The sequence below is a fragment of the Monodelphis domestica genome, chromosome X (genome assembly GCF_027887165.1).
Source record: "Monodelphis domestica isolate mMonDom1 chromosome X, mMonDom1.pri, whole genome shotgun sequence".
Classification (NCBI taxonomy): domain Eukaryota; kingdom Metazoa; phylum Chordata; class Mammalia; order Didelphimorphia; family Didelphidae; genus Monodelphis; species Monodelphis domestica.
The window spans coordinates 45,982,106-46,054,194 of record NC_077235.1 but is presented as its reverse complement, the minus strand read 5'-3'; the positions used below and the strand labels follow the sequence as shown (position 1 = coordinate 46,054,194).

At 42.6% G+C, this 72,089-nt stretch overlaps 1 long non-coding RNA gene across 1 annotated transcript; it reads left to right on the top strand.

The window, feature by feature from the left end:
• The first annotated feature begins 56,080 nt into the window (after positions 1-56,080).
• Positions 56,081-68,734, top strand: LOC103106181 (uncharacterized). The gene is made up of 11 exons (XR_008914407.1): positions 56,081-56,155; positions 56,376-56,546; positions 59,823-59,962; positions 63,057-63,269; positions 63,704-63,940; positions 64,543-64,578; positions 64,999-65,085; positions 65,507-65,591; positions 66,032-66,098; positions 66,843-66,942; positions 68,040-68,734. It is a non-coding gene; the product is annotated as an uncharacterized LOC103106181 (long non-coding RNA).
• The last annotated feature ends 3,355 nt before the right edge of the window (positions 68,735-72,089 follow it).

Here is a 72,089-nt window from a genome sequence, read left to right as displayed (position 1 = left end):
TCTTTGAGGATTCAGAAGGCACTTCACAATCATGGAGAGCTTCAAGGACAACATAATGAATACCAATGATTATTATAGGGGAGCTGAAGGAGATTGGACTACATTTGTAATAGCCCTTTGACGTAGGACTGGAATTGCTTTTTTGAATAACTCACTGATGACACGTTTATTTGCCATTAGTCTCTTTCTTATAAAAAGGTGCATATGGAATGTGCAAAAACATAGCCCCCTGCACAGTATGGTATGGATGCCGTGCTGCAAATTACGCTGCTGTATTTAGTCAGGCTGCTGCTGTTTCCCAAGTTGTTTTCTCCCTTTTGCTAGAATCTCCTTCACTGTCTTTGTGTCCTTCGACTTTCTAGCATTTAGAAATTGTTTATTTTTAAATTTGGCTCCTCCCAAATCTTCCTCTCATGCCTCACTGCTGCCTGGAGGTCAGAGAATTACAGGACCTAAACCTGGAAGAGACTGAGTTGACAGATGAGGATACTGAGGCTCACAATGGTTAAGCACCTTGCAAAGGTCGCACAGTAGTGAGTATCCGAGGCAGTTTTTGAACCCAGGGCTTTTGGACTCTAAGCCCAGTTTTCTATTCATCACACTCTACTTCTCGGGTTCTCAAAAGTAGTACTGGTGGGCTACTGGCTCTGGTGGGTGCCACCAAGCTGAAAAATCTTCAAGTCCAAATCTGGTGATAGCTGGGAAATCTGGTGTCCGAGAGCCAGACTAGCAGAACTTTCTTCCCAGATGCCAAGGAAGATTTGGGCTTTGGAGTGACCCCCTGAAACATGTAAAAATGTCACATTGTTCCTAGACTAGCTACGAACAGTGATTTAAAGGTTGGTATTACTCATGTACAATAATAATGCCATGATCACTGAGTTAACATACTACTGAAAAACTGAGTCATGGTCAGCGTGAACAAGCTTGAATGTATTTATCTAATAGTAATAATAATTGTGATGATGATAGCTAAGATTTATATGATATCTACTATGTGCCAGGCATGTACTAAATACTTTATAAATATCACCTTTTGTTTTCACAACAACCCTCGGAGGTAGGTGTCAGTATTATTCCCATTTTACAGATGAGGCAACTGAGGTAGGCAGTGAATTGCCCAGGATCACATGGCTAGTGTGAGCATCTGAGGTTGGATTTGAACATGGGTTTTCCTGATTCCAGGCCTGGCATTCTAGTCATTGAAACACCTCACTGCCCCAAAGGTCATTTGTATCTAAGGAGTATCATGAAGTACCTAGAATCATTGTTCTCAAAGCCAAAAACAACCTCTGAGGTCAGAGAGTGGCAAGATATTTCAGGAGAATGGGCAGATTGTGTGCTCTGTCAAAGACGAATTAATTCCTTTAAAGCATGGGAACATTTTTGGTGGGGATCTGATTCAGAAGATGTTATTTGAGATGAGGTGATCAGTAGGGCAGCAGCAGGGCCGATGGCAAGATGGCTAAGAGAAATGGCTCTAACGTCCCAATAAGCAGGAAATGTCAAAAGCTGTGGAGAGTAGCCCTTGGGAAATTGGATATATTCAGTAGAAAGAATTCTGGACTTGGAGTCATAGGAACTGGGTTGGAATCCCACACTTCTTCTAATCGTTACTTTTGTGACCTCAGGCAAACCACGTAACCTTCCTTGATGTTTTCTTCACTTGTAAAATGAAGAATTTGGACTAGGTGACTTCTGAGTTCCCTTCCATCTCTAGATCTAGGATCCTCTGATTCTATGAACTCTATGGAGCGATTCTGGAGGGATGAAGACTCACAGGATGAGAAGACAGTAGAATTTATAGTTTTCCACTTTGCTTGATTTGAGTTCCTGCATAAGGGTGCAGAGGAGTGTCTTTGATTAGAACATAGGCTCTTTGAAGCCAGGGACTGTTTTCTTTTTGTATCTCTAGCACATAGAACAGTGCCTAGTACTCAGGTGTCCAACAGTGCTTGTTGATCATGCAATTTCCTCCAGAACTTTTGCTTATGTGTTTTAGGTGGCTTCCTTGTAAAGATTTCACGTGTATTTTTCTTCCTACAGAATGGGACTCTTTGAGTCAATAGAATCCTGGGCCAGAAGTTTCTTCAACTTGTCTTACCATTTAATTCTTAACAGGATTCTAGACACGAACAAGCCAAACTCAGCATCTTCAATGCTCTGATCAGATTGAGCAGCTGAGACAATCTAGTGTCTTTGTGATTGTTACATTTTCTAGCAAAATGTTGTCTATAATAATATTTCACATCCTGAATAATGCCTTGGTCCATAGGTCAATTCAAAGAAGTAGCATTGGCGGCCAGGAGGGTGGTGACAATATTAGCAGGCGCTATTCCTTCTTCAGGGTGAGCGCCACCATTATCTAGCTATAGAATAGTTTTGTCTTTCTTTCTAACCTGCTCATTCACTGAACGTGCAGAAATAAGATGAAACTACCAGGGAAAATTCTTCTCCCACCATAAATTAGTCTGTGCTCTGTAAAAAGGTAAATGAGTGACACCTTCCGAAATTTTATGAGTTGTTGAAATTTCCAATCACCTAAGGATTTATTTGGGCATCTGCAGTATTAGTATGGGTGGTATAGTGGACAGAGCACTGGGCCTAGAATCACGAAGACCCGAATTCAGATCTGGCCTCTGATGCTAGCTGTGTGATCCTGGGCAAGTCTTCTTTTGCCTCAGTTTCCTCATATGTCAAATGAGCTGGAGAAGGAAGTGGCAATCCACTCTATTGTCTTGTCCAAGGAAACTGCAAATGGAGTCATGAAGAGTCAGATATGATTGGAATGATTGAACAACAACAAAGACAATTCATTGGTTCCTTATCCTATGGCAAGCCATACCTAGATGAGTCCTTTTTGGCATTCCTCTTGTATTCTACTCCATTGATAGGTGAGATTGTTCTCTCTCTTTTCAATGTTGGCACTTTGTTCCTTCAAGGCCTTAGAGCCTGTGGAGATGACCTCTGGTTCATAGGACCATTGGTTTAGAGCTGGAAGGGACCTTATAGACCATATGCTTTATTTCCATAATTTTCAAGATGTAGAAACTGAGGTCCAGAGAGAATAATAGTAGCTGACATTTATAGAGTGCCTACTCTCTCCTGGCTTCCATGTGAAGCTCTTTACATACATTATCCCATTTAATCCTCATGACAACCCTGGCAAGTAGTGCTCTTATTTTCCCCATTTCACAAATGAGGAAACTGAAGCAAAGAGGTCAAGTGACTTGGCCAGGATCACATAGGTGTCATGTAGCAGAGCCTGACTTTGAACCTGTGACTTCCAACTGCAGTGCTCTTGACACTGTACCCTACTTCCTCTCAAAAGCTATAAGTAGAATGCAATGTTGGACAAGTCCTCCCATGATCTTTCTGGCTTGAAGGATGTAGTTCTGGTCCTGGAACCAGGTTTATTGAATTTGGAAAGGCTCATCCCTAGGTTGGCTGCAGAGTAATATTGTTTTTCGTCATAACTCTCAAATACTTTCTATTAAGAGTAGAGGGATTGACATCTTTGTTGGTGGAAAGAGTATACACACCGCTGAAATATGGTAGGGTAAAGAAGCAGAAGTCTGGTGTAATGATGGTACTATATAGTGATGAAACCCACCCCTTCCCCTTCTTCCTGGAGGAATTCATCTACTTGGAACACTCCCTGGGCAGTTTGTCTCTCAGAGGTGAGATTGTTCTTCTCTTTCTTTTCTGTTGGCACTGTCTTTTTTATTAATAGAATTTATTTACAAGTGTCTCAGCCCCCTCCCTCTTCTCCCTGCATCATAGAAGGGATCCTCTGGGAGACTGAGATGTATATACAAATTATATATAAATTATGCCTTTCACGTTTCCATTTTTCAGTTCTTTGGAGGTAACGTTCATGATTTATTCTTCAAGTATTAAATCTGGAGCCGTGTATCATGTTCTCTTGGTTCTACTCATTTTGCTGTTAATTATCCTGCGTAGTTCTTGCCCAGTCTTAAAAAATATCCTGCTCGTTGTTTTTTTTTTTTGTGGGCCTACTAGTCTTATTCAGGGATCTAGTGGAAATCCTGAGAAGCTTGGTTCCTAGTAGTGTCATTCATGAACCCCCATCAATGAATTTCCCTTTGATTATCAGCTAGATGAAATTTGCTTTTTAGCGAAAGTTACTGAGGTGGATATAGCCAGAACATTTGGGGTAAAATAGTTCTCCCAAACTGGAGGTTAACTCTCCTCACTGCACGCAGTTTCTGGGGATAATGGGCTCCAAATACAAATGAGGTACATGTGTAGGGAGCATTCGTAGCAAAGGACTAGTGTAGCTCCTTTTATTCCATCGTGTCATCTTCATGAAGTTTCCTTTGGGTGTAGTGCTACTGGATATCAGGAATTGGTGCCTCGGTAGGGCCCACAGCTGGCACTTCTCTCTGCTGTTAGGCTCCTCCGTCTTTAAAGCTGTTACCATACACACACAACTGATATTCTTTCCGTGTCTATCTGAAGGGGTTTCCTCTGTCATTGGTCACTACTAGTCTATTGGTCCAGCAGCCTCTGATGAGACATCAGGATCCTCAAGCAATTGGCTGAAGCTTCTTTACCACAAGACTGCTCTGGAATGCACAACTCTGAAGTGGCTGACTGCTTGATCCAAAAAGGTCCAGAGGTTGGTCTGATTTTTGCATCCAAACACCAGCTAGACCTTGACACATTGGTCAAAGCACTTTAAAGCTTTGTTCGCATAGCTGTGCTTGTGAGTGAGTCAGTGCACTGTGTCTAGGACTTCTGTGACTACACAAAGTGAGGTGGGAGAGGAGACCCCATTTTCCCCTAGTATTCTAGACCATGCCCATTAGCGCCATTGCCATGTGGATGGAGCAGAGGGGGAATGGGAAGGTAGCATGAGCTAGGGCATTTGAGGAGGAAGGACCAACAGGACTGGCTGTGGATGGATTTTTTAGCCTGGCTGCCTTTTAAGTAACTGTTTGCGTTGTTTGAAGAGCAAGACTTGGGATTATGGGAGCCTCAGTGCCTTGGAAAGGGCCTACTTCCATTGACTGGAGGTCTCAAGTGCAGTTTTACTCTCAGGTCTATTCCTGACTATCAGAGGCAACCAATGGAGAGTGTCTTGCTCATGGATCATCTTACATCCACTGGCAAGCCCTGGGTTCTTTGGCTGACCTGTAATGAAATAATGAGGGAGACATCATGTCTCCCTCATGAAGGGTCCTAGCTTTTGGAGTCAGGGAACCTGGCTTCAGATTCTAGCTTGGCCACTTGGTAACCCTTGGGCAAGTCGCTTAACCCTCTTGGCCCTCAGTTTCCTCATTTGTCAAATGAGGGGGATAGACTCGATGGCCTCCGAGCTCCCTTCTAGCTCTATGTTGACGGTCATCTAGCTCATGGCGAAGCCTTTTGTGGCAAGCCAGGCTACGTCCCTGCTAGAGCAGTTGTCCGAGAATCTATCTTGTCATATTAAGGATGGATGTATTTGAGAGCCCTGATCTAACAACGTGAAGCAGTTGGATTCCTTTGGAAGGCACCTTTATTTAGCCCAGTAGCTTTCTTTTTGTTGTAAATTTCCTGAAAGGTTCAAGTCATCTGTCAGGGCGGTGATAGAATGCCACCCTTTTCTTCCTCCCCCAGGGAGATGAATTGTGTAGGCTCACCCCAGATTGGCAGGAGGGGGAGTGGGGTGAAGTGCCTGTGTTAAGATGTAAATGTGGGTCTTTAGTCATTTAAAATGGGGTGGAAGTCCCTGAGTTGCCTTTAAAATGCTAATTTCAGTTATGAAGCCTTGAATGAGGAATGGGAAGAGTAGCTGATACTGACCTGGCTAGAGGATGAAGGAAACCTTCAGTTAAGTTCCGGAACCCTGGTAGTCAGGTTACCCCGGAGATGGGGAAAGGGCTGAGGGTGGCGGAAAACCAGGGCAAGAACTACTGGGGTGAACCATGATGGTGAAATAGAAAGCCGGAGTCCAGCCTCTGACCATCAGGCAGGGGCAACGATCTCTTGTCTCGATCCACCAGTCAGTCATTCAGCATTTACTGAGTGGCTGTCCTGACATGTGGTAGCCACTTAATAAATGTTGAATCATAGAGTGCCGGGTTTGAAATCAGGAGGACTCATCTTCATGAGTTCAAATCTGGCCTCAGACACTTACTGGCTGTGTGACCTTAAGCAAACTGTTTCACCCTGTTTGCCTCAGTTTCCTCATCTGTCAAAAGAGCTGGAGAAGGAAGTGGCCAACCACTTAGTACCTCTGCAAAATTGGGGTCATGGAGAATCAGACACCACTGAAATGCCCAAACAACAGGAACTATGTGTCAGGCACTGTGCTAAGCAGTGGAGGTACAAAAAGAGGAAAAGATGGTCCTTGACTCACCCTTCCACACTAGCCTGTGGACCAGGATTAACGAATGACCCTGTAGAGTCTCTTCCATCCACCTTCTTATCCCACCCCCACCCCGCCTTATCTATTTAACTTTGGAGCCTATGTGTTCAGTAATGACTGGAGGGTGACCAATTCAACCATGCAGGCCCTTGTATCCCAGCATCAGGCCATTAGAGGTGTCTAGGTGACAGATGCAGTGGATAGAGCATTGGACCTGGAATTAGGAAAGCCTGAATTCAGAGTTGGCCTCAAACATTTACAGGAGCATCGTGTCCTTGAGCAAGTCAATTAATGTCTTCCTCAGTTTCTTCATCTGTAAAATGGGCACGATAATAACACCCTCTACCTCCCAGGTCGTTATGATGATAAAAGACATGTGTGTGAAGCTCTTAGCCCCATACCTGGCCCAAAGCAGGTCCTTCACAAATGGTTTGTACTCTCACCTTTCATATGGAGAAGGACTCCGCCTGTTCTCTTTGGTGTACGACAGTGGGCACAGTTGAGAGTCACCCTACAGTCCAGGGTTAAAGATTGGGAGGCAAAACTCAAGGAAAGCGCCCCACAAGGACTTCAGGGGAGGATGTCAGGCTGGGCATTGAAACTCAAGGACTAGATAGAATCTGGGAGAAAGAGCAGCCAGAGAACAAAGTGGGGAGCTCGGCTGCTGGAGTCAGGCTTGCTGCTTGCTATTCACACACAGGGCCCAGTACTTTGCCATTTTCAGAGTTCTGTCACATATATTGTCCCATGTGACCCTCGTAGCAGCATTGTGAAGTAGGAAGGGGAGGAATTATTATCTCCGTTTGACAGATGAGACTCAGAAGGGAAGTGATTCCACTGTCACGAGGCTACAGCTCCTTTTGTAAAAGCATCTCAATTTATTTCTTGTTGTAAGTTTTATTGATGCTTTTTTTTGACATCGCAGTCATTTCCTGATCTGCCTCTTTCCTCTAGAACTGTCCCTTGTAACAAAGCAAAGCTGTTAGACAAAATCAGGCATCACAGCAACAGAGACTGACAGCGTACACAACGTTTCACCCGGTAGCACCCCACCTCTCTGATGGGAGGAGGGAAGAATGTGCAGTCACCTTCCATTTAATCTGTTAAATTATTTTAAAGAAAACCATTATTGTTTGCAGATGATAAAAAGAGAAACTGAGGCATAGTTTAAAAATGAACAATACAGTTAATTGGGCAGCAAATCCCATTGTCATTTTCCATGAAGTCACCGTGGGACCTCAGTGATCACTTTCCTTCTCTGGGCCTTTCTTTTCCCATCTTTAAAATGGGATAGTGCATGAGACAGCCACTGAGATCCCTCCTTGCTTTCTTGGTCTATGATTCTATGAGAATTCATGATGCTATAGCTCTGACTGTTACCAAAGACTATGGATTACTTTTTGCATCTCTCACATATTCCAATGCTGCTCCTCATCTAGGTAGCATCTAGTCTCCATCCCAGCATGGAGTTATCAAAAGGGGCTTTAGCTCTGACTTAAAGAAGCACTGTTTGTTTGGAATGCTCAATGCTTATGGAGACAATTTCCCAATGTGTACGTGTGCCATCAGTCAGGGTTATCCCTTCCTCCTGGGCTTCCCTAATACTCCTGTGAAGAAGGCGAATTCTGTATTCTGAGCTGAGAAGGACACTATTTCCAGGGACGACATTCACTGTCCTGTTGTCAGAGAAGTGCTGGCTCTGGGGACCCAGTGGTATCAGGAAATGCAACTGGGTTTCCTTTAGCCAATCTGGAAATCCAGGACTTGTTCGTTCCACGAGTGGATTGGCAAGAAAGGGAGGTTCTTTGGAGGCCATTGATGTATGAATATTCATTCAGTGTGGAAATGATCACCACTCAGGCATTTTCTGCCCCACTCTTGAACTTTGTCTCCCATTCTAGTTGCATTTTTATCTAAAATGTGGATCCTTGAGCATCTCATGTAATTGCTCCTTGCCTCAGTTTCCCCATCTCTAAAATGAGGGAGTTGGACTTAACGGCTTTTAAGGTTCCATCCAGTTCTAAATCAAGGTTCCTATCAACATAACTGGGCTCTTTATGGATGGGATTCTTCATAGGGCAGATTAAGCTCCTCTTTAATGAAGTTCCTCCTTAGCAGAGACTTCTATTCACAATTCAATGCTCAGTCACAGTGGGAAGGGATTTCTTCAAAGAAGCATTTATTTACCACCTGGCATGAGCAAGCAACCTGGTGTTGTAGGGCTCAGAAAGCTGGCCTTGGGGTCAGAAGACTTTGCTTCAAGTCTTGCCTCTGGCATATGTTGCTTCTTGGATCTTGAGTATGTCACATTCAACCCCTATGAACTCTCAGGAAACATAGTGCCAGGATCTGTGCTAAGCACTTTCACAAATATGATCTTATTTGATTTTTATAACAATCCTGAAAGGTAGATGCTAGTATTATCCCCATTCAACAGTTGAGGAAACCAAAGCAGATAGAGGTTAAGTGACTTGTCCAGGGTCACACAGCTAGTAAGTGTTGGAGGCTAAATTTTAATTTGGGTCTTATTGATTCTAGGCCTGGTGTTCTCTCCATTATACCATTTAGCTAACTCAGAAAATAATTTATGGTAGGGCCAGCTGATAGTATACCTCTTATCTGTGTCTGCTTTCCCTCCTGGGTTTCCCAACCTTTACACTCTGTGACCTTAGGCCAGTCATTTGTCCTCTATTTCATCATCTCCCAAATGAGCAAATTGGACTACATGACCTCTGAGGGCCTTCCTTTCTAGCTTGAGAAGTCTGTAGATCTGCAATCTGTGGACTATGTCTGTAATGAGCATGACCAAGTAAAAAGATGGCATCTCCTTGGAGTTGAGAGACTGTGGTGCCATGGAAAGAGTACTGTATCTGCAGGAAGAAGATCTGCTCATCTCTACCACTTCCTACCTGTGTATGATATTAGGCAAGTCACTCCTTCCCCATTTCAGTTTATCTTGTTCTCTATTGGCCCTTTTCAATTTAAATAATCCTATGACCTTCTGACATTTAGAAACATAGAGTACAGGGAGCTTTTATTTTTTTAATTAAAACTTATTTAGCATATTTCTCCATGTTTCCATTATTCATGATTTCCTCCTCCCCCACCCCATAGCCAACACGCAATTCCACTGGGTTTTACATGTGTCATTGATCAAGACCTATTTCCATATTACTGATATTTGCACTAGGGTGAACATTTAGAGTCTCCATCCCCAATCCTATCCCCACCGACTCATGTGATCAAGCAGGTGTTTTTCTTCTGAGTTTCTGCTCCCACAGTTCTTCCTCTGGATGTAGATAGTGTTCTTTCTCATAAGTTACAGGAAGCTTTGAAAAAGTTAGGCCAAGATTTGAAGTTAGGATAAATGACAGGGATAAAGAAGGGGAAAGAGATGAAATAAAGGGGAGAGCAAAGTAAATAAATATAAATATACTTGATAGAAGAAGGGGACAAATGTGGACAGTTTTGTGCACATGATGTTTTATATTTTATAATCTATAGGATTGAGATATGGAAAGAGCCCCAGATTCTATAATCTAACTCACTCATTTTATAGCAGAGGAAGCCAAAGATCCTAGGAGGGGGAAGGGGCAGTAGGGATTTGAGCTCAGCTCTGGGGACTCCAAAACTAGGGCTCAGTACATTCTATCCTGGTGTTTCTCCCACGAGACCACTCTAGGCTACCACCCAGATGAGTCTGGGCTTAAGCCCATAGATAAATGGAGGATCCATGTCCCTCAACCTCTCTTCTTGAGTTGAATTGACAGCCTATTCTGGGATAGCAGAGCCAGTGCTTTGGATAGTGGAGAGAGACCCTCACTTCCTGTCTAACGGAACCCAAGAGATCTTTGGCCTTGTGTATGCCAAGCAAGCTCTCTCTTTCCTGTGTCCTCCCTGACTTCTTCAAATGGATTCAGTCCAATTCCCAAATTTCAGAGTCAAACTTTGTAGATCTAAGCACCAGGATTCGAGTGAACAATTTTGCTTTTCAAATGTTATAGAAACCTTTGAAAGCCCTACAGTGGAAGGTCTGCTTTGAAAAAATGACTTTGGGTTGGCAAATTGAAACTGATTGTGGAGTGGGGGAAAAGGGCAAATCCAACCCTCTGGTAATAGAGGATGAACACAGGGATCTGCGACAACCCTTGGCAGATTTTGAATCCCACGTCAGACATGTCCTAGCTGTGAAGTCTTGCCTCTTGGAGTCTCATTTTCATCATTTAGTGGCTCAGTATAATATCTGAATTGCCCTACCTACCTCAGAAGACTGTTGGAACTCATCAGCCTTAAAATACATGGGACTCCTTATGAAGAAATCTTACACGAACTCTTGTGTGCCCTTGAGTTGGCAGCAAGTACTCCTATATTGTGTTGTTCAGTTGTTTTCAGTTGTGTCCACCTTTTGTGACCTCTTTGGGGGTTTTCTTGGCAAAGATACTGGAGAGGTTTGCCATTTCCTTTTCGAGCTCATTTTACAAATGGGGAAACCAAGGCCAGTTGAGTTAAGTGACTTGCCCAGGGTCATACAGCTAGTAAGTGTCTAAGGCCAGATGGGAACCCATCTCTAGGCCTGGCTCTCAGTCCGCTGCAGCCACCTAATTTCCTTGTTATTTTTTGGGAATATAAATTCACTGATATGGGGAACTCCTAGATTAGGAATCTCTTTGGATCAGTCTGGTCAGTATCTGCTCTGCAACATCCAGTCTTCTGGAATTGCTTGGGGGCACTGAGAGGTTGTGACTTGCCCAGGGTCACACAGCCCATGCATGTCAGAGGTGGGTCTTGAAGCTGGCTCTCTCTTCAGTATGCCACAATGCCTCTCACATCACCTGGCACATAGGAAACATTTAGCACACTCTGGTCAATTGATTGAGGATCACAAGTTTTAATAAGAGATTCCACTTCCTTTTGGACTCTGTATCCTTCAGAATCCTGAGAACATCTTTGATGAGCCTATGTCAGAGATCCTTTTGGAAGAAACCCTGTTACATGCTCTTCTTGTGTTTGGTAAGCAGGGGATCCATCGAGCGGAGTTCTCTCTGAGTTTGCATATGTCGAAGGAGAGAAATGCTACCCATTGGCAGAATACTGCTGCTACAAGATCGGCTCTGGTGGCATCGAGTAGATTTAGCATCAATAAGAGGGCTCTGCCGTGTCCCAAAATGTAACCTAGCCTCTTCTTCTTTTACTTGCCCATTTAACTGTTCTTTGGGATTATTCTAGTCAATGAGTCACAAACCAACATCTTTGTCTCTAAGACTAAGGAGAGCCTTTACAAAGCTTCTAGACAACTCTTCTCTTTTTACAAACGGAGAACTCGTGGCCCACAGAAGAAAGTACCTTGCCTCGGGAGGGAGGCATGGCTATTTGGGCCCAGAGACAGAAGCAGACCCCAATGTTTCTAACGTCCTTTCTCCACCCCATTCTGGGCCATTTTTCCTACTTCTTGCTGGCTGGATCTCTGAAGTCTCAGACCCCATTCTAATGGCCTTTGGGATGGAGCAGGTTTTCCTTGGCCCTCCTGTTCCTGAAGTTCTCCAACAGGGCTTAACACCAGCGTGAGCCCTCCTTTCTCCTGGATACACTCTCTTCCTCCCTTTCCGAAGGTCGGTTTTCATTGAGGAGGAGGAGAGAGTCTAGATTCTAGGGGCCAAAGGTGATTTAGGGAACAGGAATAGAATGAGTTTTTCAGGTGTCATTTAGAGTTTGTGTATCACATTTAAAAATTATTTAAATCATGGGTGAAATAGAAATTGTTGGCTTCCTGACAGCTTTTTGAAGCTTTGCGTATTGTTCCCAGGTGGCCTAATGTTCACAAATGTATTTTCCTGTTATTTTCACTTCCAACTACCCGAGCTAATCTGTTTAATTAAAAAAGAAATTATCTCTTCTGGTTTTCTTTAAATGACTGCATATATTTCTTCTGTCTCATTACGCTTTACTCTGTGTTTTTCTTTGCTGGTCAATTGTCAGAGCTCTAACTAGGATGGGATGAATGGACTTCATCTCAGTGTGCAAGTAGAGGGGTGGGGACTACTTCCTCCCTGAGAGGGCATACTTCCTGTGAAGATTGCTGTCCTTTCACCTTGGGCCACTATACTGCAAACTACCCTAGGGATCTCTGTTCTTCCACCAGCCACAGATGTCTATTGTCATGGCCCCGTAGCAATGACCATATCCAGATAGTCTGCCTTTCCCCACGAATCCCATGGAGGTGAGGCCATATTCTCTACTGTTGATAGGAGGGGAAAAGGACAAGCTACCCCCCTCCTTTGGCATGATTAAGAATTGCTCAGTGAGGCCTAGTATACTTGAAGTCAAAGTATGGAATAACTAACGTAGTGAATATCAGAGTCAGGCTTCAAGAGGATCCATCCAGACAGAAGGGGGCCTTGGGCAGAGGCTGGTAAGATGAAATTCAATCAGGATCAATGTAGGTCTTAAATACGGGTACAAGAAATCATCTTCACAAGAAAAAGATAAAGGAGAAAGCATGGTTAGACCATAGACGGTGTTCTGAAAAAGATCTGGGGGTCTAAATGGGACGTAAGCTCATTATGAGTCAGCTCAGCAGTATGGATTCAGCAGCCAAAAAAAGCCAATGCCTTCCTAGCTGTGTGACCCTGGACAAGTCACTTGATCCCCATTGCTTAGCCCTTACTGCTCTTCTACCTTGGAACTGATACATAGTGGTGATTCTAGGGCAGAAGGTAAGGTTTAAAAAAAAAGCTAATGCCATTTTGGTCTGTATTCAGAGGAATCACTTCCAAGAATAGGGTATGTTGCCTTCATCCAACAGCATGTGGAGTATTGTGCTCAGTCCTGGGCACTCCGACTTAAGGACACTGACAAGCTGAAGAGTCAGAAGGAGGGCCACTATGATGGTAAAAGGCCTTGAGTCCATGTCATGAAGTCAGGTGGAGGAAATGAGGGTGGTTAGCCTGAAGAAGAGAAGGCTTTAGCTGTCTTCAAGTATTTGTAGGGCTGTCATAGGAGTGTGTAGGAGGGATTCTACCTGTTCTGTTGGGTCCCAGAGGGAAGAACCAGGAACTATGAGGGAATGTTGCAAAGACACCGATTCGGTCCTGATATCATAAAAAATTTAGCAATGTCAAGAGCTGTCCCCAAATGGGATGGATTGATTGCCTCAAGACGTAGGTGGTGACTTTCTCCTCCTTGTGTGTTAAAGCAGAGACTGGATGATCACAAGTTTTTCTAGGAGCTTGGCTTAGAAAGGCATGAGACATACTGGATGAAAGCTTGAGGAGATAGTAGGGGTGAGTAAAGTTTTAAAAAAATTGGGGTGGCTCAGTGGAATTGAGAGCCAGATGGGAGATCTTGGGTTCCAATCTGGCCTCGGATATAACCTAGCTGTGTGACCCTGGGTAAGTCACTTAACCCCCATTACATAGCCTTTACTGGTCTTCTGCCTTGGAACCAATACGCAGTATTGATTCTAAGATAGAAGGTGAAGGTTTAAAAACTAAAATAAAAATAAAATAATCAAGGGTACTTGAGTGTGTTTGAAAAGAAACTAGTAGAGGGAGAGGTTGAAGGTTAGGATGCTGAGTAATTGAGGGATAATCTGGTAGAGAGGGATGGAGGAGAGGGGATAAATCTTGAGTTTCAACTCCTTATTAGCCATTTTTGTACTGTCCTTTCTAGTCCAAAGGTTGATTTCCTTGTTAGAAAAAACAGAAACGATAAGAATTGAGCAGCTCTGTCTTCTTTTGGTGTTCCATTTTCATCGATCCATTCACAACAGCAGCAATGTTATCATTTCTGGGATGTTCCTTTTCCCCCAGTGTAGCTAAAACAACCTCATGTTGTTGCCTTTAACATTTCTCACAAGCCTTGGCTTATTCAGAGCTTTAGTGCTCCCAACAGTGTCCTTATAGGAACATGAAATATTTTTGTATTCATCCTTGGTTATTTGATCTTGTCTCCATCTTTTGTGCATGTACTTATTGGGTGTGGTTTATTCTGGGATTTACTTTTGGGATTTGAACAATTGGCAAGGCTTTAAAGACAGAATTTAATTAATTTCACCCGATGGCTTGTGGGTCTTATTCTTTTAAAAACATTTTCCCTTGGGTGGTACTCCTTAGTTTTTTAAACTAAATTTTGTTATTTTTTTCAATCAGCAAAACTCACCTTCTCTCCCTCCAACTTCCCCAACCTGGAGGGAAAAAAAAGAAAAACAAAATCTTTGTTACAAACATGTATAGCGAAGCAAAACAAATGCCTACGTTGCCCATGACCAAAAGATGCAGGGGACATTCTGCAGTCTTGATAACTTCACCTCTCTATCTCTAGGCAGGTACTTCCTTAGTATTGGGATATTTTTTATTCATGGTTGCTTGCAATCTTTTTTCTTTGACCTGGAAACTATGGATTTTGGCTCTCGTGTTCCTGGGCCTTTTCATTTGGGGATTTCTTTCAGAAGATGATCAGTGGATTTCTCTATTTCCACTTTGCTCTCTCCTTCCAAGAGATGGGCAGTTTTATTTTATGATTTTTTGAAACATGATGTTGGCTCATTTTTGGTTATGACTTTCAGAAAGTTTAATGATTCATAAATTATGTCTCCTTGATTAATTTTCCAGATAAATTATTTTTTCTATGAGCTTCTATTTTTCATTTTTTAAAACTTCATTTTGATATTTCTTCTTGTCTCATGGAATCATGGGTTTCTAGTTGGTCCATTCTAATTTTCAATAGCCTTGTTATTGGGTTTCATACCTATTGTAGCAAGCTCTTAATTTCCTTTCTAAGTCTTTCTTTTATAATTTCCTTTCTTTTGCCAATATTTCCCGTATTTCGTTTATAAAAATATTCACGCACACACATATTTAAAACTCTTGCTTCATGTGGTCTTGGTTTCATTCTTGCCTCAGTTATTCTTTCTTTTATAGACTTCAGACTGCGCGAGGGGCCTGAACGGAAACTCCGTTCCACTTTTGGGGTCTGAGCCATACAGCTGCTGCTTGCTTCTGAAATGGCTTCTTATTCTTCCTAGGACCTCTCCTTAGCCTGAAACACCAGCCCTAGGTACAAGGACACTTTTTAGCTTGCCCTGGATCTGAGATCTGAACCTGGGTAGCAAGTGACAGAATTGCCATTTGTCCTATTCCTGCACCTGACACAGGTTTAGACACTTCTGTGGTAGTTCTGGGATCTCTTCATGTCTGCAATGAAGTGCTCTCTGGGATGTGCCACATCCCATCTCCAGTGACTCTGGAACTCTCCATGTCGCCCTGTAATGTTTTTTTAAAACCCTCTCCTTCCATCTTGGAATCACCACTATGTATTGGTTCTAAGGCAGAAGAGTCGTAAGGGCTAGGCAATGGGGGGTGAAGTGACTTGCCCAGGGTCACCCAGCTGGGAAGTATCTGAGTCCAGACTTGAATCCAGGACCACCTATCTCTGGGACTTATTCTCAATCTACTGAGTTACTCAGCTGCCCCTCTCCCCCATGAAGTTTTTGGCTGGAAAAACAATGTCTTCTGATTTTTTGTTGGATTTTCTGAGTAGGATTTGGTCTGGTAAATGCTCTAGATTTGTTTGGTGGAGTTGAGGTGGGGAGGGAGAAGAGAAGCTTGTTGTCCTTGCTGCCATTTCTTATTTGATTTTAAATAAGAACAAAGCTGATTTTGTTCTACTTGTTTTTTGAAGTAGTAGATAGAACCTTGATATAATTTAGTTTATAAATATATGTGCTCCTTCTTAACCCAGAGTTGTAACAAAAATTAAAACAGAGGTGGGGGGGGGGAGATCCAGGCCATTAAAACTTTCTAACATATCATTCTAGTCTTATATTCACTTCTAAAAAAAAGATTACACTCTTAAGTTTCTTCTTAGGATTACTTTTGGTTCCTATAAAAATGCAACAACTGTTTAAATTTTTATTGTTGCTATTCTTTTCATTTATATTCTTCTAGTCACGGTGTCCGTTGTTTTCCTGGTTCTACTTACTCTTCTTTGCATCCGTTTTGCTATCTTTTATCGCTTCTCTGATTTTGCCCTATTCGTCATTCCTTAGCAATGCAATCATCTTCCTTTATGTTCAGTTGCCATAATTTGTTTGGACATCCTCTGACTGATGCAATCTACTTGTTTTCAGTTTTTCCAATATAAAAGGTTCACTATATATTTGGATATATATGAGATCTTTCTGCTTTTGACTTCCTTGGAGTGTATTCCTAGTGTTGGAATCTCTGAAGATTTTGTTTTCTCTCTGTTTAATTCCACATGCTGTCCAGAACTATTGGAGCAATTCTCAGCTCCACCAATAGTGTATTAGTGTGCCTGTCTTTGCCCAACCCCTCCAACACTGACTAATCCCATCTGTGCCTCCTTTGTGTCAGCCTTTGTTCAAAGTCTGCAGAAGGAGATATAAAGAATCCTGCCCTCACTGAGCTCCTAATGTCTTAGTCAGAGATGAGACCCATATACAGAAAAATATTCGACCAACTTGAATACTGTGTAAATGCTTCATGGTAGTGAATTGTTTTCCTTTGTTTTTTTCCATGATCTAAAATAGAGCCTTGCACATAGTAAGCCCTTAATCAATGTGTGCTGAATTCAGTTATCGGCTATTAAGTGCCTCCTTTCTGCCAGACTTTGTTGAGTCCTGCCCTCAGTGAGCTCTTAGTATCACAGAAAAATATTATACAAATTTGAGTACTATCAATGCACACCTTGGTGTGGTGAGTAAAGGTTTGGATTGGGAGTCAGGAGACTGAATTTTACTACTGGTTTTGACATCGACTATCCACGTGACCTTGGGCAACTCATTTTTCCTCCCTTGGTTTTCTCATTTATAAAACAAAGAGCTTGGACAGGAAGACTTCGAAAGCTCCTTCAAGCTCTAAAATTCTATTGGCCTCTGGATATAAAATGTCATGAGATCAGATGAAGATGGTAGCACTTCTCGAACCAGAAAACAGTGAATGCATTCTGGAGAAGACGATGTGGGATCCTTGAAGAATGGGTGGGGAGCCAACCGGCAAGAGCTGGGTGTTGGTGGGGCTAGGGGGGATCGCAGGTATGGGGGATGATGTCAGCAAAGGCATGGAGATGGGCAAGTACAAGTCATGATCAGTGGAATGAGAGTAATCCATTCTGGCTGGAGCAGAGAGGGAGGAAGAGTGAGAGATGGTGGGAAATGCTTTGTAGTCAGTGGACTCTAATTTGTTCCAACAGCTCCTGATGAAGACTTCTTGTTGTGTTGAGCCTGCATGTAGACAGCTTCAAGCATGAAGTGATTTCCGCCAATCCCTGTAATTAAACGGGATTTTTCTGAATTAGATGAGCCTTTTTCTAAAATTCCGAGAGCCCCATTCACGCACTGCCTTCCGTGCCAGATAGATCGTTGTCGACAACTCCGTGATTTTCTTCAAAGGTCCCTAAAATACAAACAAGGTGATAAATTCACTTTCCAGTTATGAAATGTGCTTTTCCCCATTCCAGTCTGTTGCTGTGGAGATAGATACAATATAGGAGTCTTGGCAGTATGACAAGCAATTAAAATACCAAGATGTTTAGCTGTGTATGAGTATTTTCACACAGTGAGACCTCGGAGCTTAGCCTGCGACTGACATTGTTAGTTATTGAATCAATTACAGGAGACAAGGTTGACAGGTGTAATTATATATTTCTATAGTGATTATGTATGGCCTGTCATAGAGACCAACCAGCCTGTTCCCCTGCACTCATTGAAAACAGTCACTTGTCGGGCAGAGTAATGAAGTTGGAGTGCCACCTCGGAGTGAAGGGAGTCTAAAACAAAGTGCCAGGCCACTGGAGAAGACAGTGGGTTTTGCCATTGGATTGATGAGCAGTAACTGCATTTATTAAATTTCAGCCTGCCAGCCAGCCCTCTATTGACTGAGCCATTCTATGATCTGTGTCTGAGTCCAGGACGTGGCTGTGTAGCCTTTGATAAGTCATTTCACCTCCCTGACTTTGACTTTCCTCGCCGTAAAATGGGATTCATTACCCCATTGCATGAGCAAAATCATAGGGTCAGCTTAAGCTCAAGTGAGCAGAGGTGGCTAAGTGGCAGAGTGGATAGAGAGCCGGACCTGGAGTTGGGAGGACTTGGGTTCAGATTTGGCCTCAGATACTTCCTGGTTGTGTGACCCTGGGCAAGTCACTTAACTCGGATTGCCTAGCCCTTGCTGCTCTTCTGTCTTAGACTTGCTACTAAGGCAGAAGGTAAGGGTTTCAAAAAGCTCAAGAGAGACAATGGAAGGAAACTGCTTTGGGAGTTGTGGAAAGAACCCCAAATCTGGCTTTAATGTGTCAGTCAGAGGGTATTTATTGGATGCCTACTAAATGTCTGGAGACAAAAAGATGATGGAAAATGAAACAGTTTTGCCCTCTAGGAGCTTACGTTCCATTGGAGTGCACATATAAGTAAATTCAGGATAAACACAAAGTGAATTCAAAGTCATCTGGATGAAAGGAAAGGAAGTGGCAGCTAGAGGAAGCTTGGAGTATCAGGGAAGGCTTCCTGTAGAAGGCGGTGCTTGAACTGAGTTTTGAAGGAAAGCAGGGCATGGGTGCCAGTCCCTGCACTGTCACTTCTTAGAAGCTATGACTTCTGTTGTTGCTTAGTTGTTTTTAGTTGTGGCCAACTCTTCATGGCCACAATTGGGGTTTTCTTGGCAGTGATACTACAGCAATTTGCCAACTCCTTCTCCAGCTCCTTTCAGAGATGACCAAATGGAGGCAGACAGGGAGAAGTGACTTGTCCAGGGTCACCCAGTTAGGAAGTGTCTGAGTCCGACTTGAACTCGGGAAGCTTAGTCTTTCTGACTCCAGGCCTGGTGGTCCATCCACTGTACCATGTAGCTGCTCCTAAGGTATGACTTTTAGCCAGGCATTTCTTGATTTCCCATTCTGTATGATATTTTTGCTCCCTACCTCACGTAGTTTCTGTGAGGAGAGCAAATCTGAAACTTCAAGGGCTATAGAAATGCCAAGTTCTCTTGCATGTGAAGCCAGAGTGTGGTAAACCTTAAATGCCCAGATAATAGAGGCTGGACTTGGTCGTCTTATCAACTGGTAGCTCTGGTGGTTATCGAGAGGGGATTGGCATGATGAAAGCAGCAGCAGTTTGTAGCATGGACTGGAGGAGGGAATGTCTGGAGACAGAGAAGAGAATGATGAGGAGATTGAGGGGACTGAAAGTCATACTAGAGGAGAATCAGTTGAGGAAATTGGGGATGTTTATCCTTGAGAAGGAAAGGACAACTGAGTCACAGAATGAGAGAAGGAACCTTAAAGATCTTCTAATCCAACTGCCTCATCTTAGAGGAGAAGAACTGAGGCCAGTAGAGGCCGTCTCCCATTCAAGGTCTCATAAGAAGTAAGTGTCAGAGAGATTGGATTAAACTCAGATTTTGCAACTCTAGATTCAGGACACTTTTCATTATGTAAAGGTGCCTGATTTTGAATCGCCTCACCATTCCCGTTGAACCTGGCTAGACGAACTCATGTTGATCTCTATACACAGTAGGTGCTTAATAAGTGTTTGTTGAATTCAAATGAATTGAGCTCCCTCCACAGTGCCTAGAACTGAGAGAGCTTGAGCTACATGTCTGTCACTAAGGTTTCTGTAGGAACAGAATTTCTCTGAGGACTGTGGATCCTAGATCTAGTACTAGAAGGTGCCACAGAGGTCATCTAGTTCAACCCCCTCATTTTACAGGAGAGGAAACTGAGACCCTGGGAAGAGAAGTAAGTGCCCTGCTCAGGGTCACTCATAGGATTCTAGTTCTCAAGCTGGAAGGGACCTTGGAGTCCATGTGGTCCAACTCCCTCCTTTTATAGAGAAGGAAACTGAGGCTTTTGGAGAGGAAGGGACCTCAGCTGGTCTAGCCTCCTCTTTTTACAGAAGGAGAAACATGTTTAGAAGGGGGGAAATGACTTTGACTTCTTGTATTAAAGATCCATTAGTTCGACTCCCTCATTTCATAAATGAGGAAACTGAGAAGGCCCCGGAGAGGAAAAGTGATTTTCCCAAGCTCACCCACCTGGGAAATGGGAGAGTTAGAGCTCAAATCTTTGGCTCAAAGTCCAGTGCTCTTTCCAATGGACTGCACTGCCACAGAGCGTGGGCATCAGCTGCATTGGAAGGTCTTCCCCATGGCCCTCGAGGGCAGATCTAGAAGTAACGTATGGAATGTGTAGTGAGGCCCATTTTGGCTCAATATAAGGCAAACACTTGCGACCAATTGGAGCTGCTCCCATGTGGAGTGGGCTGCCACGGTTGGGATTGCACTCCCTGTCGCTGGAGGTCTTCAAGCACAGCCCCGAAGGACCATTTGGCTGCCTTGTTGGAGAAGGGTTAGGCTGGATGACCTCTGGGCTCCCTTTGCAGCTCTGAAATTTTATGGTTCTAGTCCCTGTGAAAGGTAATGAGGGCCTGAATTAGCCCTCTCATCTCATCAGTTAAATAAACAAAGCACTCATTTGAGAACCAAGGTGCCAACACACATGCAATCTCCTAATTTGCTGATCACTGTTGGTGTTGGCCAGTCGACGGTGTCATGTGTGTGGAGAGACTTCTAGAAACATATGGCTGGGGCGGGGTCAGTGCTAAAAGGTAACAGCTAATGGCGAAGGCATTTCCAAGAGGATTTTCCATCAAAGTCCTTTTGAATTTTTGTACCTGGTTTACTAGGCAGCTATTTATTTGTCTTGGGCTTGAGGTTACCCATATCTTTCTGGGCTCCATAATGTCCTCCAGGCTTTCTGGCATGGTCTCGTCGTGAGTCATACTTTGCACTCCCTCTCCTCTGCATAGAGATTCTGCTTGCTTTGCCTTCACATACATAGCTTGTTGAGAATTTCCCCAAGGCCATGCTTTATGGCTGCCATGTGTTTTGAATTCCCTCCAGGTTAAAGGTCATGGCCATGAGCATTGTGTCAAGGCTTTAGAAAGCCGAGGGGTGCTGGCCTCGGTCTCAGAGACATAACCTCTTTCTCCCACACACCAGTACATTGGGTCAGGGGACACAGCAGCAGTGCTTAAGGATTGGCCTGGCAGCTGCATTCTTCTCCTTCCCCATTGGCTGGTTTGCCATCATGGAAGCCTGGCCAGTGTCACGATCTCTGTGTCTGCTGTCTGGCAGAAGGCTGCGATTCTTGCAGCTGTGGCCTCGGGGCCAGATGACCATCTCCATTTGGCCCTTGCACATGTTGCCGACTCGCGGAGTGTTACCACTTGGAGCCAAAGTTGTCTAGGGTTTGGTGTGTGTGACACCAACATGTGCCCTCTTCTCCAACTCGAATCAAGGCTCAGCTTCTCTGGTCTTAAAATGGCTGTGATTGGGGAAAGAATAAGACATCCTCCCATGGTTCTTAGAAATAGTAGTGACAGTGAGAAAGTAGAGATGACAGACACACCACCTGGGTGACCACAGCCGTTCCATATAACTCTGGTGGCTGTAAACCGAGGGAGCTCAGCTTGGATAGCTGCTGAGGCCCTCTCCGGTGCCCAAAGTGGGATGCTGGGGTCCCATATCATCCTGGTCAAAACTCCTGCCATGCTAGTCCTCTGACTTACACAGCTTCTTGGCCTTTTGGGCCTGGCTTTATAAAGTTGGTGAAAAGTTTTCCTTGAAAGAACATCCTAATGGAGTCCAGCTGCAGCCCGGGGTTTTATGGACACTTTGCTAGAAACCACATTAAATAGCAACACCAGTTCACACATCACTTCTACCATGTTGAATTCCAGCCCAGGCATAGGGGGAGTCCATGCAATGTTGACTTTACCCCATCATCGTTTCATAAAATATCATTGGGTCGGACCCAGTCATTAGTAGACATATTGCACAAAACTCTCTAGTTGCTTTTAAAAACGGCTCCGTTTTCTTCAGTCTTTGGAGTTGGACCAAGCACGTGAGGGGCAAGGATTGCAGGGAAAACGCTCAAATAAACTCGCAGTACATTAGGAGCAGTTGGTCTATTTCTCTTCACAGCCTGTCGTAGTTCTGTGACCACCCCAGTGGGGGGGGGGGAGGACCACGTATGTCTATGCGTGTTTGTATTGTTGTTTCCACATCGATTGCCGCAGATCCTGCCGCCTCTCCGCTTCATGTTATGTTAATTTTCAGCAGTCACTTGTCAAGCATTTATTACATATTCACCATGTGCCACAAAGTGTGCTAAGTGTTGGGAATCCCAAGAAAGGCAAAAAACAGCGCCTACTTTCAAAGAGCTCACAGGCAAATGGGAGAGACAGCACACAAACAGCTAGGTACAATCGAGATACACTGACTGAGCTGGAGGTAATGTCATTAGCATTGAGAAGGGACCAGAAAAACCCTCCAGCAGTCCCTTGCCATGGAAGCGAGTCCTCACAAAGCCACTGAAGGCAGCAGGTGTTGGTGAAGAAGGTGTTTCAAAACATGGGCCCCCACGAGAAGGTGTGTATGGTCCACCAGAGATTGCCTGGATCCATGTAAGAAAGGAAAAAAGCCAGAACAGATGTTTGCTGCTGGCAAAGCAACGGAGAAAGATTTTGGACTGAGCTTTCTAGGACCTTTAAGAGGGTAATTTAAGTTAGTAGCTTATTCTATATATGTTCTATATGTTTCTTACTGTTCTTTAGATACTTTCCAAACTTGAATTCGTGGTAATCCTGCATGAAAATGCCATAAATGCTATTTATAAGAAGTAAATTCCATCACAATAGAGTCACCTTGGAAAGTATTGTCTATAAAGTCCTCTGGACCCATTCATCTCCCACTGCTTTTATCCAATGACTTCTCCCTTATTTCTCTGACTCCAAGCTCCACCTGATTCCTTTGCAGACTCTTGCTTCCTTTATGGAAGAAAGCAAAACCCCCAATTCCCTAAAGCTGTGTTGGTAAACCAATAGCGCACGTTCTAAAGTGTGCCAGAGGGCCCTGCTCCCTTTCCTCTCTCCACATGTTCCTGAGCACATTTCTCTCCACCCCCCCACCCCTCTGCCCAGCAGGCCTGTCTGGGGTAAGTTGTTGTTGGGGGGCTCACATGTGGCATGAGGGTACAGTTTGGGCACTTGGTCTCTAAAAGGTTCATCATCACTGACCTAAAGGAACCCTTCTACCTCTACCTTGGTCCATAAAGTAACCTTCATCAGGTTTGCTGATCTCTCTGTCTCCATCTCTCTATCTGTCTCTCTGTGTCTCTGTGTCTCTTTCTCTGCATCTCTCTCTCTTTTCCTCCCTCTCTCTGTGTCTTTCTCTCCTTCTCCCTCTCCCTCTCTCCCTCCCTTCCTACCTCCCTCTCTCTCTGTCTCTCTCCTGTCTCTCTCATCTCTACCTATTATGCATTTGTCTTTCTGTCTATTTACATCTGTTCATATATCCATCTGTATCTGCACTTTTTAGATGAAGGGAGCCATAGTACTAAAGGAAGCAGATACTATAAAGGAAAGAATCCTGGGCCTAGAATCAGAAGTACTGGACTTCTATCCCAGCTCTGACACTGGCTGGTTTTTGACGTTGTGCAGATCAGTGAACCTGAGTCTCGGTTATCTCCAATATAAAAATGAGGATAACACTGTGTCCTTAATCTCAAAACACTGTTGCGAAGACAGAACTTTGCAATCCTTAGAGCTCTAGCAATGGAAGATGCTCTGATTTCTTAGTTGCTCTCTCTGGGATTTCCATCTCTTTGTCCAGATCCCAGGCTTACTTGGTAAAGGAAGTGTGATGCTTCAGGGGTGTAGGTCCTGGAAGCCACATTTGCTTTGGCAGACATATCTTGGTCTCCCATGGTATCTTGAAGTTTCTCTAGCTTCGTTAGTGCACGTCACAACCCTTCTTTATCATCACGAGGGATTCCCAAAGAGGTAAGGCTCAGGTATGGGGACTGAACTCTCCAATCTCTAGTCTTAGAGAGGCACCTCAAGCACTGAGAGGAAGTGACTTGTTCAGGATTACGTAGTTGTGGTTTGTTAGAGATGAGACTTGAAAACAGGTCTGGCTTTGAGGCCAGCTCACTATTCATTATACTACACTGTCTTTCACGAGTCACAAAACAAATTCAGCTCTGACAACCCATGAACTGGCTCGGGAAAAGCTACAGCCGTGCTCTAGTTTGGAATGGGCCTTCATTTCCCTAGCAGGGCCCAGGTCCAAAGATTCAATCTAATCCAATCCAACAACCATTTATTACCGCAATTACTTAATGCCAAGCCCTGTGCTGGGTGCAGGGGACAGAAAGGTAATGCAAACAAATATCCCTGCCCAAATGATTAATTCATACAACAAGCAAAGGGAGGGAGATCTAACAACTAGAGGGATCAGAAAAAACAGTCCCACAGGAAGTGGCACCTGTGCTGAGCCTGGAAGGATGCTAATGAGGCCTAAACAAGGAAAGAGGCCCAAATCTGCCCCTACTCATCTTCTACTTGTTGCTTCTAGTTTTGCCTTCTGAGGGCAAACAACCAGTCTAATCCATCCTCTGTGCCTTTCACATGTTTGGAGATAGATAGCTGCCAGGTTATCTCTTTCCCCACTTCCCCCATCCCTGACCTAGTCTTCCCTTCTTCAGGCTAAACATGCCCAGTCCCTTTAAATGGGCCTGGTCCTCCAAATTGCTCATTTTCCAACATTCTCCAAATTTTCCATGTCCTTTATAAACTGTGGTGCCCCGAATCGGCCATGTCATAAGTCTCTATTACAACCATAGCAGAGGATAATGGAACTGTAACATTCATTATTGTGGATAATATGCCCTTGTTAATGCAGCTGACAACTAAATGCACTTTTCTGCAGTCCTGTCGTTCTGTTGATTCATATTGAGCTTGTCGCACACTAAAACTCTAAGATCTGTGTTGCTTCGGATGTCTGTCCTTTCTTTTCCCCTCTTGTGCTCGTGGATTTTTAGAACCCAAGTGTAGGGAAAATTCATCTTCTTTTGCGGCGAGATCTTTTGGGATCCTGATTGTCATTCAGTCTGCTCCCTAGCCCTCCCAGCTTCGTATCATCTGTCATTTTGGTAATTATGCCATTTATTCCTGCTTCTAAGTCATTGCTAAAAGCACTGGGCTACTTCCCCAGGGATGTTCCACGAGAGACCTTCCTCCAAGATAATGTTCACTCATTCATTGATAATTATTCTTTGGGCCTGATCATTCAACCCATTCCAAATCCATAGAAACAGTGATGTTGCCAGTTAACGGATTATTCTTGGAAGGCTCAAGGTTAGTCTTCATTTCTTCTGAACATTCCCTTTGAAACATATTTGATTGAACTTTTATGAAATAAATTCCTCCCATGTTATCTCCCTACCATAAAGATAGGGATAAGCTCCCTGGGCCTCAGTCTCCTCATATGTGTGATGCATGGATGACTTTAAATTTCTCGAGACCGTTACAACCTCTTTATTCTAGGAGTGTGAGTATCTCTAGTGGTTGAACAGGTCCATAAGGGTGAGAGACTTTCTATGCGTGAGTTAGCAGAGAAGTAGCAGAGGAAGAATTGATGCTCATGGCTACTGAGGTTCTAGGTTACAACTCAGCCCTGCCCAACCCCGCTCAGATACTGCTGAGTGAATAACGGGCAAGGACTCATTTGCCCCAAATTGACTTCGAGTAACTACTGCTGTCTGCTCTAGGACGTGGAGATGACAGCCGTCCTGGTTCCTCTTATCTGGGGGAGTCTTTGGAATTTGGAGACAACATGGAAATTTACATTTTAGAAAAAGTTATTATAATAGATAATATGCTTTGTACGAATGGTACGGTCATTATTCTTTCTTGATCATATATTTGGATGCTTTCATGGTGATATGGATCCCCTCCAGTGATGGGGATCCCAGCACACCCATGCCCACCCCTCCTGGGTGACTTGTCCATACCTTTTTGTAAATACTGCATGAGGAGTCTACCCAATATACTAGTGGGGTAGGAGAAAGCTGTGTTGGTTCCTTTTGATCTTGTGACATTCTGGGGCTACCACCAGTGCAGACTATGGGTAATCCATATGCTCTCCCTCACTCATACCTATGTAAGTAGCCATTGACTCCTCTGTTAGAATATAGGCTCCTTGAAGGCAGGGATTGGTATGCTTTTGTATTTGTCCCTTCCGGCATGTGACACAGTGCCTAGCATTGAGTAGGTGCCTAATCAATAATCCAGTGATGGATGCTAAGTGACTGGTCCCACCTCTATTAGGTGGGTGGTATTTTGTGGATATGAGTCTTCTTATGCATCCCTCTCCATCAGCTTTTGAGCGACTCCTACCCATAATGCTCTACCAGAAGAATGTTGGTTTTCAGAAGTTAGGCCTTTGGCTAAGCTAAGCCTGGGTCACTAAAGGACCCGTGCAATTCCCCCAGAGTCATTCATTTGCTTCTCTTCTTATTCATGACTATGGAAAGAGTAAATCAAGGCACTGTGCTCACATTGTTTTCATCTTGAAATGGAACAGTCGGAAGGATTGTTGACCTCTGTCAAAGATGGCCCCATTCAGCTGCCCTGAGCCTAGCCCGTCTGGAGTTTATAGGTATGTTCAGATTGTTCTTTCTGTTTGTAGGTTCTGCTTGGGCTCAGGGGAAGACATTTTGCCTTCAAAGGGACTAGGAGCTTAGGAAATAGGACCCATCGGCGAAAGCAGAATTCTTCTCGTCTCTGAAAAAGTGGATGGAGGGGGAGGGGAAGGGAGGGCCGACCAGGCGGGGCTGTCTGGGGAGTTAGGTGTAGCAGGGGAGGGTTGGAAAAATGTTGGAGCACAAAAACACATTTTGGAGAGACATAAAAAGGCCATCTCTGCTGTGGCTGGTTGATCTAGACACCTCTCATTCCATGAGCCTAATTTGCTAAGGTAACTCTGTGTACCTCCCACCCCCGCCTCGACGTACACCTCTGTTTTAATAACTGCTACCAAATGGCTTCAATTTTTAATTCTTTTCTCTCCGTTTTATGACCAACAGCTTTATAGTAGACGTGTGACTGCCCCCTCCCCAGATGCACCGGTCAGACCCTCTGGGAGGAAGAGCCGCAGATTTTCATCATCTGGCCCTTTAAGAACTCTCTTGGTAGCCCTAAAATACATAAAAGTCCAAATGGTGGACAGGAAATTTAACAAGGGCTCTTGCTGCACAGTTAGAGTTGTTTGGATTTTGTTCAATTCATTTTCCTTTTACTGTTGATTCAAACTCTGGGCTTTGCAGGCGAGTCAGACGGTGGGGTGGGAGAACGCTGGGTTGCTTCAAGCTTGGGGCTGCTCCTCTCACTATGGCGAGGAATTTTTTTTAGCCTGACATTGCATTTTGCTCTGATTTTCAGCATGATCCTTGGCGTTTCCTCCTAATGTGGGCCATATGGCTCAACTGCTGGCATTCCTAATGCTTTCCAAAGCCAGGTTGGAGCAGAGCAGAGCATTGCTCGGCCTACAGACCCGCACCCCTCCCTCATCACCTAGTGCTTTTAATTGGTCTCAATAATAAACTCCCTGCATCTTGGCTTGTTGGCACACCAGCTCCAACCCAGAGTTGCAAATGAGCTTGGCCACTGGCTTGGGTTCCGTGATTAGGCTGGGATCTTAATTGTTTTTACAATTTCCACCTGAGCGGTCAGGAAATGAACTGCTGGCCGTCTCGCTGTGGCGGCCAGTTGCAAAGGGCCTAACGATGGTATTTCCTCAGTGACTGCTTCCTTGCCGGCCCCCGTGTAGAATGCTTTAAGCTGTTGCCTCTCTGGAGTCATGCACCTCACAGCTGGATGAATGCCGCACCTTTGGAATACCTTTGTGGGGAAGGAGGAGGGGGCCAAGTGATCTTCAACTTGTCTGGCAGAAAAAAGCTTAAATGAGCACAATGGGCTGCTCAGGGCAATGCTATGGTTATGGGAGAACCAGTTGGAAGGGACCATAGAGATCAGTTGGTTCAACCAACTCGCTTGACACATGGGGAAACCAAGTCTTGGGCAGAGGAAGGTCCATGATGATCCCACAGTTTGTGAGGTTCTGAGGAAGGATAGACCCAAATTCTCCAGACTCGACTCACATCCAATCTTGTCTCCATCTAGCCATAGGTGAGCGACCATACTATTAGCACCCTGGATCTCACGAGATCACGGTCAACTGGGGCTGTCGGAAAACTCGGGAGGACACTCGGGAGGCCCAGTTGTGCAGACAGAGATGGAAGCTGTAAACATGATATACGGTCAGAGGTTTAGATTCAGCAGGGACCACTTGTAGCAGCCACTTAATGCAATCTCCTCATTTTATAAGGGAGGAAACTGAGGCATCAGGAAGTGCTATGATGAACAGAATCACACTCAGGTTATTAGATCTGGAGCTGGCAGGGATGCCAGAGGCCATCTAGTCCAACCCCTTCATTTTTCTGGGAGGAAACTGAAGCCCACGGAGGGGAAGGGACTAGTCCATTAACTCTAGAGCTGGAAGGGACCTCAGAGTTCCATCTGGTCCCATCCCCTCATTTTAAGAACTAGTAGAATTATTTAGAATGATTAATGTGGAAATTAGTAGGGAACTGAGGCCTGGAGAAGTTTAATCATCTGCCTGAGGTTTCACTAGTACTAAGGAGTAGAATCAGCATAGGAACCTGGGTCTCTGCTTCTAAAGCCAATGTCCTTTGCCCTGTGCCTCCCTGCCTTGGCATTACATCCAGTGACAGGAAGTTCTAATCAAGAAAGAAATCAATGAATGCATAGAAAAGAGATGCAATGTGACGATGTTAGCACTCTATCATAGGCTCTGGAGTCAGAAGCAGCACAGTTGCTGCTGAGTAAGCCCCTACAGTGTTCTAGACATACAAAAATGAAGTAATCCTGCCTGCCCTCAAGGAACTTCCATTTGAGGGGGTGGGGGATGTAAATGCACAAGGATAGAGCAGTAGCACCTGGGATTGGGTTTCATGTATGAAACATCTCCTGAGTGGGGCCTTGAAGGGAGCCAGGAGTTTCAGGAGACACCCTCAGTGCAAGGGATGTACAAAGGCATGGAGGTGGGAGAAAGGATGTTGAATATGGGGGCAATAAGAAGGTGAATTTGGTTAGAACGTAATGTTAGTGAAGGAGAGGAATCGAGACGTGTAGGCAGATGGCTGCACTCAGCTGGAAGTGGATTAAAATGCCAAAGAGAGGAGCTGACACTTTTGTATCCTACAGGTAATAGAGAGCTGCCAACACTTTGTTGGGCAACATAGTTTTATGAAGACTCTGGTGGTGATCAATTTGAAGCTTTTCATTTTACAGAGGAGGAAACTGAGTCACAGAAAGGCAGTAACTTCCCTTAAGGCCAGTTATTTTTGCAGAGAGGCATTAGCAGAGGCAGAGGGTGGTGAGGTTCAGGGATGTTGGTGTTTCTTCCCCCAAAGGGCTGCATTTCCTAGGCTCATTCTGCTTCTGTCTCTCCTTGAGGATCAGGCTCTAAATGACTAATTCTGCTTAGCCTCAGTGTGTCCATCTGTACTGTCAAAGTGTCTTTTCCCCTCCGAGCATGTTAATAAAAATTTATAAATAAAAGGAGAAATGGGTTCGAGAGGAGTGCCAAAGGCCCTCTCTGAGAAAGTCCGTGACCTCGAGTGTATGGACTTCTTTTGCGAAGGGTTGGGGGGGGGGGGTGGGGGCGGCACTCAAGCTGTATTGCATATAGATGATATTGCTAGAAATGCGTCTTCCAGATAAACGGGGTCTTGCCATAGTCCTCAAACCCCATAGAATGCCTTTATGTCCACAAGCAGGAAATGGAGCCTGCCATTAAAGGCATGGAAATTGGAAACACATTTCAATAGCGCCTATGTTAGAATGTCAATTCTTATTTATTTCTTGCAAACTTAATTTATCATAATACCCAATTTCCTTCTTTCCCCCGGCTCCATTAATGTGTTTGGCCCAGGTAGCATGTGTGAGAGAATTTACTTCAATGCTGTGAAAGGAGACATTTTCTGAACAGTTTTTTTCATAACGACCATCTCTAAGCACTTGACAACCATCCAACCCTAGCTGCATCCTATGCTACGAGTTGGGGAGCCTCAGCTCTAACAGGCAAATGCTCCCCTCAGGAAGCAGAGGACCATCAGATGCAGAGCTGCCCCCGGCCCTCCTCCTAGGATTGGAGAAGACAAGGGACCATCGGGCCAATAAGACCCAGAACCGAACCCCTTCGATGTAAATCCAATGTCCTTTTCATCCCGCCATTGCTGTGAGATGGGTCCTTAGAGAGTATTTGGACCAGCCACCTAATTTTACAGAGGAGGAACCTGAATCCAGAGAAGGGAAGCGAACTGCCCAGGGTCAGAAAGGTCATAAACAGGGGGCCCAGGATTTGAGGACTCCTACTACCCCAAGCAGGATGTGCTGGTCAATGTTTACCGACAGACTCTGGAGGGACAATCACATAAACACAACCCACTTTCTAGTTTGATCCCCATCACTTTGAAAAGTCTACACAACCAGAAAAACAGTAAAGCGAGCCCCGATTTCTAGCATTTGCCACTTCCCAAGGTGTAAATGCTCACACTGAGCATTTCATGATTGACTCCCACATGGTCCTGGTACACCACTGGCTCCAGAACGCTCATTTTCCGTGGGTGAAAAAAAGAATGGCAAACGATGGAAATTTCTCTGAGGAGTTGCTAGTGGGCCGAAGAAACCCTCTCCTCTTAGACTGGTGTAATCCATCCGACTGCTGCCATCAGGTTGGCTCTTCCCTGTCCTGGCTCAGGCCCTTGTTGCTTCTCAAGCTTTGGGGTTCTATACTCACTCCTCTTCTCTCAATGGGATTGGGCCTAGGAGTTCAGCATTGACAGAGAAATCTCTATCCCAACTTTGGGGGACTGGATTAAAGAAGACTCACCCTTCCGTTGCTATCTCTAGGTGATGCTATCGTTGGCACTGAAAGGCTCTGCCATCCCTGAGGCTGGAAGGGCTCCCTGTGGGTCTTGGATGAATGCGGGTTTCATTTCTTTCATCTCCACCCCCCCTCCCAAGAGCCTTTGCGTGGGCTCTGATTCACTTCTCTACTCTTTCTCCAACATGATCTGTTCTCTTTCATTGTACAAGAATATGGCTCTGATCTTCAATGGCCACTGCACACTAAGGCTTAATGAGTTAATGGGGACATTCACATTTCCCATAGGGTGATGTGTTCAAAGGCAGCGTGATGGAGAACAAAAGGTTCATCTCTAAACCATGGTGAGTGCATCAGTATACTTGGGAGACAGCATGGCCTACAGAAGGAGGAAACAGAGCCTTGGTTCGTATTCCAGTTCTGCCACCTACTCCATTTGGACGGTGGTAGCGCAGGTCATTTGCCCATTGTGGGATTTGATCTCTTCCTCTGGAAAGTGAATGGATTGGACTAGGGGGCCTTGGAGAACCCTGCCACCTCTACATCTAGGGTCTTATGCATGACCATGGACATGTCCCTGCCCTTCTCGTGGCCTTAGTTTCCTCCTCTATAAAGTGAGAAGGTTGGACTACGTGGCCTCTGAATCCTCTTCCAGCTCTAAATCTGGAATCTTACGATCTTTCAATTTGTTTCACACTGTGTCCCCTCCACTCAATCTGGGAGATGTCCTCTGTTCTCCCAATGGAGTTCCAAATTCACTCCCTCTCCTCCACTCACTGAAAAGGGAAGCAAAATGATAATCGTTATACATGTGAAATCATGTAAAGCATATTTCCATATTAGCCATGTTGCAGAACACCCCCCCCCAAAAAAAACAACAAAGCCATAGAATTATATTTCAGTTTGCACTCAGTCCTTCAGTTTTCTCTCTGGAGGTAGATAGCATTTTCTCATCAGCAATCCTTTGGAACTGTCTTAGATCATTGTATCAATCCGAGTAGCCCATAGTTTCCCAGCCAATCATCTTTCCAATGCTGCCATTACTGTATGTAGTGATTGTAAAATATGGTCAGTGAGTTTAACGGTGGTTCCTAGCAATATTTGAGGACATATTATTAAAGGGATGCTTTGTGAGGATCTAGAAAAGGAAGCAACAGCCACAAAAGCCCAGCCTGGCTTCATCAAGAATCAAATCAGACTAACCTCATTTCCTTTGTGCTAGAGTTACAAGATTGGTATTTCAGAGGAATAAAAGAGGTCTCATCCACCTAGATTTCAGCAAGGCAAAATCTCTCACGTTCTTCTTTTGGACTAAATGACAGGCTCGATGGTTGTACAGTTAGGTGGATTTACAACTAGTTGAATGGCCAGATCTGCAGAGAACTTATGGATGGTTCTCTGGCAGGTGATAAGGAGGTCTCCGCTGGAGTAGCCCAGGAATCTTTGTTTGGCCCTGGACTATTTAACATTTTTAGCAATTCCTTGGATAAAGGCAGAGATGGTCATGCTCAGAAGAATTGCAGGTGACGTAGAGCGCCAGTAAGTAAGGACTGGCTTTGTGGAGGACTCAGAATATAAAAATAGCTCAATAGGTTAAAACATTGAGCTGAATGAACTGAGATGAAATTTAGTTTTCTAATTCAGTGCAGAGTGCCAAGTAGGGTACTTTGGATATTAACAGTAGCAGGAAAATGGCAATATCATAAATTCTGGGCTCATCATTTGAATTGGCACTTGACAATGAAAAGGCATGATGAAAGAAACAGATATTAAGCTGAGGGAATTATCAATCAGTCCCAATAATACAAAGGAAGAGAAATTGCCAAATTGCTTCTGAATTCCCTTTTAAAGGAACAACATTCTCTTGGCTGGTAATGGAATGATCCCTTACCTAAAAAAATCACTGCGCACATTTATGGAGGTATTTATACTTAATAAAGCACTTGGCTAATATTAGCCCAATCACATAGGGTGACAATTTGGTATAAACATCAGCCCATTTTCCAGAAGAGAAAACTGAGGTGAGTATCTTGCAGATAGGGAATAATACAGCCATACATGTAGATCCAGAGTTGGTGACACTTCCATTGTACTTCTCTTCAGTCTAGGATATAGCGGTCTAGAACTTGGCTTCCACATAATCTTTCTTATATAGACCAACATCAGTCAATTTTCCAGATCTGGAAACTGAGGCCAGGATCTTTGAGATAATGAACAATGCAGCTATGCATGTGGCTCCAAGGTTGGTGATATTTCCATTGTGCTTTCCTTCCAACATGGACATGGCTCTGTAGAACTCAGATCCAATGTAATTTTTCCTGTCTAGACCAGCATAAGACCATCTACCAATGAGAAAACTGAGGCCAATGTCTTGTAGTGGACAATACAGTCATACTAGTGGATCCAGCTTTGGTGATACTTCCATTGGACTTCCCTTCTGGCAGGAACATGGCTGTCTAGAACTCAGCTCATGTGTAATCTTTCCTTTTTGGACCAGTTTCAGCCCATTTTAATGGTGAGAAAACCGAGGCAAGGATGTTGAACATAGAGAAAAATAGAGCCATGAATGTGCATCCAAAGTTAGTAATATTTCTATAGTATTTCCCTTCTGACATGGGCATGGGAGTCTAGAACTCGGGTTGCACATGATTGTTTTTGTAGACCAGCATCAGCCCATTTTCCAGATAAGGAAGCTGAGGCCAGTATCTTGCAGTTAGTGAACAATACAGCCTTGTGTGGCTCCAAGGTTTGTGATATTTCCATTGTACTTCCCTTCCAATGATAAGGACATGGCTGTTGAAGAGCTGGAAAAAAGATATCTGACTCTGATCTTTCAAAAAACTTTATTTTAAAGGAAAAAATGGGAGTTTTCAGTGCCTGAAATAGATGAACCCCACGAAACTCTGAATCTTCTCAGATTAAAAATTCCCTCCTTGGCCTGGGATTGGTCCTTATATACACCAATCCCTTGACCCGAAGGGGGTGGAGCAAGGTCTCTTCCTAGCACGAATTGGTCCAATCCAAAACCAATCCAACAACAGGAAGTATTGGGAAGGGACCACTGGGGCACTCTGGGGGATGAAATTCCCCATGCCACACTATTTAAAATCACACTGTTGAAAACGAGGTTCCCATACAATCTTTGCTATCTAGATGAAGTATCAGCCCATTTTCCAGATGAGGAAACTGAAATTAGTATCTTGTAGATGGTGAACAATATAGACGTGTGTGGAACCAAGGTTGATGATCTTTCCATTGTAATTCCCTTCAAACATGGACATGAATATCTAGAACATGGGTCTCATGTAATGTTTCCTGTGGAGACCAGCATCAGCCCATTTTCCAGATGAGAAAATATAGGCCAGTATATTATAGATAGTGAAAAATACAGGCATGTTTCTGGATCAAAGGTTGGTGATGTTTCCATTCTACTTGCCTTCAGTCTAGGACATGGCAGTATAGATCTAGGTTCCCATGTAATACTCCCATCTAGACCAGCATTAGCCGATTTTCCAGATTGAGAAACTGAGGACAGTATCATGTAGATATTAAACAAAAGAGCCTTGCTTCTGGTTCCAAGGTTTGTGATATTTCCATCATACTACCCTTCAGTTGATATGGCTGTCTAGAACTCTCTGCCCATGAAATCTTTTTATCTAGAACAGAATCGGCCCATTTACCAGACTGAGAAACTGAGGCCAGTATTTTGTAGATACTGGTAGTGGTAGATAGTGGTAAAAAGAGCCTTACTTCTGGTTCCAAGGTTTGTGATATTTCCATTGTACTACCTTTCCGTCTAGTACAAGGATGTCTAGAACTCAACTTTCATGTAATCTTTCCTATCTGGACCAGCATCAGCTCATTTTGTAGGTATGAATACTGAGGCGAGTATCTTGTGGATAGTATACAACATAGTCATGCTTCTGGTTCCAAGGTTTGTGATTTTCCATCATACTACCTTTCAATCTAGGACATGACTGTCTAGAACTCGGCCACCATGAAATATTTTTATGTAGACCATCAAAAGCCCATTTTTGAGATTAAGAAACTGAGGCCAGTATCTTGTCGATAATGAAAAATAGTACCATATATGTGGATCCAAGATTGGTGATATTTCCATTGTACATCCCATCAGTCTATGACATGGCTGGGTAGAACTAGGCTCCCATGTAATATTCCTTTCTAGACAAGTATCTGCCCATTTTCCAGAATGATGAACTGAGGCCATTATCTTATAGATAGTGAACAATTCAGTTAAGATTGTGGATACAACTTTGGTGACATTTACATCATGCTACACTTCAGTCTAGGACATGGCTATCTAGAACCCAGCTACCATGTAATCTTTCTTATCTAGACCAGCATTAGGCAATTTTACAGATTGAGAAGTTGAGGCCAGTATGTTGTAGATAGTGTAGGAAAGAGCCTGGCTTCTGGTTCCATGGTTTGTGATATTTCCATTGTATTACCTTTCAGTCTAGGACATGGCTGTCTAGAACTTGGACCCCATGAAATCTTTTTCTGTATCACAAAATAAGCCCATTTTTGAGACTGAGAAACTGAGACCACTATCTTGTCGATAATGAAAAATAGTTCCATATGTGTGCGTAAAAGGTTGGTGATATTTCCATTGTATGTCGCAACAGTCTAGAATATGGTTGTCTAGAATTCAGCTCCCTTGTAATCGTTCCCATCTAGACCACCATAAGTACATTTTCCAGCTATGAATACAAAGGCGAGTACCTTGTAGATGATAGTGAAAAATTCATCCATGATTGTGGATATAACTTTGGGGATATTTCCATAATATTACTCTTCAGTTTCTAGATCCCAGCTCCCATGTAATCTCTCCTACCTCGACCAGCATTAAGCCATTTTCCAGATTGAAAAACTGAGGTGAGTATGTTGTAGATAGTGTACAAAAGAGCCTTCCTTCTGTCTCCTAGGTTTATGATATTTCCATTGTACTACCTATCAGTGTAGGACATCACTGTATAGAAATCGAACCCCATGAAATCTTTTCATGTAGCTCATCATGAGCCCATTTTCAAGATGGAGAAACAGAGGCTAGTATATTGTAGATAGTGAATAATTTGGACATGATTATGGATACAACTTGCGGATATTTCCATTGTACTACCCTTCAGGTGATGACATGGCTATCTAGAACCAAGATCCCATGTCATCTTTACTACCTTGACCAACATTAATCCATTTTCCTGATTGAGAAACTGAGGCCAGTGTGTTGTAGCTAGTGTATGAAAGAGCCTGTCTTCTGGTACAAGGTTTGGGGTATATCCTTTGTATTTCCATTCATTCTAGGACATGGCTGTCTAGAACCTTGCTGCCATGTAATCTTTCCTATATAGACCAGCATTAAGCCATTTTCCAGATTGAGAAACTGAGGCCACTATGTTGTAGATAGTGTATGAAAGAGCCTGGCTTCTGGTTCGAAAGTTTGTGATATTTCCATTGTACTACCTTTCAGTCTGGGACATGGCTGTCTAGAACTCTGTCCCTATGAAATCTTCTTATGTAGACCATAGTGCCCATTTTTGAGATCGAGAAATGGAGGCTAGTATCTTGTAGGTATTGAATATTTCAGGTATGATTATTGATATAACATTGGGGATATTTCCATCATCCTGACCTTTAGTCTAGGACATGGCTATCTAGAACCCAGCTCCCATATAATTTTTCGTATCTTGACCAGCCTTAAGCCATTTTCCAGATGGAGAAACTGAGGCCACTATGTTGTAGATAGCATACAAAAGAGCCTGGCTTCTGATTCCAAGGTTTGTGATATTTCCATTGTACTACCTTTCAGTCTAGGACATGGCTGTTTAGAACTAGGCCCCTATGAAACCTTTTTATGTAGCCCATCTTGAGTTCATTTTTGACATGGAGAAACAGAGGATAGTATCTTATAAATAGTGCATAAACCAGTCATGATTGTGGATACAACTGTGGGGTTATTTCCATCATAATACTCTTCAGTTTAGGATATGGCTATCTAGAACCAAGCTCCCATGTCATCTTTACTACCTTGACCAACATTAATCCATTTTCCTGATTGAGAAACTGAGGCCAGTGTGTTGTAGCTAGTGTATGAAAGAGCCTGTCTTCTGGTACAAGGTTTGGGGTATATCCTTTGTATTTCCATTCATTCTAGGACATGGCTGTCTAGAACCTTGCTGCCATGTAATCTTTCCTATATAGACCAGCATTAAGCCATTTTCCAGATTGAGAAACTGAGGCCACTATGTTGTAGATAGTGTATGAAAGAGCCTGGCTTCTGGTTCGAAAGTTTGTGATATTTCCATTGTACTACCTTTCAGTCTAGGACATGGCTGTCTAGAACTCTGTCCCTATGAAATCTTCTTATGTAGACCATAGTGCCCATTTTTGAGATCGAGAAATGGAGGCTAGTATCTTGTAGGTATTGAATATTTCAGGTATGATTATTGATATAACATTGGGGATATTTCCATCATCCTGACCTTTAGTCTAGGACATGGCTATCTAGAACCCAGCTCCCATATAATTTTTCGTATCTTGACCAGCCTTAAGCCATTTTCCAGATGGAGAAACTGAGGCCACTATGTTGTAGATAGCATACAAAAGAGCCTGGCTTCTGATTCCAAGGTTTGTGATATTTCCATTGTACTACCTTTCAGTCTAGGACATGGCTGTTTAGAACTAGGCCCCTATGAAACCTTTTTATGTAGCCCATCTTGAGTTCATTTTTGACATGGAGAAACAGAGGATAGTATCTTATAAATAGTGCATAAACCAGTCATGATTGTGGATACAACTGTGGGGTTATTTCCATCATAATACTCTTCAGTTTAGGATATGGCTATCTAGAACCAAGCTCCCATGTCATCTTTACTACCTTGACCAACATTAATCCATTTTCCTGATTGAGAAACTGAGGCCAGTGTGTTGTAGCTAGTGTATGAAAGAGCCTGTCTTCTGGTACAAGGTTTGGGGTATATCCTTTGTATTTCCATTCATTCTAGGACATGGCTGTCTAGAACCTTGCTGCCATGTAATCTTTCCTATATAGACCAGCATTAAGCCATTTTCCAGATTGAGAAACTGAGGCCACTATGTTGTAGATAGTGTATGAAAGAGCCTGGCTTCTGGTTCGAAAGTTTGTGATATTTCCATTGTACTACCTTTCAATCTAGGACATGGCTGTCTAGAAATAGGCCCCCAGGAAACCGTTTTTGGTAGCCCATCCTGACTCCATTTTTGAGATGGAGAAACAGAGGCTAGTGTCTAGTAAATAGTGCATAAACCAGTCATGATTGTGGATACAACTTTGGGGGTATTTTTATCGTACTACCCTTCAGTCTAGGTCATGGCTATCTAGAACACAGCTCCCATGTAATCTTTCCTACCTTGACCAGCATTAAGCCATTTTCCAGGATGATAAACTGAGGGCAGTATGTTATAAATACTGTGTTAAGGAGCCTGCTGTCTGGTACAAGATTTGTGATATTTCTGTTGTACTTAACTACATTCTAGGAAATGGCTGTCTAGAACCTTGCTACCATGTAATCTTTCCTATATAGACCAGCATTAAGCCATTTTCCAGATGGAGAAACTGAGGCCAGTATGTTGTAGATAGTGTAGGAAAGAGCCTTGCTTCAGGTTCCAGGGTTTGTGATATTTCCTTTGTACTACCTTTCAGTCTAGGACATGGCTGTCTAGAACTTGGCCCCCATGAAATCTACTTATGTAGCCCATCATGAGCCTATTTTTGAGATGTAGAAACAGAGGACTATAAATTTTATATCATGAAAAATTTAACTCTGATTATGGAAAAAACTTTGAGGGTATTTCCATTGTAAAACTCTTCAGATTAGGACATGGCTATCTAGAACAGAGCTCCCATGTAATCTTTCCTTCCTTGACCAACATTAAGCCATTTTCCAGATTGAGAAACTGAGGCCAGTATTTTGTAGATAGTGTAGTAAAGAGCCTTTTTTCAGGTCCAAGGTTTGTGATATTTCTATTGTACTACCTTTCCGTCTAGAACATGGCTGTCTAGAATCTACCCATATGACATCTATTTATGTAGCCCATCATGTGCCCATTTTAGAGATTGAGAAACAGAGGCTAGTATTTTGTATGTATGGAATATTTCAGGTATTATTTTGGATACAACTTTGGGTATATTTCCATCGTCCTGTCCTTTAGTCTAGGACATGGCTATCTAGAACCCAGTTTCCAAGTAATCTTTCCTATCTTGACCAGCATTAAGCCATTTTCAAGATGGAAAAACTGAGGCCACTATGTTGTAGATAGTGTACGAATGAGGCTGGCTTCTGATTCCAACATTTGTGATATTTCCATTTTACTAACTTTTAGTCTAGGATATGGCTGTCTAGAACTTGGCCCCCATGAAATCATTTCATGTAGCCCATCATTAGTCCATTTTTGATATGGAGAAACTGAGGCCAGTATCTTGTAAATAGTGCACAACTCAGTCATGATTGTGGATACAACTTTGGGGGTATTTTCATCGTGCTGCCCTTTAATCTAGAACATGGCTATCTAGAATCCAGCTTACATGTAATCTCTCCTATTTTGACAAGCATTAAGCCATTTTCCAGGATGATAAACTGAGGGCAGTATGTTTTAAATACTGTCTTAAGGAGCCTGCCTTCTGGCAGAAGGTTTGTGTTATTTCCATTGTACTTACCTACATTCTAGGAAATGGCTTTCTAGAGCCTTGCTGCCATGTAATCTTTTGTTATCTTGACCAGCATTAAGCCATTTTCTAGATGGAGAAACCAAGGCCACTATGTTGTAGATTGTGTACCAAAGAGCTTGGCTTCTTGTTCCAAGGTCTGTGATCTTTCCATTGTACTACCTTTCAATCTAGGACATGGCTGTCTACAACTCAGCACCCATGAAATCTTTTTATGTAGCCTATCATGAGTCCACTTTTGAGATGGATAAACTGAGGCTAGTATCTTGTAAATACTGCATAATGCAGCCATGATTGTGGATACAACTTGGGGGTATTTTCATCGTACTGCCCTTCAGTCTTGGAAATGGCTATCTAGAACCCAACTCCCATGTAATATTTACTTTCTTGACCAGCGTTAAGCCATTTTCCAGGATGATAAACTGAGGGCAGTATGTTGTAAATACTGTATTAAGGATCCTGCCTGCTGGTACAAGGTTTGTGATATTTCTGTTGTATGTATCTTTATTCTAGGAAACTGCTGTCTAGAACCTTGCTTCCATGTAATCATTCCTATCTAGAAAAGTGTTAAGCAATTTTCCAGATGGAAAAACTGAGGCAAGTATCTTATAGATAGTGTACAAAAGAGCATGGATTCTTGTTCCAGGGTTTGTGATATTTCCATTATACTACCTTTCAGTCTAGGACATGGCTTTCTAGAACCCTGCTGCCAAGAAATCTTTCATATCTAGAGCAGTGTTATGCCATTTTCCAGATTGAGAAACTGAGGCCAGTATTTTGCAGATAGTGTACTAAGGAGCCTTTTTTCTGTTTCAAACACTTTTGATATTTCTATTGTACTAACTTTCTGTCTAGGACATGGCTCTCTAGAACTCTGCCCCAGTGAAAGCTTTTTTACGTAGCATATCATGTGCCCATTTTTGAGATCGAGAAACGGAGGCTAGTATCTTATAGGTATTGAATATTTCAGGTATGTTTATGGAAAGAACTTTGGTTATATTTCCATCACTCTGCCCTTGAGTCTACGACACGGCTATCTAGAACCCAGCTCCTATGTAATCTTTCCTATCTTGACCAGCCTTAAACCATTTTCCAGATGGAGAAACTGAGACCACTATGTTGTAGATAGTGTAGGAAAGAGCCTGGCTTCTGGTTCCAAGGTTTGTAATATTTCCATTGTACTACCTTTCAATCTAGGACATGGCTGTCTAGAACTTGGCACCCATGAAATCTTTTTATATAGCCCATCCTGAGTCCATTTTTGAGATGGAGAAACAGAGGCTAGTAGTCTTGCAAATAGTGCACAACCCAGTCATGATTGTTAATACATCTTTAGGGGTATTTTCATCATACTAACTTACAGTCTACAATATGGCTGTCTAGAACCTTGCTGCCATGCAATCTTTACTATCTAGGCTAGCATTAAGCCATTTTCCAGGATGATAAACTGAGACCAATATGTTGTAGATTCTGTATGACAGGGCCTTGCTTTTGGTACAAGATTTCTGATATTTCCTTTGTATTTCCATTTATTCTATGACATGGCTGTCTAGAACCTTGCTACCATGTAATTTTCCTTCCTTGAACAGCATTAAGCCGTTTTCCAGATTGAGAAACTGAGGCCAGTATTTTTAGATAGTGTACTAAGGAGACTTTTTTCTGGTTCCAAGGTTTGTGATATTTCCATTATTCTACCTTTCAGTCTAGGGCATGGCTGTCTAGAACTCTGCCCCTATGAAATCTTTTTACGTAGCCCATCATGTGCCCATTTTTGAGATTGAGAAATGGAAGCTATTATCATGTAGGTATTACCTATTTCAGGTATGATTATGGATACAATCTGGGGGTATTTGCATCATCCTGCCCTTTACTCCAGGATAAGGCTATCTAGAACCCAGCTTCCATATTATCTTTCCTATCTTGAATGGTATTAAGCCATTTTCCAGATGGAAAAACTGAGGCTACTATGCTGATGATAGTGTGTGAAAGAGCCTGGTTTCTGGTTCCAAAGTTTGTGATATTTCCATTTTACTAACTTTCAGTCTAGGACATGGCTGTCTAGAACTTGGCCCCGATGAAATCTATTCGTGTAGCCCATCCTGAGTCCTTTTTTGAGATGGAGAAACCGAGGCTAGTGTCCTGTAAATAGTGCATAACTCAGTCATGATTGTGGATACAACTTTGGGGGTATGTTCATCATACTACCCTTTAGTTTAGGACATGGCTATCTAGAACCTAGCTTACATGTTTTTCCTCCTATCTTGACCAGCATTAAGCCATTTTCCTGATTGATAAACTGAGTCTAGTAATTTGTAGATAGTGTACTAAAGAGTCTTTTTTCTGTTTCTATGGTTTATGATATTTCCATTGTACTACCTTTCAGTCTAGAATATGTCTCTCTACAGCTCTACCCTCATGAAATCTTTTTATGTAGCCCATCATGTGCCCATTTTTGAGATCAAGTAATGGAAGCTATTATCTTGTAGGTATTGAATATTTCAGGTATGATTTTGGATATCACTTTGGAGGTATTTTCATCGTCCTGCCCCTTATTCTAGTACAGGGCTATCTAGAACCCAGCTTTCATGTAATCTTTCCTATTGTTACCAGCATTAAGCCATTTTCCAGATAGAAAAGCTGAGGCCACTATGTCATAGATAGTGTACAAAAGAGCCTGGCTTCTGGTTCCAAGGTTTGTGATATTTCCATTGTACTACCTTTCAATCTAGGACATGGCTGTCTAGAACTAGGCCCCCATGAAATCTTTTCATGTAGCCCACCTTGTGCCCATTTTTGAGATCGTGAAACAGAGGCTAGTATCTTGTAGTTATTGAATATTTCAGTTATAATTATGGAAACAACTGTTGGTATATTTCCATCGCCCTGCCCTTTAGTCTAGGACATGGCTATCTAGAACCCTGCCCCCATGTAATATTTCCTATCTTGACCAGTCTTAAGCCATTCCCAGATTGAGAAACTAAGGTCACTATGTTGTAGATAGTGTATGAAAGAGTCTTGCTTCTGGTTCTAAGGTTTGTGATATTTCCTTTGTACTATGTTTCAGTCTATGACATGTCTATCTAGAACTCGGCTCCTATGAAATCTTTTTATGTAGACCATCATGAGCCCATTTTTGAGATAGAGAAATAGAGGCCAATATCTTGTAGATAGTGAATAATTCAGCCATTATTTTAGATACAACTTTGGGGATATTTCCATCATACTGCCCTTTAGTCTAGGACATGGATATCTAGAACCTTTCTGCCATGTCATTTTCCAACTGCCACCAGTATTAAGCCATTTTCCAGAGTGAGAAATTGAGGCTCGTAGTAGTTAGTTTATGAAAGAGCATTACTCCTGTTCCATCATTTGTGGCATTTCCTTTGCATTTCCTTTCAGTCCTGGACCTGGCTGTCTAGAACTCAGCCCCCATGAAATCTTTTCAAATAGCCCATCATGAGCCCATTTTTAGATGGATAAACAGAGGCTAATATCTTGTAGACAGTGAATAATTCGGCCTTTTTCATGGATATACTTTGGGGCTATTTCCATTGTACTACTCCAGTCTAGGACATGGCTTTCTAGAACCCAACTCCAATGTAATGTTTCCTACCTTGACCAGCATTAAGCTATTTTCCAGATTTAGAAACTGAGAGCAGTATGTTGTAGATAGTGTACAAAAGAGCCTGACTTCTGGTAAGAGGTTCATGATATTTCTGTTTACTTACTATCCTGGGACATGACCATCAAGAACCTTGTTGCCATGTAATCTTTCCTATGTAGACCAGCATTAAGGTATTTTGCAAATTGAGAAACTGAGTCTAGTATGGTATAGAGACTGTATCAAAGAACCTTTGTTTATGGTTCCAAGGTTTTTGATATTTCTATTGTACTACTTTTCAGTCTATGAAATGGCTGTCTAGAACTCTGCCCCCATGAAATATTTTTATGTAGCCTATTATGAGCCCATTTTCAAAAAGAAGTATATAAGGCTAGAATCTTCTAGATAGTGAATAATTCTGCCATGATTATGGATATAAATTTTGGGCAATTTCCATCATACTACCCTTCTTTCTAGGACATGGCTATCTAGAACCCAGCTCCCATCTAATCTTTCCAACCTTCAACAGCATTAAGCCATTTTCCAGAATGAGAAACTGAGGCCAGTATGGTTTGTGATATTTCCATTGTACCACCTTTCAGTCTAGGACATGACTCTCTAGAACTTGGCCCCAATGAAATCTTTTTATGTAGCCTATCTTGAGCCCATTTTTGAGATGTGGAAACAGAGGCCCATAACTTGTAGGTCATGAATAATTCAGGTATGATTATGGATATAACTTTGGGTGTATTTCCATCGTAGTACTCTTCAGTTTAGGATATGGCTATCTAGAATACAACTCCCATGTAATCTTTCCTTTCTAGACCAACTTTCAGCCATTTTCCTGATTGAGAAACTGAGGTCTGTATGTCATAGATATTGTACAAAATAGCCCTCTGTATGTTTATAAGGTTTGTGATATTTTCATTGTACTTACCTTCATTCTAGGACATGGCCATATAGAACCTTGGGGCCATGTAATCTTTCCTATCTAGACCATCATTAAACTATTTTCCAGATTGAGAAACTGAGGTTAGTATTTTTAGATACTGTATGAGAGAGCCTTGTTAATGGTTCCAAGGTTTTTGATATTTCTATATTACTACTTTTCAGTCTACGAAATGGCTGTCTTGAACTCAGCCCCCATGAAATATTTTAATGTAGCCCATCCTGAGCCCATTTTCGAGATGGAGAAACAGTGGGTAATATCTTATAGATAGTGAATAATTCAGCCATGATTATGGATACAACTTTGGGGATATTTTTATCGTCCTACCCTTCAGTCTAGAAAATGGCTATTTAGAACCCAGTTCCCATGTAGTCTTTCCTATCTTGACCAGCATTAAACCATTTTCCAGATGGAGAAACTGAGGCCACTATGTTGTAGATATTGTACCAAAGAGCTTGGCTTCTAGTTCCAAGGTTTGTGATATTTCCATTGTATTACGTTTCAGTCTAGGACATGGCTATCTAGAACTCGGCCCCCATGAAATCTTTTTATGTATCACATTATAAGGCCATTTTTGAGATTGAGAAACTGAGGCCACTATCTTATCGATAATGAAAAATACTACCATATGTGTGCATTCAAGGTTGGTGATATTTCCATTGTATGTTGAAACAGTCTAGAATATGGTTGTCTAGAAGTCAGCTCCATTGTATCAGTCCCATCTATAATACAATGAGCCCATTCTCCAGCTATGCATACTAGGGAGAGTATCTTGTAGATGATAGTGAACAAGTTAGCAATGATTGTGGATTAAATTTTGTGGCTATTTCCACAATATTACCCTTTAATCTAGGATATGGTTATCTAGAATGCAGCTGCCATGTATTGTTTCCTATCTAGACCAACATTATGCCATTTTCCGGACTGAGAAACAGAGATCAGTATATTGTAGATAGTGAACAAAAGAGCCATGCTTCTTGTTCCACAGTTTGTGATATTTTCATCTTACTATCCTTCAGTCTAGTACCTGCTTGTCTAGAACTTGACCACCATGAAATATTTTTGTATAGTCCTTCTTAGGCCCATTTTGGACTGAGGGCAATATCTTGTCAATAATGAAAAATAGTGCCATAGCTTTGGGTCCAAGATTGGTGATATTTCCATTGTACTACTATTCAGTCTAGAACATGGTTGTCTAGAATTAGCTTCCCATGTAATCTTATCTTTATCAGCATCAGCCCATTTTCCACGTATGAATACTGAGGAGAGCATCTTATAGATAGTGTACAATATAGCCATGCCTCTGGTTCCAGGGTTTGTGATGTTTCCTTTATATTACCCTTCAGTAGAGGATATGGCTGTCTAGAACCTTCCATTAATTAAATTTTTTTTGATCTATTCAAGTATCAGCGCATTTACCAGATTAAGAAACTGAGTCCATTATCTTGTATATAGTGAATAATTCTGCCATGTTTGATGTTATCAACTTTGGTGATTTTCCATCTGCTACCCTTCAGTCTAGTACATAGCTTTCTAGAACCTGGTTCCCATATAATCTTTCCCATGTAGACAAGAATCAGCTCATTTTCCATGTATGAAAACTGATGCCAGTATCTTGTATTTAGTGTCACATATAGCCAGCATTCTGGCTCCAAGGTTTTTGATATTTCCATCATACGACCTTTTAGTCATGGACATGACTGTCTAGAACTCGGCTTCTATGAAAACTTTTTATGTTGCCCATCATGAGCCCATTTTTGAGACTGAGAAACTGTGGTCACTATCTTGTTGATAATGAAAAATCATGCCATAGGTGTGGAGCCAAAGTTGATGATATTTCCTTTTATGTCCTATCCGTCTAGGACATGGCTGTCTAGAACTAGGCAACCATGTAATATTCCTATGTAGACCAGCAAGAGACAATTTCCAGATTGTGAAACATAGGCCAATATCATGTAGATAGTGAACAATTCAGCCATGATTGTGGATACAAGTTTGGTGATATTTCCAGGGTACTACCCTTACGTCTAGGACATGGTTGTCTAGTACTTGGCTCCAAAGTAATATTCCTATCTTGACCAGGATCCCTCCATTTTCCAGATTGATGAACTGAGGCCATTGTCTTGTAGATAGTGAACAATTTACCCATGACTGTGGATGAAACTTCGGTGATATTTCTGTTGTGGTACCCTTCAGTGTAGGACATAGCTATGTAGAACCTTGCTGCCATGTAATCTTTCCTATCTAGACCAGCATTAGCCCATTTTTCCAGAATGAGAAGTTGAGGCCAGTATGCTACAGATAGTGTGCAAAAGAGCCTGGCTTCTGGTTCCAAGGTTTGTGATCTTTCCGTTGTACTACCTTTCAGTCTAGGACATGGTTGTCTAGAACTCTGCCCCCATGAAATATTTTTATGTAGCCCATCATAAACCCATTTTTGAGATGGAAAAACAGAGGCTAGTGTCTTGTAGATAATGAATAATTCAGCAGTATTTGTGAATACAACTGTTAATATTTTCATGTTATTACCCTTCAATCTAGGACATGGCTGTCTAGAACTCTGTTCTCTTATAATCTTCCTATTTAGACCTGCATCAGCCCATTTTCCATCTGTGAATACTAAGGGGAGCATCTTGTAGATAATGTACAATATAGTCATGTCTCTGGTTCCAAGGTTTGTGATATTTCCATTGTACTAAACTTCAGATGAGGATATGTCTATCTAGAACTCGACTCCAATGAGTTTTTTAATGTATTCTAGCATCAGCCTATTTACCAGAACGAGAAACTGATTCCAGCATCTTATATATATATAGTGAGTAATTCTGCCATGATTATGGATTCTATGTTCGTAGTTTTTCCATCATACCACCCTTTAGTCTAGGACAGGGGTTCTCAACCTTTCTAATGCCGTGACCCCACAATACAGTTCCTCATGTTGTGGTTACCCCAAACCAAAACTTATTTTGGTGGCTACTTCAAAACTGTAATTTTCCTACAGTTATGATTCAGAATGTAAATACCTGATATGCATTATGTATTCTCATTGCTACAAATTGAGAGGTTGAGAACCGCTGGTCTAGGACATGGCTATCTAGAACCTGGCTCCCATCTGATCTTTCCTATCTAGACCAGGTTTCGCCCATTTTCCAGATTGGGAAACTGAGGCCAGCATTTTATAGATCGTGAACACAAGAGCCTTGCTTCTGTTTCCAAGGTTTTTGATATTTCTTTCCTACTAACCTTCAGTCTTGGAAATGACTATCTAGAATTTGGTCCCCATGAAATCTTTTTATGTAGACCATCATAAACCCATTTTTCAGATGGAGAAACTGAGGCCAGTTACTTGTCAATAATGAAAAATAGTGCTATATGTGTGGATCCAAGATTGACAATATTTCCATTGTTCATCCTAGCAGTCTAGGACATGGCTGTCTAGAACTTGATTCCCATATAATATTCCTATCTAGAACAGCTTGAGCGCATTTAATAGATTTGGAAACTGAGGCCAGCTTTTTGTAGATAGTGAACAATATAGCCAAGACTGTGGATAAAACTTTGGTGATATTTCCATTGTACTACCTTCTGTCTGGAATATGCTTATCTAGAACCCAGTTCCCATGTAATCTTTCTTATGTAGTCCAGCCTCAGCCTATTTTCCAACTGATAATACTAAGACTAGTCTCTTGTAGATAGTGTACAAAATAGCCATGCTTCCGATTCCAAGGTTTGTGATATTTGAATAACCCTACTCTTCAGTCTAGGACATGTCTGTCTAGAATATGGCTCTCAGGTAATATTGCTATATTGACCAGCATCAACCCATTTCCTATCTATGAATACCAAGGAGAGCATCTTATAGACAGTGTACAATATAGCCATGCCTCTGGTTCCAAGGTTTGTGATATTTCCATTGTACTACTCTTCTCTTGAGGATTTAGTTGTCTAGCAGTCAGCTCCTATGAAATTGTTTTATGTATTCTAGCTTCAACCCATTTACTAGATTGAGATACTGAGTCCAGCATTTTGTGATAGTGAATAATTTTGCCATGATTGTGGATACAATGTTTGTGGCTTTTCCATCCTACTACCCCTTCAGTCTAGTTCATGACTATGTAGAACCCAGCTCCCATGTAATCTTTCCTATCTAGACCAGCTTTAGCCCATTTTCCAGATTGAGAAACTGAGACCAGCATCTTGTAGATTGTGAACAAAAGAGCCTTACGTTCCAAGGTTTGTGATATTTCCATTGTACTACACTTTAGTCTATGACATTGTTGTCTAGAACTCAGCTCCCATGTAATATTCCTATCTAGACCAGCATGCGCCCATTTTGAAAATTGAGAAACTGAGGTGAATATGTTGTAGATAGTAATACAGCCATGATTGTGGATAAAACTTTGGTGATATTTCCATTGTACTGCCCTTCCATTTAGGACATGGGTACCTAGAACCCAGCTCCCATGTATTTTTTCCAATCTAGACAAGAATTAGGCCATTTTTCAGATTGAGAAACTGAGGTTAGTATGTTTCAGATAGTGAATAAAAGAGCCTTGCTTCCTGTTCCATAGTTTGTGATATTTCTATCATACTCATCTTCAGTCTAGGACATGGCTAACTGAAACCCAGATCCCATGTAATCTTTTTTTATCTGAATCAGCATCAACCCATTTTCCAATGGGGATTACTGAGATCCATATCTTGTAGATGGTATACAATATAACCTTGCTTCTGGTTCCAAGGTTTGCAATATTTCCATTGTACTGCATTTTAGTCTAAGACATTGTTTTCTAGAACTTGACTCCCATGTAATATTCCTATCTAGACCAGCATGAGCCCATTTTCAAGATTGAGAAACTGAGGCCAGTTACTTGTAAATAATGAAAAATAGTGCCATATGTGTAGTTCCAAGATTGGTGATATTTCCATTGTACTATCCTTCAGTTGAGGATATGTCTGTCTAGAATTTGACTCCCTTGAAATTCTTTTTAATCTATTTCAGCATCAGCCTATTTATCAGATTGAGAAACTGAGTCCAGTATCTTGTAGATAATGGATAATTCTGCCATGATTGTGGATACAATTTTTGTGGGTTTTCCATCATAGTACCTTTCGGCCTAGGATATAGATATCTAGAACCCGGCTCCCGTGTAATCTTTCCTATTTAGAGCAGCATTGGCCCATTTTCCAGATTGAGAAACTGAGACCAGCATCTTGTAGTTTGTGACCAAAAGAACCTTGTTTCTGTTTCCAAGGTTGTGATATTTAGTTTGTACTAACCTTCAGTCTTGGAAATGGTGGTCTAGAATTCAGCCCATTATAAAATCTTTTTATCTATATCGGCATCAGCCCATTTTCCAGATTGAGAAAATGAGTCCAGTATCTTGAATTTTGTGAATAATTTAGCTATACTTATGGATACAACTTTGGTGGTATTTCCGTCTTACTACACTTCCGTCTAGGATATGGCTATCTAGGACCTTGTTCCCATGTAATCTTTCCTATCAAGAATAGCATTAGGTGATTTTCCAGATTGAGAAACTGAGGCAATATTTTGTAGTGAATAATACATCCATGATTATAGATTCAGCTGTGGTGATATTTCCATTTTACAACCCCTCAGTCTAGGACTTGGCTATCTAGAGCCCTGATCCCATGTAAATTTCCTATCTAGACCAGTATCAGCCCATTTTCCAGATTGAGAAACTGAGACCACTATCTTATAGATAATGAAGAATACAGCCATGAGTGTGTCTCCAAAAATGATTATATTTCCTTCAGTTTAGGGCATGGTTGTCTATAACTCAGCTCACATGTAATATTCCTATCTAGGCCAGCATCAGCCCATTTTCTAAATTGGGAAACTGAGGCTTGTGCCTTGTAGATAGTGAACAATAGAGTCATATGTAGGGCTCTAAAGTTGGTAATATTTTCATTGTTCATCCCTTCAGTCTAGGACATGGCTGTCTAGAACTTGAATCATATGTCATTTTGCTATCTAGACCAGTATTAGCTTGTTTTCCAGATGAAGAAACTGAGGCCAGTATCTTCGAGATACGATACCCTACAGCCATATGTTTGCCTCCAAAGTTTGTGATATTTACATTGTATTTCCCTTCCGATATGCACATGGATGTCTAGAACTTGCTCCCCCACCATGTAGTATTCCTATCTAGCCCTTAATTCAGAGCACAGTAGGAAAGAAACAGTCTGTAGAGAGCCAAAATGTGAGCCTTGTATGGACATGTAGGACTCTATTTTTCATTATCGACAAGGTACTGGCCTCAGTTTCTAATTCTTGAAAATGGGGTGATGCTGGTCTAGGCAGGAAGATTACATGGGAGCCGAGTGCTTATTTTTAATTTGGAAGGAAATGAGATGGAGATAGAGGCAGCTGGTTGTTTGCTTTAGCTACAGGACTGACCCAGGGAAGGGGACGAACTAGAAAATGCAGGTAGTCCAGAGTCTAAGACCCTTCTGCATAGGGGCCAGCCTCTCTGTGTGACTGTAAGCCCCCTGACAAGCAGGCTGCCTGATGGCACCGAAGGGGGCTAGCTAGTGACTGAACTACAGTGTAGGCCTGGGAGCCGTCCAGGTGGCTCCATGCGGGGCACCCTTTCTGTTTTCTGAGCTTGCTTCCTGTTTCCCTAGGCAGAGTGGGAACACACTATAATCCTCACTCCCAGCACCCACTGCTCCGTGTCCAGCAGACCTGGCCAGCCTCGAGCTAGGGGAGGTCTGTGCCTGGGGGTTGGCCCCCTCTTCTGCATGGCCTGAGCTTCCTCCTCTGAATTGTGGCCATTAGTCTAGGATGCTCCCGAAGCGCCCTTCCAGTTCTAGTAACAGGCTAACAGGGCATCTCGTAGCCTCTGTTTAAGAAGCCGGCGATCCACAGTTTGTTTTTGAAGGATTTCTATCTCAAGCAGGCAAAATCCAAAGATTAATCTTTAACCGTCTGGAAAATTGGGCTCCCCACAATAAGTCCTCCCATTCCGTCGGTGCTTTTAGGTTTACAAGATGCATCCCCCATCACAATTGAGCGAGATATGTAGTTAATGTATTATTCCAGTTTTATTTCAATTTTCTGGCTGATGAAACGGAGACGGAATGTTTGGACGATTTGCGCATGAATGAGTGAATGAATGGGCCAGAAAGCATGTATTAAGGGGCTTTTGGGTGCCAAGCACTGTGCTAAGTGCTACGCATATGTTTAGAAAAAAAGAGACGGCCTCCATTCACTAGGAGCTTAAGGACTGATGGAGAGAGGTGACACGTACAGGAGACTTCGCTCTTAAGTTGAAGGGCAAGGCCCCGTGGTCCCCTGAGTGCTACAGGAAGGCGGATGGCGGTGTCCTTTCCACTGATAAATCCCCATCTCTCTCTGGTGCTGAAGGTTTGGTTCGTGCCAAGGACTTTGATGGCAAGACTGGGCTTTTCTGAGTACAGTTGTGGTTGCTGATGAGTCAGGAACTGGGGCACCCAGTCAGGTCTCCCAGTAGATATCCTTCCTGGAATATGATGGCTTTTGGCTGGTCTGGTTGTCCAGGAAGCGCTGCTGTTCCCTGTGACTGTTGGACTTGGCAGACCGATGGTGGGCCCTCTCTCCACAAAGGCTGCTTCTGTCAGAGCCAGTGAGGCGCCCGATTGGGGGTCGCGTACTGTGTACTCATCTTCCTGGGGAATTTGGGTTCCTTGTCCCAGCTTCTTATTTTGGTGTTTGCCTGTCTAGCACGTCTCATCAGCTGCCTCTTGCTCAGGATTCTTTCTGCCGAAGCTAGGCTGACTCACTGTAACCACTGAACCACCAAGCCTCAGACCCAGGATACGAATCTGGGCCTCTTGAGTGAGCTCCATAGCCGCCTGGCTCACATTCCCTGAAGATTCCAGATCATTGAGGTCTATCTAGTTAGATCAAACTTCCCTGGGAAGCCAGTGTCTGACTCGGTCCTGCTGACAACATCTGCCCACACAGGGAGAGAGGCCTACCAGAAAGAAAAGAAAGCATCCCCTGGCACCCCGGGCCCTGGACCTTCAGCCCCTCTGGGAACCAGGACAATTCTTGCCAAGGTTCTTGCAAACCCGGCTGACATTTGTGTATTTCTGCCAAATTGTTGCATTGCCTTTGCTGAGCCCTTTTCTGGTTTTCCCGGTGACATCCTCCTTGGGGCTCACTCCAGCTATTTAACAATTAGGCTGATTTCGTATAATCAGAGCCCTGCTCTTTACTTACTTGAAGATCTTTAAATACTAATGGGGCTCTTCATTATGACTGGTGGAGGGCAATTATCACCCTGCTGAATAACCGTCATAAACCAAGTGATTGGGCAGAGCCCCTTTTGTGTCTGAATGGGGTCCGGGAGCCCCGCACTTTGTGTTCAGATCATGTGTGCTCCCCTACACAAACGTCAGACCATTGATGGAAGCTGCCACGTTGGACAAAAGTCCCCCATCTGCTGGAGACTGGAATGGAGCGCAATGTGAAGAGGATTCCTGGTCCCAGATGGCTCAGATGGGCTTTCCTCCTTGACCTCATCACCAAGTGTCTTGTTTGCCGGCTTCATCCCTTGACAGTTCCTTTCATAGCTGGGGTGAAAGCTGCCCCCTTAATAGAGAGCAATGCTCTGAACTCCAATTTGATTTTTGGTGGTCTTTGTTTTCTCTCTCTGCGGTCTTGTTTCCATTTTTTGGTATAGCTCTCCTGGGGCTCTCCGGCTGCCCTGTCCCCTCTGGCGGATGGACCAGGAAGCATATGCCTGGGTGAGTCAGGCACAAGTAATGATGCCCAGGAAACAACTGCGCAGGGAGGGAAGCAGCCAGAGATCGGGCCCGATCTCTGGATTCTGCTTTCCTCTTTGGTAAAATAAAAGGATTGGGCCAGCTGGTGTCTAAGATTTGCTCTAGCTCTAGGCCCACCTTGTTTATGCTTCTCATGTTGTGTCTTCCAGTCAAACAGCTCTAGATAGTGGGAGAATGTTACAAACAAAAGAGCTCTGATCAGCGTTAGAAGTGTTGAGAGAGAGATGATTGATTGATATTGATTGATTGATATTGATCGATTAATATCGATTGATTGATATTGATCGATTGTTGTTGATCAATTATTGTTGATCAATTGATTCTGATTGATCAGTTTTGATTGATTGATTTTGATTGATTGATCTTGGATCAATTGATTTGGATTGATTGATTTTTCTCTGATCTGAATAGAATGAATTCTTCATTTGAATGGCTTGGGCCCTATGCCCACTACATTCCATAGATCACATTTTTAAATCCTCCTAGCTCCTCCCAGTGGGATGGAAATATTTTCCTTCACACAGTGATATTATTGCAGTTCTATCGAGGGTATTGATAATGTGGAAATGGGTCTTGATCAGTGATACCTGTAAAACCCAGTGGAATTGCTTGTTGGCTTCAGCAGGGGGAAGGGAAAAAACAGAAATTATGTAACTGTGGAAAAATCTTCCTAATTAATTAAATAAATGGATTAAAAAGAACCAAACCAACATTCCTTGCAGTGTTGTTCCTTGCCTCCAACCTGGGCTACTTGAGGCAGCCTCAGTGTTTCCTAACCTCTGCCTGTAGACATGCTTCTTGGGAAAAAGCCTTTGTGTCTGTCTCAAAGACTTCTCTTGCTGCTGTAGACATAGCCTAATATTTTCAAGCTTCCAGTTGAATACATTATATGGTCAGAGTTCTTTCTTCCAGGGGCTGTGGTTATTTTACTTTCTTTGAATCCGAACTGAAAACATGTCGGCAGATGGTAAGAGTTGCCTTTGTTTCATCTCCTGAAATGTAGCCTGCTTTCAAACTTTACGGCTCTAATATCCCCGTGCCTCTCTGGGCAAAAATACACCCGGGAACTTCCTTCCTCCTCTCTTTCTCAGTGACACAAATGCCGAGGATTGTTCATAAAAATTGGCAGGAGGGGTCCTCACCAGCATAACTTGCAAGGCGATTCGGCTGGCACTCCACCATTTCCAGATGTTCTGGAACCCCTAGCAGGTGGAGCCATTGTCTCCTGCTCTCTGGATGAACAGTGAGGATATTTTGGGGGTGCCTCTGAGAATACGGAAACATGACTGCAATGCTCCATACAACAGAAATTGGGGGTACGGTGGGAAGGGCCAGCCACACACAGGGTCTTCCTGCTAGAAGGCGCTTACTAGACATCTCATCCAGACCCCTTGCTATATAGAGGAGGAAAGTGAGGTCTAAAAGGGAAATGACTTTCCCATGGTCTCAGAGATGGGGGGTAGCTAGTAATTCTCAGCCTTCATCTAGAATATGTATTGAGGTTCCCCTTTATCACAAAGGCCAAGGTGTGTGTGTTTGACTTGGACCTCCTCCCACCCAACTACCATGCCCCATGTCTTCCCTTCCCTTCCCTTTAACCACCCAGCCCACCTAAAGGGAAGCATCGAAAATGTGGCAGACGCCTGCCCGCCTACCCGCCCGCCTCCCACTAACCAAAGAAAGCCACAGAGACACTCAGTGATTTCACACCTGGCCTTTTTATTTTGTGATAAGCACGATTAAAGGAGCAGAAAATCAAGTGGTGTTAACTGTTGGCCCTCCAACTTCTCGGTTAGGTGTTTCACTAGAAGTTGTGGAGTGGCATGAGGTTCTCTCCTTTTCACACTACACTAGGCCATGGTGTTTCAGGGCGCTTGGCCACTCCTAAGTCTCTTCATCGAGATCGTGGATGAGGCCAGGAAATGGGCGCAGATGGAGTTTGGGAGAAGCCCTCTTGGCGTAGATGGTTCTGGTGCCACGAAACTCTGGCTCGGCGAGATGTTGTGGCTTGGGCATAATGGAAGCGGTGGGTTTCACATCGACCTTAGCAGAGCTGAGCTGTGACTGGGTCTTGCTAAGCTGGAAATACCGTGTGGACAGGGCCCTCTGCCAGACCTTCTTCCAGAATTGGTTGAGGAAGTAAAATAGACAGCGAAAGATGAGTTTGGTGACTGTGATACTTATCCAGGTGGTGTTCTTGAAGCTCTTGGTCCCTTGCTTTTGTGCGTCAACATTCTTTCCGGAAAAGATAACCAAGTTAGTGACAATTTGCTTAGTCTGGTAAACTAGGGTGGTTATTAGATCCTGTCTTAGCCTCCTTAACAGTTGGGGATTGAGGCGGGGGCTACATCTGAATAAGGCAAGGAGTAAGTTCAGGGGCCAGGAGCTTACCAGATGTAACATATGACAGAGAAGCAGACAGATGGGGGCAAGAACTTTAAAAATGAACCTTTGCACTTTGATGAGGACCATCACGCCCTGGACCTGCAGAGTACCTAAGATAAATAAACCGATCACCGTGATGGAAAGGTAATTGTTAGCTCGATCCTCCTTGACTGTAGAGAAGTTCATGTTGAATTCGCTTAGTGGCTTGACAAGAAGTAGGAGATCCTGAAGGGCATTCCTCCCTGAGCTTCTCAAGGCCCAACTGATTGTTTGCCTTAGTTACAGTACTGGCCACTGGCTCTCTGGCTGCTGGCCTTATATAGAAAGCACGCTCTCACAATGGATGACATTACAAAGTTTTGGCCGTGACATCATCCTGGCCCTGAGTAATAAGAGAGCTTTCATGTTTGTGTACGTAACCAACGGCAACCCGGGACAGATTTGTGGGCCTCCCTAGGCCTCCTCTGCAGCTCTGTAAAATAGGGGAAACCGGACCCGTTGACCAGTAAGGTTCCTTCTCTTGTCCATTCGTATCCTGTGTCTGTGCTCATTTCCTTTCACCCTGCACTTGTCCCCCTTCCTGACTTGACGGGTTTTTTCTCCTTAGCGTGACCATTCGCCCAGACCCTCTCCTTTACAGCGTCTGTGACCTTCCTGTCTCCTCTTCTTCCTCCCTCCTCATCTCTTCTATCCAATCAGTAAATGAGGCCTCTGTGTTTTCTCAGGAATTCCCTTCACTTTACACTCAGGCTACCACTCTCCGGGGGGCGTACGTGGTTCGTCTTCTCGGCCTTTCTGGGTGGCTCGTGGCTGCATTCATTCGGCAGCAGGGATACGAAGCTAGAACTCAAACAGTCTGGGCTGTCCACATCTTTCCCCACCGGCTTGTGGAGGAGGTAAGAGAGAACACTATTAGGGGAGGCCATGGGTTCAAGTGAGCAAGCTCAGTGCCTTGGAAAGAATGGGCGCCTGTGTCTGCTGGGCCCATTGGCCAGCTCCAGCCTAGTCTGTTGTTCAGAGCGCTTTGGCCCCCTGCTATGCAGCAGATAACAGTCTGCTGAGTTAGTCATGAGGCCAGGTGTGTGACACAGTGGATTGAGCCCTGGATTTCCAATCACGAAGTCTTGAGTTCAAACTCTACCCCAGACCTGAACAAGTCATTCTATCCATTACACTGTAGGGTCTCTGAGGGAAGAAACTGGTTCGTGCCTCTTAGCACACAGTAGGCCTTTAAAGGGGTTTATTGAATGATTTTTCCTTTCTGAACCTGTCTGCTCTTCTTCCACCTTTGCAAGGTCTTTGTGAGGATCAAATGTGTTCACTAAAGATGAGCTCTTATTTTCTCTTGGTTGGGGGGAAAGGGGAAAAGGCCCCAAGTTACCACACAGAGAAGCCTGCTGGGCCAGAGATCCAGAAGGATGGCACTTTTAAGCAGGAGGATGCCAGTCTTTAAAGATGGAAGGTAAGAGGGGAAGCAGGGACAACAGAAATGAAAGAGATCTCAAGGGTCCATAGATTGTCCTCATAGATTAACCCTCACCATTGGTCAGAGGAGGAAGGCTGTGGGGGTGGGGTGGGGGGCAGAAGGACTGGCTCAAGGCCACACAGTATAAATGGCAGGCAGGAGATTGAATCCCAGTTGCTGTGATTCCACATCCCACATCCTTTGCCCAACACTAGATTTTCGGTTCCTGGGGATCCTTGTTCCAAAAGGAGATTGTCCTTTGCCCTATGCTTGGCACAGTGTTTTATACATACATAGTAGGAGCTTTCTTTTTTGCTGCTTATTTTGCATGCAAATGGAAAGAGTTTGGGGTTTAGTCTGAGCACTGGGGTTCAAATTCTAGCTGTTTGAATTCTGGCAAGGGGCCTTGAGCTGCCTCATCCGTAAAATAGGGACAATGCTATTTCCCCCCTCCACCTTGTAGAGTTATTGTCAGGAACACGCTTTGTAAACTCGAATGGTCACATTTCGTATCTTCTAATTAATATTATCGTCGGATCCTCCGCATATGAAATGAATCATTGGCCCTGAGCTTTCTTCCAAGTGGCCGTGAGCTTGGCAGGTATCTCCCTGGGGTACCTGTCATCCATTAGCAGACCTCCCTCTGTGATCTTTCATCATTTAATGTCTACGATGAGATTCATCACCACCCTGTCTAATTGGCACTGAGGAGTGGTACTTTAAAGCATACCTTGGGTGCGCTTTGAAGTGCCCCCTACATCAAGGCGGCCGGCCGGCCTGGAATCAGAGAAGCTGATGACAGAAATTGCCCGAGTCTGCCGGCCTGAGTCCCCAGCCACAGTTGGCTGCCAGGGATGCCCACTTTTGTGGGTCGCTGGGAAATCTTCTTCTTCTATGACAAGAAAACTTGCTGCCGAGCCTGGCACCCTGGCTCTGGCTGCTTTGTACGGCTTCCTACGAAATTAACATGTAATCATAAGGTGGTTGATGGGCCCAATTTTCTTTCAAAGGTAAATTAAAAAGCTTTTGTTAAAGAAAACCACCCTAATTGTGGAAGATTTCAAAACATTCAATATGTGTGCTGACTTCATAATAAATATGTGCATTTAAAAAGGGGGAAAAATCCCCACACTGAGTGCTTTGCTCTGATTACTTGTTAGCACCTGAATTCACCAGATTGTAGAATTGGGAAGGCCCTTAGGGATGATCCAAGCTAACCCCCTCCTTTCCTGAGCCTTTAGCCAAGACTAAAGATGTGGGAGGCCTCATGGCCCAGAATCCCCGGCTCTTGACAGCAGAGCCAGGGAAATGGGAAATGGTTTGGGGCCTCCTGACTTCTTATCCCTTAGTCGCTGGCTTCCCCCAAGTTGGTACAAGCTGTCGTCCCAAAAGTCTTAGTGCAGCCACAAACCATTAGAGCTAAAAATGATCTATTTTCAACATGGAGGCTTAAAATGGCGTCAAGACTTTTGGAATGCCACATATTACAGCTACTATAAGAAAACATGCTGGATGCTAGACCACACCAGCCTAGCGGCCCCGTTGGGCAGTCAGGTGGCACATAGGTGTTGGCTTTGTATCCATTTCTTGTATCGGTAGTACAGCAGAACCCCATTATTAGGAGTTAGAAATAACATGGGGATTTGAATCTAGGCCCACCAGCTGGAGAGAGCCATTCATTCAAAGGTTACTGACCAAGCAGCTAGGGAGCCTTGGAGTGCCAAAGCTAGGAAGACCTGAGTTTTATTCCTGCCTTAGATATGACTGGCTATGTGACCCTGAACAAATCATTTCACCTGTCTACCTCAGTTTTTTCATCCATAAAATGGGGATAATAATGGCACCTACTTCTTTAGGATTATTATTTTTTAACCCCTCACCTTCCTTTGTAGAATCAATACTGTGTTGATTCTAAGGCAGAAGAGTGCCAAGGGCTAGATAATGGGGGTTAAGGGACTTGCCCAGGGTCACGCAGCTAGGAAGTATCAGAGGCCAGATTTGAGTTCCAGGACCTTCCATCTTGGGCCTGAGGCCTTCCAGCCTCAGTAGTAAGGCTAGGATGAGATTTTATATATATATATATATATATATATATATATATATATATATATATATATATATATATATATAATAGTTATAAAGTACTCTGGAAATCTTTTATTTCTTTGTTTTTGTTTATTTTTTATTTGTTTAATTTATTTATTTGATTTAGAGTCTTTTCCCATGGTTCCCTGCTTCATGTCTCTGGAAATCCTTTAAGTGCTATTTAAATATTTCCTGTTTTATCATATGAGGTCTTTTCTGATCTCCCAATCTCTTGTAAATAGCTACAAGAGTACCATATTGTAGGTGCCCCCATCGGTCTGTGTGGTGTCCCCCCACCAGATTGTAAGTTCCTTGAGGGCACAGACTTTTCTGCTTTGGCCTCGGCTTTGGCACTTAGCAGCTCAGTGACTGTCCCAGAGCTGGAAGTGAGTGAGCACTTGGTTAATTGAGATTCCGGGCTGATGATGCTCGTGTGGGAGACAATCCATTGGAAGGGTGGCCCATAGCAACATTCCATTCAAGAATGCATTGGGAAGGAAGGGCATTTATAGTCACGCTGGGGCAGTTCAACCACGAGAACTTCAACTCCCTAAGCCCTCATTAAGCCCTGATCACGTAGAGGGCACTGGGCGTTTTGACACTGTTTCTCCATTGTCTGCAGTGGTCTAAGCAGCAGGTTGCTGGGCAGAGGGAGTGAATTCAAGGTATGGTGGCCACTATCTTTAAGTTAGGTCAGCTGGATGGCACAGAGGACAGAATGCCAGGCCTGGCCGTAGACACTGATTAGCCGTGTGACCTTTGGTAAGTCATGTAACCTCCATTTACTTCACTTTCCTTATTTGTAAAAAGGGATAATAACAGCAGCTACTTAATGGGGTCATTTCGAGAACAGGTCCTGCTGCTCCCAGGAATGGAGAAGGCTGGAGATGCCTCCTGGTGCCCTGAGCTGCCATCAAGGCCCCTGAAGGGAGCCGCTGTTAGGAGCGGCACTTTGATAACTTACACAGCCCAGAGGTGGTGGAATATCCCCAGTGATGTCACGTTCAAAGTTTCAGATTTTTTGAAACAGTGCTTGGATGATTTGGTCATCCTCTTTGAGCATTCCTCCCGTGAGCATTCAGGGAAAGAACTGGATCCCCAGTTCACAGGCTCCGAGTGTGTGCATGTGTACGTATGGATGGGTGGGAGCAAGTACGTGTATATGTGAGAATGTGGCCATATGTCGGAGGGAATGAGTACAATTGTCAGGTTGGGTATGTTGTGTCCTAGTATGTGTAGGCACAGATTTATGTGTCAGTGCATCAGTGTGTGTTTAGGAATATAAAAGCCTCAAACACCGACCGGCCGTGTCACTTCACCCGTCTACCTCAGTTTTTCCATCCGTGAAATGGGCTTTATACACAAATACTTTTCAAACCATTTTTAAAATGGCGGCTCTTTACTTCTCAGTTGTAGAGTGGTCAAGAGGACTTTTATCTTTTTCTCTATCTTCATTATTGTTATCATAATCACTATGAACACACGTCTAGTCCTTTCACGCTCAGAAAGGTGATCTTTCCTTCAGACAACCTAGTTAGCAAAACAAAGTGTGCAAAACTCAGTCTTTAATTGCTATTTTTAAAAGTTGTGTTCACATTACCACAGAATCCTTCCTTTTAATAAAGGGGAAAATGTTAAGGAAAAATGATCCACAGGGGCAACAACAATAATAATAGCAATGAACATTTATGTAGAACTTTATATTTTGCTAAACACTTTTCATATGTGGACTTGGTTGATTTTCACAACAGCCCTGGGAGTTAGGTGCTATTATTATTCCCATTTTATAGATGAGGGAACTGAGGCAGACAGAACATAAGTGACTAGCTCAGGGTCCCACAGCTAATAAGTATCTGAGGTCATAATCAACCCCAAGTCTCCCTGACTCCAGGTCTGATGGCACAGTGGATAGAATGCTGGTCTTGGAATCAGGAAGACCTCAGTTCAAATTGAGCCTCAGACACTTACTAGCTTTGTGACCTTGGGTAAGTCACTTAACTGTGTTTGCCTCAGTTTCCTCAGGAGGAAAATGATCAGGAGAAGTAAATGGTAAATTATTGTAGTGTCTTTGCCAAGAAAACCAAAAATGGGATCACAAAAAATTTAATATGACTAAATGAATGACTCCACAACAACAATAAATTGAGGCAAAAGAGGGCTCTTATTACTAACGGGAACAATAACATGAATATGAAATGACTTAAAATAATAATTATTAATTAGGTTTTGTCCATACCTATGGTTTTAGCAATATGGTGAGCTCCCAAGAAGAATTCCATTTGCCAATGTGAGGCAATTTATATTTTATGTTATATTTATTATATTATATATAATATATATATTATATATAGTATATCTCATGTATTTATATTTATTACATTATATAAAATATATAATCAATATACATCACATGTCTCTATATTATATATAAATATATATTTATATTATACCATGTTTATTATATTATATTAAAATATGTATTTTTATTCTTTATTACACATTACATGTATTTATTTTATATTATATTTATTATATTATATAAAATATACATTTATATAATATATTGCATATCACATATGTTTATTTTATATATATCATATAAAATATATATTCTATATTACACATCACATGTATTTATATTATATTTATTATATTATATAAAATGTATATTCTATATTACATACCATATGTATTTATTTTATATAATATTTATTCAGTTATATAAATATATATTCTATATCACACATCACATGTATTTATGTTATATTATGTTTATAATATATAAAATATGTATTTATATAATATATTATACATTACATATATTTATTGTATATTTATTATATAAAATATATATTCTATATTATACATCACATGTATTTATATTATATTTATGTTATATATAAAATATGTATTGATATTACACATAACATGTATTTATATTATATCTATTATATAAAATATATATTTTATATTACACATCACATGCATTTATATTATATTATATTTATTTGATTATATAAAATATATATTTCTATTATGTATTACACATTACATATATTTATATTATATTTATTTTATTATATATAATAGATATTATATAAATTCTGGCAATCTTTGAGAGGTCCTAAGGGGTCCTGAGAAGTTAGATGACTTAACCAGGGTCACACAGTCAGAATGTAGCAGTGGTGGGGCTTGAACGGAGCTCTTTCAGACTTCAGGATGAGTTCTCTAGCCATTATGCTGCATTGACCATCCTCCTCCTCCTCCTCCTCCTCCTCATCATCATCACTTACATCTTTTGAAAAAACCTCTCCAGTGCCCCGTAGGACTTTTTCCACCGAATGCCTTTCATGAAATAAGACTGGGGGGATTTCTGGGTAGTGACCTGGCAGCTTCCAGGTCCAATTTCCTCTAAAATACCCCCGGATTTAAAAAGGAAATAGAAAAGCATGTTGGAAGAGGTGATTTGGGCTTTGCTGACCCCTGGTTAAGACAGGACAAGGGCAGTATCTCTGAGCCCCTCAACACAACCCTTTAGGCCAGTCTCTTGTTCCCTAATCCTGGAGTCTAATGACCTAATCCTGGGAGTTGATTGGAATGGTCATTAGAAGCAGGAGCCCAGGAAAGGTGACTCAAGGTGAGTATCTGCGGAGCTTGTCAAATAATCCCACTTCATTTACTGTCCCATGTAGTTCCACACACATGGAGAAACAGGGTTGAATGGATGTTTGTGTCCCCTTAATTATGGTCAAGCTTTTGTGCTCAGCCAGTGGGTAACAGTTAAAAGGATGCTGAATTTGGGGGCCGGGGACCTGGCTTGGTATACAGAATAGTAAAACTGCCGCTTCTACCCTAGGGGATTCGGGGCAAGCCATTTTCCGGTCTTGGGCCTCAGTTTCCCCCTCTGTCAAATGAGAAGCTTGGACTCGATGGCCTCTGAGATCTTTGCTGGCTCTTGAATGGATGCTCGTGTCTTCGCCTTTCTCTGGGCATCGGTTTCCTCACTCGTGTAGGATGGATGAGAGGTTTGGACTTCACGGCCTTGAATGTCCCTGCCATTTTGAACTCGGTGAGTCCATGTAAGGGATCCTTTTCAGTCCTCCTGCTCTGCCATTCTCTTAATTGTTCATTTGTAATTCCCATTTGTGGCTGATTAGACTGCTTTTCCAACCTATACAACTCTCTGGGAGGTAAATGATTTGTAGGTTACTTGGGTAATCCTCATCTCTAGTCTCTTTTGTGCTTGTCGCTCCCTGGTCATAAGCCCTTTAAGAATACGAGAGCTGGAAGGGACATTTGAGATGACTTAGGCCAACCCTCTCATTTTACAGTGGACAAAAATGAGGCCCGGAGAAGGGAAATAGTTTGCCCAAGCTCCTGTGGATAGTAATTTACAGAGCTGTTGCTCGAACCCCCGGCGCTTGCCATTTCTTCTTAAAAAAACATTTCACAGATGCTTTTAAGAAAACATTGTCATCGTTTCCCAATGATTGCCCCATTTAGGAGAACTCGTCCCTTTAAACAATAAGGGCAGTTAAACAAAACATATCCGAGGAGAGTAGACCTCGAGTCACAAGAGCCCTTGGTGGCAAGGAAGTCCAGGCTCCTTGTCTTACAGAGGAGGAAGCCGAGGCCCACAGAGGGGACTTGCCCAAAGCCACACACATAGAAGTCCTGCCTCAAGAGCTGAAATAGGCCTCCGACGCCATCATTTTGGGGAATTGGAACTCAGCGTTAGAGGTAAGTTATCGGTGGATGTTTTAGAGATTGGATGGTAGAGGTCAGCTATTCCAGCCCTCTGCGTCGTACAGATGATAGAGAGAACAGACCCAAAGAGACCCAATGGTTTGCTGAAGGTCACATAGAAAATTAGTGGCAGAAGGTAGATTTGAACTCAAGTCATAGTTTCATCAATTTCAACCCGGAATGGTCTTCTCAGATCATCTAGTCCAACCCCATGATTTTATAGGGGAGGAGAGACATGAATTCACAAGTTCTTATATAGCAAGTAGCAAAGCCAGGATTCAAAGCCAGGTCCTCTGACTCTCGTTTTATACAGGGGGAGACAGAGTGGGTCCAGGGTGGCCATTGAATGTGGGCAGTGAGATCCCAAGGTAGGATCTAGAGCAGTCGGGGACTCCCTAAGAGCCGTTCTTCTAGGTGAGTTTGTCCAAGGCCGCATCAGTTGGTTATCCCCCTAATGTAGACTCTCCATGGTATAAGAGGATGTAGGTTCCATGGCTGTAGTGGTAGATGGTAGTAAGTATGAGACAGAAATAGCACATTTGGAAGGACCATGTGTGTGGCTCGTAGGATGATGATATTTCCATTCTACTTTCTAGTTCCTCAGCAGCCCATTTGCCAGATGAGAAACTGAGGTGAGTATTATCTATACACTGAACAAGAGAACCATGATTATTGATACAATGTTGGCAATATTTCCATTGTATTATTCATCTGGAATGAACATGGCTATCTAGAACTCCATCCCCATGTAATCTTACCTATTTAGACCCCCATCAGCCCTTTTTCCAGATAGGAAAACTGAAGGGAATATCTCATAGATAGTGAAAAATAGAGCCATGATTGTGGATACAACTTTGGTGAAGTTTCCATTATATTTCCTCTCTGGCATGAACCTGGGTATCTAGAACTCGGCTCCCATGCAATCTTTGCTATCTCGACCACCATCAGCCCATTTTCCAGATGAGAAACCTGAGGTCAATATCTTGTAGTTATGAACAAATGAGCCTTGCTTCTGAATCTGAATTTGTTATTTTCATTGTGCTTCCCTTCAGTTTAGGATATGACTGTCTAGTACTTGGCCACCACGTAATCTTCATATCTAGACCAGCATCGGTCTATCTTCCATATGAGAAACTGAGGTGAGTATCATCTATATGCTGAAAAACAAAGCCATGATTATTGATATAACATTGGGGATTTTTCTGTAGTATTTCCCATATGGCATGAACATGACTATCTAGAACTTAGCCCCCATGTAATCTTAAGACGTAGACCTCCATCAGCCCATTTTCCAGATGAGAAAACTGAAGGGAACATCCTGTAGATAGTAAAATAGAGCCAAGCTTGTTGATACAACTTCGGTGATGTTTCCATTGTATTTCCCATCTGCCATGAACATGGCTATCTAGAACTTAAGCCCCATGTAATCTTTCCTATTTAGACCACCATCAGCCCATTCTCCAGATTAGAAACCTGAGGCCAGTATATTGTAGTTAATGAACCAATAAACCATGCATCTGGATCTGAAGTTGGTGATATTTCCATTGTGCTTCCCTTCAGTTTAGGACATGGCTGTCTAGTACTCGGCCCCCATGTAATCAATCTAGACTACCATCAGCCCATTTTGCACTTGAGAAAAACTGAGGTGAGTATCTTCTATATAGTGCAAAATAGAGCCACGATCATTGAAACAACTTTGGGGATGTTTCCATTGTATTTCCCATGTGGCCTGAACATTGCTGTCTAGAACTCAGCCCCCATGTAATCTTTCTGAGCTAGACCACCATCAGCCCATCTTCCAGATTGGAAACCTGAGGTCAATTTCTTGTAGTCAGTGAAAAAATGAGCCGTGCTTCTGGATCTGATGTTGATATTTCCAATGTACTTGTCTTCAGTTTAGGATATAGCTGTCTAGTTCTTGGCCCCCATGTAATCTGACGACCTAGACCTCCATCAGCCCATTTTGCACTTGAGAAAACTGAAGTGAATGTCTTGTACATAGTGAATAATAGAGCCATGATTGTTGATACAACTTTGGTGATGTTTCCATTTTATTTCCTGTCTGGCATGAACATGGCTGTCTAGAACTGGGCAACCATGCAATATTTCTACCTGGAGCAGCATCGACCCATTTTCCTGATGAGAAACTGTGGTGAGTATCTTTTATATAGTTAACAATAGAGCCATGATTGTTGATACAACTTTGGTGATGTTTCCATTGTGTTTCCCATCTGGCCTGAACATGGCTATCTAGAAATTGGCCCCCATGCAATCTTTCCAATCTAGACCTCCATCAGCCCATTTTCCAGACTAGAAAACTGAGGCCAGTATCTTGTACTTAGTGAACAAATGAGCCATGCTTCTGGATCTGAATTTGGTGATACTTCCATTAAGTTTCCCTTCAGTTTACAATATGGCTGTCTAGTACTCGGCCCGCACATAATTTTCCTATCTAGACAAGCATTGGCTTATTTTCTACATGAGAAACTGTGATGAGTATCTTCCATATAGGGAACAACAGAGCCATGATTATTGAAACAACTTTGGTGATGTTTCCATTGTATTTCCTCTCTGGCCTGAACATGGCTATCTAGAAATCGGCCCCCATGCAATCTTTCCAATCTAGACCTCCATCAGCCCATTCTCCAGATTCGAACCCTGAGGCCCGTATTTTGTAGTGATGAATAAATGAGCCATGCTTCTGGATCTGATGTTGATACTTCCATTGAGTTTCCCTTCAGTTTACAATATGGCTGTCTAGTACTTGGCCCCCCGTAATTGTGATATCTAGACAAGCATTGGCCTGTTTTCCACATGAGAAACTGAGGTGAGTATTTTCTGTACACTGAACAACAGAGCCATGATTATTGATACAACTTTGGTGATATTTCCCTAGAATTTCCCATCTGGCATGAACACGGCTGTCTAGGACTTGGTCCCCATGTAATCTTCCAATCTAGAACAGCATCAGCCCATTTTTCTGATGAGAAACTTTGGTGAGTGTCTGCCATATACTGAACAACAGATCAATGATAATTGATACAACTTTGGAGAAATTTCCACTGGATTTCATGACTGGCATTAACATGGCTGTCTAAAACACAGACCACATGTAATCTTTCCTATCTAGACCTACTTCAACCCATTTCCCAGGTGAGAAAACTGAAGTGAATATCCTGTGGAGAGTAAAACTAAGCGATAATTGTGAAAAAATGGTGGTGATATTTCCATTATATTTCCCATTTGACATGACTATGGCTGTCTACTCCTCAACCCTCATGTAACCTTTCTATCTAAACTTCCATTAGCCCATTTTCCAGATAAGAAAACTGAAGGGAATATCATGTAGATAGTAAAATAGAACCATGATTGTTGATAAAACTTTGGTGAAGTTTCCATTGTATTCCTCATCTCACATGAACATGGCTGTCTAGTGCTCGGCCCTCATTGTAATCTTTCCTATCTAGACCACCCTCAGCCCATTTTCCAGATTAGAAACCCAAGGCCAGTATCTTGTAGTTAGTGAAAAAATAAACCTCACTTCTACATCTAAATTTGGTGATATTTCCATTGTGCTTCCCTTCAGTTTAAGACATGGCTGTCTAGTACTCGGCCCGCACGTAATCGTTCCTATCTAGACCAATATCAGCCCACTTTCCAGACTGGAAAATTGAGGCTAATATGTTGATAGTGAAAAATGGAGCCATGATCATTGAAACAACTTTGGTGATGTTTCCATTGTATTTCCCGTTTGGCATGAACATGGCTGTGTAGTACTTGGCCCCCATATGATCTCATCTATCTAGACTACCATCAGGCCATTTTCCAGATTAGAAACCTGAGGCCAGTATCTTGTAGTTAGTGAACAAATTAACTGTTCTTCTGGATCTGATGTTGATATTTCCAATATACTTCACTTCAGTTTAAGACATGGCTGTGTAGTACTCATCCCCCATATAATCTCATCTATCGAGACCTCCATCAGCCCATTTTCCGGATTAGAAACCTGAGGCCAGTATCTTGTAGTTAGTGAACAAATGAGCCATTCATCTGGATCTGATGTTGGTGATATTTCTATTGTGCTTCCCTGCAGTTTAGGATGTGGCTCTCTAGAATTTGGCAACCATGTAATCTTCCAATCTGGAGCAGCACTGATCCATTTTCCTGATGAGAAACTGAGGTGAATGTCTTTTATATTGTGAACAACAGAGTTATGAATATTGATACAAATTTGGTGATATTTCAAATGTTTTTTTATCTGACATCAACATGTATGCCTTGTGCTTGTCCCCCATGTAATCTACCCTATCTAGACCTCCATTAGCCCATTTTCCAGATGAAAAACCTGAAGGAAATATCATGTAGATAATGAAAAATAGAGCCATGATTGTTCATACAACTTTGGTGATGTTTCCTTTGTGCTTCCCGTCTGGCATGAACATGGTTATCTAGAACTCGACCTCCGTATAATCTTTCGTATCTAGACTTCCATCAGCCCATTTTCCAGATGGGAAAACTGAAGAGAATATCTTGTAGATAATAAAATAGAGCCCTGATTAGTGAGAGAACTTTGGTGATGTTTCCATTGTATTTCCTGTCTGTCATGAACATGGCTGTCTAGTACTCGGCCTCTACACAATCGTTCCTGTCTAGACCACCATCAGCCTACTTTCCAGACTGGAAAATTGAAGCTAATTTCATGTTGATAGTGAAAATAGAGCCATGATCATTGAAACAACTTTGGTGATGTTTCCATTGTATTTCCCATGTGGCCTGAATATTGCTGTCTAGAACTGAACCCCCATGTAATCTTTCAGAGCTAGACCACCATCAGCCCATTTTCCAGATTAGAAACCTGAGGTCAATTCCTTGTAGTTAGTGAACAAATGAGCCTTGCTTCTGGATCTGATGTTGATATTTCTAAGGTACTTCTTAGTTTAGGACATGGCAGTGTAGTACTCGGACCCCATATAATCTCATCTATCTAGAACACCATCAGCCCATTTTCCGGATTAGAAATCTGAGGTCAGTATCTTGTAGTTAGTGAACAAATGAGCCGTGCTTCTGGATCTGATGTTGGTGACATTTCTATTGTGCTTCCCGGCCATTTAGGATGTGGTTCTCTAGAATTTGGCAACCATGTAATCTTCCTATCTGGAGCAGCACAGACTCATTTTCCAGATGAAAAACCTGAAGGAAATATCAGGTAGATAGTGAAAAATAGAGCCGTGATTGTTGGTTCAACTTTGGTGATGTTTCCATTGTGCTTCCCGTCTGTCATGAACATGGCTATCTAGAACTCGACCACCATATAATCTTTCGTATCTAGACTTCCATCAGCCCATTTTCCAGATGAGAAAACTGAAGAGAATATCTAGTAGATAATAAAATAGAGCCGTGATTAGTGAGAGAACTTTGGTGATCGTTCCACTGTATTTCCCGTCTGGCATGAACATGGCTGTGTAGTACTCGACCCCAACGTAATCGTTCCTATGTAGACCACCATCAGCCCACTTTCCAGACTGGAAAATTGAAGCTAATTTCATGTTGATACTGAAAATAGAGCCATGATCATTGAAACAACTTTGGTGATGTTTCCATTGTATTTCCCATGTGGCCTGAACATTGCTGTCTAGAACTCAACCCCCATGTAATCTTTCAGAGCTAGACCACCATCAGCCCATTCTCCAGATTAGAAACCTGAGGTCAATTCCTTGTAGTTAGTGAACAAATGAGCCTTGCTTCTGGATCTGATGTTGATATTTCTAAGGTACTTCTCCTTGGGTTTAGGACATGGCAGTGTAGTACTCGGACCCCATATAATCTCATCTATCTAGACCACCATCAGCCCATTTTCCAGATTAGAAACCGGAGGCCAGTATCTAGTTGTTAGTGAACAAATGTGGGGTGCTTCTGGATCTGATGTTGGTGATATTTCTATTTTGCTTCCCTTCAGTTTAGCATGTGGCTCTCTAGAACTTGGCAACCATGTAATCTTCCTATCTGGAGCAGCACCGACCCGTTTTCCTGATGAGAAACTGTGGTGAGTATCGTTTATATCGCGAAGAACAGAGCTATGAATATTGATACAACTTTGGTTTTGTTTCCATTGTGCTTCCCATCTGGCATGAACATAGCTATCTTGAACTCGACCACCATATAATCTTTCATATCTAGACTTCCATCTGCCCATTTTCCAGATGAGAAAACTGAAGAGAATATCTTGTAAATAGTAAAATAAAGCCCTGATTAGTGGGAGAACTTTGGTGATGTTTCCATTGTATTTCCTGTCTGGCATAAACATGACTGTCTAGTACTCAGCACCCTTGTAATCTCATCTATCTAGACCACCATCAGCCCACATTCCAGATTAGAAAATTGAGGCCAGTATCTAGTTGTTAGTGAACAAATGAGCCGTGCTTCTGGATCTGATGTTGGTGATATTTCTATTGTGCTTCCCTGCAGTTTAGGATGTGACTCTCTAGAACATGGCAACCATGTAATCTTCCTATCTGGAGCAGCACCGACCCATTTTCCTGATGAGAAACTGTGGTGAGTATCGTTTATATCGCGAACAACAGAGCTATGAATATTGATACAACTTTGGTTTTGTTTCCATTGTGCTTCCCCTCTGTCATGAACATGGCTATCTAGAACTCAACTACCATATAATCTTTCATATCTAGACTTCCATCAGCCCATTTTCCAGATGAGAAAACTGAAGAGAATATCTTGTAGATAATAAAATAGAGTCCTGATTAGTGAGAGAACTTTGGTGATGTTTCCATTGAATTTCCCGTTTGGAATGAACATGGCTGTCTAGTACTGGTCCCCCATATAATCTCATCTATCTAGACCATCATCAGGCCATTTTCCAGATTAGAAACCTGAGGCCAGTATCTTGTAGTTAGTGAACAAATTGACTGTTCTTCTGGATCTGATGTTGATATTTCCAATATACTTCCTTTCAGTTTAGGACATGGCTGTGTAGTACTCGGCCCCCTTGTAATCTCATCTATCTAGACCTCCATCAGCCCATTTTCCGGATTAGAAATCTGAGGTCAGTATCTTGTAGTTAGTGAACAAATGAGCCGTGCTTCTGGATCTGATGTTGGTGATATTTCTATTGTGCTTCCCTGCCGTTTAGGATGTGGTTCTATAGAATTTGGCAACCATGTAATCTTCCTATCTGGAGCAGCACAGACTCATTTTCCAGATGAAAAACCTAAAGGAAATATCATGTAGATAGTGAAAAAAGGAGCCATGATTGTTGGTTCAACTTTGGTGATGTTTCCATTGTGCTTCCCGTCTGTCATGAACATGGCTATCTAGAACTCGACCCCCATATAATCTTTCGTATCTAGATTTCCATCAGCCCATTTTCCAGATGACAGAACTGAAGAGAATATCTAGTAGATAATAAAATAGAGCCGTGATTAGTGAGAGAACTTTGGTGATGTTTCCATTGTATTTCCCGTCTGGCATGATCATGGTTGTCTAGTATTCGGGCCCCACGTAATCGTTCCTATGTAGACCACCATCAGCCCACTTTCCAGACTGGAAAATTGAAGCTAATTTCATGTTGATAGTGAAAATAGAGCCATGATCACTGAAATAACTTTGGTGATGTTTCCATTGTATTTCCCATGTGGCCTAAACATTGCTGTCCACAATTGAACCCCCATGTAATCTTTCAGAGCTAGACCCCCATCAGCCCATTTTCCAGATTAGAAACCTGAGGTCAATTCCTTGTAGTTAGTGAACAAATGAGCCGTGCTTCTGGATCTGATGTTGATATTTCCAATATACTTCTCTTCAGTTTAGGACATGGCAGTGTAGTACTCGGCCCCCATATAATCTCATCTATCTAGACCACCATCAGCCCATTTTCCAGATTAGAAACCGGAGTCCACTATCTTGTAGTTAATGAACAAATGAGCCTTGCTTCTGGATCTGATGTGGATATTTCTAAGGTACTTCTCCTTAGATTAGGACATGGCAGTGTAGTACTCGGACCCCATATAATCTCATCTATCTAGAACACCATCAGCCCATTTTCCAGATTAGAATCCTGAGGTCAATTCCTTGTAGTTAGTGAACAAATGAGCCATGCTTCTGCATCACTTGTTGATATTTCCAATAT